The sequence below is a fragment of the Cantharellus anzutake genome (genome assembly GCF_015039405.1).
Source record: "Cantharellus anzutake strain C23 chromosome Unknown EI90scaffold_99, whole genome shotgun sequence".
Lineage (NCBI taxonomy): Eukaryota > Fungi > Basidiomycota > Agaricomycetes > Cantharellales > Hydnaceae > Cantharellus > Cantharellus anzutake.
The window spans coordinates 168,607-240,440 of NW_024067049.1; the positions used below are offsets into that span (position 1 = coordinate 168,607).

General features: G+C 49.0%; 4 protein-coding genes across 4 annotated transcripts; 2 read left to right on the forward strand and 2 right to left on the reverse strand.

The window, feature by feature from the left end:
- Positions 1-4,516: 4,516 nt before the first annotated feature.
- Positions 4,517-5,765, forward strand: EI90DRAFT_3293285 (uncharacterized protein). The gene is made up of 6 exons (XM_039067371.1): positions 4,517-4,799; positions 4,849-5,010; positions 5,072-5,096; positions 5,157-5,327; positions 5,397-5,484; positions 5,536-5,765. Exons 1-6 carry the CDS (start codon positions 4,691-4,693, stop codon positions 5,662-5,664), a joined length of 684 nt encoding a protein of 227 aa, XP_038909709.1. The 5' UTR covers positions 4,517-4,690; the 3' UTR covers positions 5,665-5,765.
- Positions 5,766-7,431: 1,666 nt separating this feature from the next.
- EI90DRAFT_2711738 (uncharacterized protein) lies at positions 7,432-8,297 on the reverse strand. Its single transcript, XM_039053503.1, has 4 exons — positions 8,070-8,297; positions 7,856-7,935; positions 7,690-7,771; positions 7,432-7,614 (listed from the first exon to the last, which is right to left on the reverse strand). Exons 1-4 carry the CDS (start codon positions 8,211-8,213, stop codon positions 7,570-7,572), a joined length of 351 nt encoding a protein of 116 aa, XP_038909710.1. The 5' UTR covers positions 8,214-8,297; the 3' UTR covers positions 7,432-7,569.
- A 4,959-nt stretch (positions 8,298-13,256) lies between these two features.
- EI90DRAFT_3021062 (uncharacterized protein) lies at positions 13,257-14,452 on the reverse strand (the record flags this gene model as incomplete). Its single annotated transcript, XM_039057603.1, has 6 exons — positions 13,257-13,300; positions 13,349-13,368; positions 13,419-13,782; positions 14,029-14,065; positions 14,107-14,273; positions 14,368-14,452. 6 exons carry the CDS (start codon positions 14,450-14,452, stop codon positions 13,257-13,259), a joined length of 717 nt encoding a protein of 238 aa, XP_038909711.1.
- Positions 14,453-18,207: 3,755 nt separating this feature from the next.
- Positions 18,208-18,988, forward strand: EI90DRAFT_3133228 (uncharacterized protein; the record flags this gene model as incomplete). Its single annotated transcript, XM_039064559.1, has 3 exons — positions 18,208-18,318; positions 18,535-18,614; positions 18,646-18,988. The coding sequence occupies 3 exons, from the start codon at positions 18,208-18,210 to the stop codon at positions 18,986-18,988; spliced, it is 534 nt and encodes a 177-aa protein (XP_038909712.1).
- Between the last annotated feature and the right edge of the window lie 52,846 nt (positions 18,989-71,834).

Here is a 71,834-nt window from a genome sequence, read left to right on the forward strand (position 1 = left end):
CAGCAGGTCCTGGTACTGCTCTTCGGTCACCATGCTGGAGGAGGTGGGGGAGATTAGGTTGAAACCTTCTTCTGCTGTCAGGGACGGCTCGAGGAAGGCAGAGGTAGCGGCGTAACGCTCGGCGCTAGCGGCCCGGACGGCGGCGGGGCGGTGAGACCGTATAGTGGATAGCCCTTACTCGGGCTTATGTCCCTGTGTGGCTTCTTAGGCTGAAGCGGGAAATGTATTGTTATTAGGGTGGGAAGCCAGACTAAATTAGGGTACTTGCCTGAAGCGGGAAATGAGAAGAAGGTTACTTCTTCGGTCCTGCTTCGGCTTAGTTTATATACATGTGTGAATGGGTCACGTGGGGTTGCCACGTCACCCTCGGACGAAGCCGGGTTACCATGGGTGGTTCCGCGGTCGATCCTGAGTGTTGGAGGGGGAGTACAAGTAGAAGTGCGCGGCGCATCCGGCGTTGCGGTGCCCCTACAGGGTGCTCAGCGTCGGACGCATCCATGCTACAAGGGTAGGAAAGAAAGAGAGGTTGTCTGTATAAAGATAGAAAAAGAGAAGAAGGAAAGAAGAGAGAATGAGGGGATGAGACAAAAGGAAAAGGAGGTGGCGGTGGTGGCAGCGGCGGCGGCAGCGTGCCCTGACAGAGGGGGGAAGAAGGGAAAGGGGGAGGAGGTAAGGAAGGGTGGACCAGCAGGGTACCGGGTCAGGTTGGGCCGGGTGGAGCCGGGTCAGGCGGGTGTGCCCTGACACTTTGGCAGCCCAGGGTTCTCCATCATGTGTAGTGTTAGCAAGGCGAATTTCCTCATTTAGAAGTCGCCTGATGACATCTTGAATGGTTGTAGAGTCCACGGGTTGGAGGGGGTCATCCAACAGAGTATCAACAACGATGATCAGGGGGGAGTATGATTCTGGGAGATTGCGAATTAGGATGTTGATGATATCAATTGGGATCATGGGGGACATCTTCAAGATGACGCACAGCATCTTCGACTTTGGTAATCCATTCTTGCATTGTGGTCCCATTGTAGCACATACACATAGAATTGAATTGATAATGGAGTGCAGCAATAGAGCTACTGCCCTCTGTGCGGAATATGGTTCTGAGTTTGTTCCAGGTTCCAGGCACATCAGTGTCATCACAATGACCGATATATTTTGGGGAGACATTGAGTAGAATCTCAGCTGCAGCAATATCGTGCTTTTCTTGCCAGGCCTGAACAGTCCTGTGATGTGCACTTCCAAGTGGTCAGGGTATATCTCTGTCATGACCGACAAATCCTGGGGCTCCGTCAGCGGCAAACCAATGCTGATAGGCAAAACCACCGACCCGAAACCCATCCTAACCAGCCCCCAACCCGATGTCTGGCCCCCTGCCTTATTGCATGAGACTTGGCCAACAATCAGAACCTAGACCCTGCCAGCATTCCGGCCTTACCTCCAGTTCCCGAGCCCTTGGTGCTCCTGGCATTCAGTCCCTCCAGTTCCTATGCCAGCCTTGTCTCCATCTGAACCACACTCATTGCTTCCCACTGTGTGGTCACAGCCATGCACCGCTTCCGTGCATTCCGCACCCTCTGCCCACTTCTGGTTGCCCTTGACACCTCTGGTCAGGTCAACACTCCCACTCCCCTCTGTACCTCTGTTGGCCTTCATGCTGTCCTTGTGTGACAGTACTGACAGATCAACCTCTGTTCACAGACTTGTGTTGGCACTGCACCGACCCCGCTTATTTGCGGACTTGTATCGGCACTGCGCACTGACCTCCACTTTTGTCCTCTGGCCATTTTTGTCACTTGGCAACATACCATTCATTCCTTGCCGAGTGCCTATTATGTTCACCCATTTTATTTGCTTAACTTGCCAATATTGGCACTTGATCCGTGTGCTATTGCACTTTCCTACTCATTCATTTAATCTGTCAATATTGGTACTTGATCCACTTTGACTTTATTCATTCCTTGCCTCCCATTTCCTGGGTTCTCGTCCTTGGTTTAGTTTGACAAGTCCCCGCTCATTTCCGCTTATTTCCGCACCAGACCGACTGGTCCCTCTTTTGATTTCTCTTACCTACTTATACCTTGTAAATACTTTTGGGGACCTCAGTCTGAAATCAACTAGAGTACCCCCCCTGTCTGGTCTGAGTCCCTCCTTCTGCAAAGGGGGCTTCCCCCCCTCTGAGTCCGTGCTCCTCCTACAGGTCCACTCTGCCCACAAGTCTTGTTTGAAGTCTGCTGTAAGTGCCAATCTGTAAATACGGGATCTTCCCCAAACATCAAGCTTGGGGCACAGCGCTCCACCTGAGTCGCTGAGGCTGCGATCCCACTCTGCTAGCCTTGAACAGCGCTTCCAGATGTGCGGCATATTTCTGCCTGCATATCCATGTGCACGCTCCAACAGACCTCTGCATCACCTCCGACCTCAACTCAGACAGAACCCAATCCGTCTTCTATCCACCTTCTGACAGTGTTCCGACTCTGACAGTCTGCCCAACTCCAACAATATTCCAGACTCTGACAATCTCCAGAAACATAGCCCCAGAGTTTCTTCTGGACTAAGTCAGCCTTCATGTACTGGGACCAGGCTGTATAATTGTCATCACTTAGTTTGTCGAATGGGGTGGTGGCTGGCATGATGATTGAATGAGGAAGGAGTGTAAAATTTTCACCCTCTGAATAACAGTGGTGCGATGAGGTGTGAGAAAAATTAAAGAGAGGTGATGACATGGCAAGGAGGGGGTGAGAGGAAAATGTGAGGTAAACATTGCATGCCTGTCTAAGGGCTTACATGTCAGGGCACACACCCTGACTGGCCCGGACCCGGACCCGCATCTGGACCCGGACCTGCACCCACTTGTGTGCTCTGCCCCGCATGCTCCATGTGCCACATGCTCCGGGCCCGGTTCCCACTCTTCATGTGACTTCCGGGTATCCCCGGAAGTTTTCGCCATATTGGGCCACTGTGGGAAAGTGAGAAGTTAACCCTCTTCTCACTTTCTTACCCACAGTAGTGTTATGCCCTGAGATGGGCTGCTGTTACAGGTTAGCCTGTGGGCCATAGAGAGGGGTCATGGGGACCCGGGGTCCCCTGACATTACAGCAATAAAGTGCCATGTCCCATGGGCTTTGAGATTACCGGTGCCTAATAAATAGGACTTTCCAAAATCGATGTGGGCCCAGCAGGACTTATCGCAGGTTCCTGCCTCAAGCCTGAGGACTTTCTTGATTAATGTGTGCCCAGCAGGACTTTCTCAATAAGCGCGTGCCCAGCGGGACTTATCGCAAATTCTTGCCTCAAACTTGAGGACTTTCACCAACAGCCACAAAACCAGGGCTTGTACCATGAGAGTTAGGCGGATTTCCTTAATACCTCAGGTGTCCAGGCAAGCCACCTGGGCTCATAACCTGTAGAAGATACCAGGTCAATGGCAGTTGGACAACATGGCAGTAAACTCTAAGATTCTATATAGTAATATAAACATGTGTAAATACATGCGCTGAGGGTGCTTCCTCCAACAGGTTATTCCAACACTCGCCCTCAATTTGGGGTGTTAGCCTCCAAATTGATGTACCGTGGCTTATCCACCATGAAGAAATTCATGTTGCTAGCACTATAGACTTATGTCATGAATTCAACTAATGTAAACCAGGTGACTGGATGAATGACATAAAATGGACAAGCCTGGTATTGAACCCAGGACCTCTAGCATGCATCCATACACTACTCACCCTTTATGCCAGGGAGGTTACTCCATCCCTGATGGTTATTCCAACAGTTTCTGTTTATTTCATTGCATGGTTTCTTGTTATTGCTTGGAATTCCCTGGTACTTGTAGTGGATCACGCATGTCTTGTTATTTCTGTGAACTTTCTCATTTGCTGTCGCTTGTTTTTATTGTTTGGCTTCCCTTGTACTAGTAGCGGATCGGATCACGCGTGTCTTGCCGCGCTTGCTGCCAATACACTCTGGGCCGTCTCCCGCTACGACCTCAGTCAAACCTGATTAGCCACATTCATACCCCATCACTCATATATCACGTGACCACATGCATTCCCTCCAAACAGGACAATGCCGGCTGCTCTGCTGTCGCAGGTAATTCCATGTCGATGTGTATTTACATGTGTTTACACCGACAATTATATCTCCAGAGTCTACTGCCATCCCAACCGAGCCACCGCACTGAGTGGTGCAACTTTAACTCTCGGGTTCTTGCAGTCCCTGGATTTGAGTATCCATAGGTTTCTATCTGCCATTTCATGTCTTCTGTTTTCCCCATCGTTCTGATGGAAACTTCGGCCACGTAACAGAATTAAAAAAGTTGCATGCTATTAGTATTATACCTATCATAATACTATGGTTTCGTTCGGTATGAAGAAACAGGTTTCTTTTGCCTGTTTCTTAATTCAAAGTTACCGGTTTCTCTCTCATCTTTTCCTCAGGGGGAAACAGGTAACTTTTGAATTAAGAAACAGGCAAAAGAAACCTGTTTCTTCATACCGAATGAAGTTTTAAAGTTGGGCGAAGCAACGCGAGCAGTTTAATTTATGTACATCCATATTATAGTAACTCTGATGTGCTTCAGGTGTGTTTAAGTAATCACTCGAACACTGGACACACGGTATACACCCGGGATTAACGGAATGGCCTATATGAACTCTCCAGCCAATGCCAACCGTATTCCCTTTCCCTCACTTGAATGTCTCAAACGTCAATCATTGATGAATCGAACCCCATCTCTCCTCCTCGCTCGATCAGGGAGATTATCGATGACAGGTTTGAAGAGGTGTGGAGGAGACTATACGACGGTTAGTGGTTGCGTTACAAACGATCTTTTGTTGTTTATATCTGTCCCAGATAGTAACACAGTGGCGCTAATAGCGACGCTCCTCACTGCAGTTGAGGCTCAAGTATTAGCGATCACGCTCGCTGATGATAGAAAAAATTCTGCCATCTACAGCCTGTTCAATGGACCAATAATGGCTGCTGTGCTGTTATCTACAGTGGCATGCCTAAACGGTATTATCCCTCTAACTCGGCGTCCGGTCTAGTGATTGATAGTATATCGTCTTGCTTACAGCTTGCCGGCGTGCACACTGGCTGACGTAGGTGCATGTCCTCAAGAATGTAGCTAATACAGCAGGATCTGAACATCATCTTACCAGCTTTGCGCACCGCGACGCACTTCGACTGGTCATACATCGATACTTATACCTTACGGGTGATGTCCGTGTTGATGTCCCTTTCCCGGTCGAAGCTACAGTCGCAGCTAAACCAAATGGGTTCGACTATATCAAAGCCTTCTCATTTAGCCGCTGCTTCACCCTGGTCCTTTGGTAAGTGATATAGCCTGGGTAGTGTGAATTTATTCATCTTCTGACCTCTCCTACTCTCTCTTTGCTCAGTGGGTTTTACTTATTCATCGTAGGGTTCTATATCTATGTCGTGTCCCGCTTCTCAAACGGAGTGATTGCCGTGGGCATCATAGTCGTGGTAAGTGCTTTTTTTATAAGAACCAGTCGTCTACCTTAACTCGACTCCAAGTTCGCCATTTGCGTTGAGATCGCTAATAGCCTTGGGAAAATCTCCCCTGCCATTCATCACATACACTTCGATCGTATTGATAGGGTCGACCGGGGACCAAGAGATTACCTCAAGGATGAAGTAAATTAGTATGGCATGACACTGCCGAGAACAAAGCCCAGATAAGCGACAAAGGGCAAGTCGCTCGACCAGAGAAGCATACAGGAGATTGAGAATAGTATAAGACGAATGTGGAAACTATCGATGTTGTCGCTCCAGTCCGCTATGCGTGAACTGAGGAAAAGTCGTAAGGTCCAAAAATTCGTGTTTTATAGTCAGGCGCTATGAATGCGCACTGACTTGAGCAACAACTGACCCAAAAAGGTAAATATTAGCGCCGCAAGACTCAACACCAACAACGCCAACAACGTGAGTTGGCCTCAGCGTACTGAATCCCAAGAAATCTAATAAATAGCTCGAAGCAAACATACAGCGTAGCGGGCAGGAAAACCCGTGCTTGTACATCACGATTGGCACGCCCAGTGCACAACGTGGAACAAGACCCGAACATATATCTGGGATGTCCTTCTGCCGCATGTTGCATCGACAACATTACCCTCGTTCTCGGATACATCCAGGCGCTTCTGGGACTTGGTCACTCAGGCACATCGCTGATACAAGCCAGGAATCGAAATCCCTTGTGGCTTCATTGAAATCTTTGATGTCGGTTCGTTTGGCCGGGAGAGCTGTGACAGCTAGCGAAAACGCAGTTGGAGACGGCACACCTATGTAATGCGCGGATTGTTTGTAGAATCGTGCCGGTACATAGTATGATCGGGATATGAAAGTTGGTAAAAAGTTAGATGAAGGGATTTGAATGGCAAACACGTTCATTTTGCGCCACAACTTGCAGCGATAGCAGCTACGTTCCCGTGCGATCGAGAGTCCAGTTATGATCCACCCTCAGTGACAATAGAAGAGATGCGTGGTATCAAATATTCAACGTAAGCGTCTTCTTCTTTATTGTGGAGCTATTGTTGATCCTTGGGGGAAGAATTAACAGGTACTATTTTCATATTGATAAGACCATTGCGACTACAGCGTGCGTGTCAATGTGCACCTTAAATAAATAGATATCCTCAACACAAAGGGGCTCCAGCAGGATCTGACTAGCACTTGACCAACTTTGCACACCTTGATCAGCCACACGTCCACAATTACTTATACGGGCCAAATTAATCGCCCTCCACGGCTTCGTAGAAAATACAGCAAGTTGGTTTGAACTGTGATCTCATCAAAGCATTTTATTTGACAATTGCTTCTTCGTAATTCGTTTGTACATGCTATAGTTGTAGCTAAGAAAGATAGAAAAAACATAATACCAATCCCCGGAAGTAGGTAAACATTGGATCGCCCAAGCAAACATATGAATAAGCATTCCCTCCCCTCCAACACACATCTACATCATTTCTTATCCCTCTGTTAATCTACGTGCTCCTCCCTCCCACGCCCCTCTTGCATTCCCTCCTGCGTTCCCTCCTGCGTTCCCTCCTGCGTTCCCTCTTGCCCTCCCGCCCCCCCTCTTGCGTTCCTTCTTGCTCTCCATATAGCCCTCCCTCTTGCGTTCCCTCTTGCCCTTCTTCTCGCGCTTCCTCTCGCACTTCCCCGGCGCTTGCTCCTCATCCCCTTTCACCTTGTCATATTTAGGTCCCTCTCTCGGCTCCCGACATGTAAGCCACGAATTAATAAGAAGAACAATGAGGATTACCACCAGGAGTAGGCCAAGAAGCCCCACGGCAGCAGCAACCACTATAAGTCCTATGGAAATAGGAGGAGGCCGAGGATGGGAGTGGGGGAGAAGGAAGGGAGTGGAGAAATCATAGGAGGTGGTTGAAGAGCCAGTGCTGGAAGGAAGAGAGTTTGTGGATGTAGGCGATGAGCTTGTGCTCGCCGTCGTCGTTGTGTCATCCGATGACGTCGTATGACTGCTCACAGACTATTGAAAGCGAAAAGAAAGTCTAACGATGTAAACTCCATCGGACTCTTCGCCAAAGTTTAGATGCTAACCGAGCTAACCGAGTGCGAAGTTAGTGGATTCGGCTATTGTACATGCATAAAGGTTTGAGACAACGGTTGGGAGTGCGTGGCAAACAGGAAGGAGCGTAGCTTACGAACGTTGACTACAAGTGGGATAGTTGTCACTTCGAGCCCAGTTGCATCTGTCACAGAGAAGGACACTGCACTAGTAGTGACAGTGCTGCGCAGTGGGATGCGAAGCAATGTGAGTAGGGCGTTTGGTTGCGGCCACTGGGCGGAAAGGCAACGGGTCTGATCGGCGTACTATGTGAAACTGGACCCGGAGACTATAGCATTCTTCAAGAGATTGTTATTTTGATCCCAAACCTTGACCGTGACGGGTGTCTGCACCAAAGAGCATAGTCGTGTTGTCCGGCACCAGTTCGAGAGGCAGCAACGTGCCCATACAAAGTACATATGGTTTGGAAAAATTGGGTCAGTCGAACTCGACCCTGCTGGGATCAATACATAGAGCCCACCTCACAGGCCGCCCAGGACACTTGGAATGGGACTCCACTCGTAATCTTCATCGGGACGTTCATAATACACGCCAAACTAATCCGAGCACAGAACAAGAAAAGAAGGGCACTTTGCGCCCAGGGAAACGATAAGAGCCTTGCCATCGCTGTGTCAATCTCCACCTCTATCAGGCACAGTGATGAACTAAGATGAACCCAGCGAGTAGAGAAAAGGTTATGGAGGTCAGGAGGGGGAAATAAAGGACCGGCAGCAACAGCCAGAGCACAGTGCCTCGCCGAATACGGGGAGAAGCGTCCGGATTGAAGAACGTTCTTAAGGCTTCGTTCGGTATGAAGAAACAGGTTTCTTTGGTCTGTTTCTTAATACACAAATTGCATGTTTCTTTAGGTAGAAAAAAGAAACAGGTAAATATTGAATTGAAAAACTGGAAGAAACAGGTTTCTTTTGCCCGTTTTTTAATTCGAAAGTTACCTGTTTCTTCATACCGAACGAAGCCTTATAAGGAGTCCAAAATCAGATTCAATTAGATTCAGCCCATTCTCGGACACTACACGGGTAACAATTGGTTGAGGCAGCCTCATTGTAAGGAGTGTGTCTGATAAACGAGTCCCAACTCTCCCGATCCAATGGCAATAAAACGTGCAAGTAACAAGTTCAGTAGACCGGAACTGCTTTTGAGCGAGGAACAAAGCTGATTCTTTTGGCAAGCAGATGAATCAATGAAGCGAAGTGAGATCCCATGAGACTCTTTATTAGATTTCTTGGGATTCAAGCGTACGCTGAGGCCAACTCACGTTTTTGGTCTTGAGTCTTGCGGCGCTAAGATTTACCTTTTCAGGTCAGTTGTTGCTAAAGTCAGTGCGCATTCATAGTGCCTGACTATAAAACACAAATTTTTGGACCTTACGATATCTCATTCTTGTGCACCAGCGACAACATCACTAGTCTCCACGTTTGTCTTGTACAGTTATACTCTTCAGGCTGATCATAACAGAGCAAATTCGGAATGAGATGCATTTGAATGAGACGCGGTATCTCATTCAAACGGCTTCGTGTGTAACATGCACTAAGTAGTTGCTCTACTCTGTGGCCGCCCAAAATTGACTCTGAGGCTGTGCAATGAATTCGGCCAACTCCACTGCTGGCAACAGAACACAGCTGGCTTTTGTCCATAGGCCCCAGATCTGGCTGGGGCGCTTATTTTTTTGTATCACTTCAAGAACTTGGGCAGTTCAGCGATCGAAAGCATCAGCAAATGGTCCATGTTCAGTTTGGCCACTTCTGTTGGATATGTCCACCAGAAGTGGCCAAACTGGCCAAACTGGCCAAAGTGCCCAAAGTAAAATAAACTAGGTCCCTCCAATTCAATTTCAGGGCTGAACTCAATGGCTCCAAGCACAATTCCCACAGTTGTACCACTCAAAACAATTAAGTTTGGCCCTGAAATTGAATTGGAGGGACCTAGTTTATTTTACTTTGGGCACTTTGGCCAGTTTGGCCAGTTTGGCCACTTCTGGTGGACATATCCAACAGAAGTGGCCAAACTGAACATGGACCATTTGCTGATGAGGAACTGGTGCATGATAGTGGTTAGTGGGAAATCTACACACTCCAGATTTGGCTTGGTTGCTATGGAGTTCTAGATGCATTACAGCAAAGTGCAAAAAAAAAATCTGCTGGTTTCGATTTTGATGGAAGTGATCTGGGGTGGAGTCACCCACTACCAAAATCAGGATTTGAATGGAAACTCCAATGGCACCATAGAACTCCCCCTAAATGTGGTGCTTAAGCACCCAAACTCATTGCCCTTGCATCAACAAACCGTTAACTCTGTCTAGCTAACATGGGAAAACTGTCAGGGCATACACCCTGACCTAGCCCATACCTGCATCCACACCCACACTTGCACCCACACCTGCACCCACATGTGCCATTGCACTTCCCACACATGCCCTGTGTGTCAGAAACTGTATTCAAGGTGATCGCAGGAAGCGGAGCGGAGTGCGGCGGCGTGAGTGTTCACTTAGCTAATGTGCAACTCCGTTGCAAGGCATCTTGGGAGATGGGACTTTGGCTATGACTCAGCTGGAGCATTGCACCACGCGTTCTAGGCTGTCCCATATTTCAGGGTAGCAGAAGGACCTTGCGGCGACGTTACTCAGGCAGGGATGAAACTTAGAGGCAAACTTAAGATGAGAGTACTTTGGGGGGATTTCTAGTTGATATTCGAACTGAGGTACATCGACAGTAAACTACAAGTATAAGTACGAAAGGAGAACAGAGAAGGGGCCGGTCGGTCCAGTGCGGGACAGGAGCAGGATGGTAAGCACAACAAAACTAAAAGAGCGATGAGGACCAGGGAAATGGAACAGAAGAAATGAATGGAACAGAGGACAGCGAAGTTGGGAGGCAGAATGAATAGGCTGACAATCTAGGTGCCAATATGGTGGTGGATCAGAATGTCAATATACAAATAAATCAAATGTCAATAAAGGAATAACCAAGTGTCAATAAAGGAATAAACCAAATGTCAATAAGGAGTGGATCAGCGGCGACAGTATCGACCACTAGTAAGTTAAGCGAATGAATAAGAATAAAACAGCATCGGTCAAATGGCTGAGGAACTCAAGTGGTGGCAGGAGAAAGAAGGAGGTGCCGCTAAGTGGTGGACAACGGCACGATTAATGGGTGTGAGTAACAGGCGCAAGAATGGGGGTGCAGATGATAGAAGTGGTAGAAGGGCGGGGACTTTGCAGGGCCGTGACACTGTGCCAGATGCTCCATGTGGCTGGATGCCCTGGGCCCCAGGTCTCAGGTCTCATGTGACTTCCTTGCCGAGAGCACCTCAGAATGCCGTCCAAGGCTGGTGAGTGATGTTTCAAGATGCAGGAGCGCTCAAGCAAAATCAGGGGTGTATGAGGTCAGATGGATGGCAACTAGCTTGCACCAGAGTGTGATGCTCTCTTTGATCACTGACAGCACCTTGGAATGTTGTCCAAGATTGGAGAGCAATATTCTAAGACTCACAAGCACTCAAGCCAAATCAGGGGTGTGTCATATCCATCCCCGGCCATCGACTTCCGGTCCCTCCGATCCCTCCAGTCTAACTCTGCTCCTTCCTCACTAACCTCGGAGCTCCCACATTCCGCAATCCCCTCGGTACCCCTCGATGGTCACCACCCCTCATTTCAATTTATTACCTACACCTCCCTAAGTACGGAGCCCCAAAGACTTCCGGACAGCTCCGACGTCCACTGGCGCACCCCCGCCTCCGCTGGGCAATACACTCGCCTGCCCTGCAGAGCCCACCTTCGGGCCTATCCCTCCTTTCCGTTTCTGGGTTATCGCCTGCCTTTCCACTAACCCTGCGACCCGACTCGTCGGTAATATTCAGTCGGCTAATGTTTAAACCCCGTTAGCTCCACTCCGTTCGGCTCCACCAATTGCGGACCCGTCTTCGCTGTAACCATATATATATCCCACTTGTACATAGGTTACACCCCAGTAATAAAATCAACTAGAGTTACCCCCCTTCGGTTCTGATTGCCAGTCAGTAAGTTAGGGCACGGACGTGTCACTAGGCACAGCACTCTTGGCAGAAGTTGCTGAGGCCAAAGCCCTCCGCTATGGAGACACTCCCTCATCTCGAATCTGGTCTCTGACAGGGTGCATGAAGTCTGATTGATGGAAACTACCTTGTGGAAGAGTTCGACACTTTCTTCATTCACAGAGAGTGACTCGGAATGCTGTCCAAGGTTGGCAAGTGATGCACTGAGATCTCCAAGTGATTGAGCCAAATCAGTAGTGTAGGAATCAGGGTCTGCAGACACAAGGCAACGACAGAGCCCAACAGAGTCATTTGCCAACTCAAATGCAAGATTACTGCACACATTCCCAAATACTTTGACCAACATTTGAATTACTTCTTTTGAAGTTTGATCTGCACTCAACTGAAGGAACATGACTGGGTAAGAATGAGTTATGAATGCTGTTGATAATTCATACCTTAGCCCATTCAGGGAATGATGATATACTAATATACCCCCCATCCTCACACAGACTTCTGCCCAGTGCACCATTTGTTGATCAAGGAATGTGTGAAATGACCCATTGAACACTTCCAGTGGCTCCTGAACTTGATTGAGGTGATGCATGATATACCAACATGCATAATACAGCTGTTCTGACAGTGTCCCTTCCACAATAGATGGCAGCTTAGCCTTTTCCGACAAGCCCTCCTCCATCAACCCCAAACCTTCCACAGAGGAAAGATCCTTATTCATGATATCGATACAGTGCAGAATCACTTTGGCATTCTCCCTCCTCACATCCACTGCAAACCAATGAAGTGTTGGTGATTGTGGACCAACTTGCTCTGTGAGAAAATCACAGAAGGATTGATGTAACACATGAATTGGTACGTGAGAATCCCCAACTCCTGAGATGAGAGGAGAGGGTTCTTCTAATGTATAGTGGACAGGAGACTTCAGGTGTGGTAACAGGATCGCATCCCAAGCCACAACTGATAGCGGCTGTTGCGCAATTAGGATTGCCCCCATCACAATCGGATAGTTGTGCAAAAAATCGTCATTTGTCAGGGCACACCCGCCACTTCCCCCTCTTCTTATTTCTTCTCTGTCTCATTCTCTATTCTTCCTATTTCTATTTACACAGACGACTTTCCTTGATCGATGTACTACTAACCCGCCCACAACCCATGCATGACGCACCCAGCCCCGGATGCTCCAGATGACCCCCGGGTACACCCAGCACGCGTGCCTGCAGCGGATCCCTTCGGGATCCCCCATGGGAATACCCGGGTGGCTGGGGCTGTGCATGGGGACGATGTAGCAACTCTCATGTGACCTGAGCACCATGTATATAAACATACCTGGGGTGGGAACCAGAGAAGCAGTCTTCTTCTCACCATTCCCACTTCAGGTAAGTAGCGTAGTTTTCCTTCTAATGATATTTAACACCATTCCCACTTCAGGGACATCCACCTGCGCCGGACCTGTTGCTGTACGTGCCCGCTTCACACCCCACCGGGCCCTCAGCACCGGGCGATATACCCGGACACTCTCGACCCCGGACCGGTCCCTGACACATTCCCCCAGTCACACTTCTCAAGAACTCTCACATACAGCCTATCCATCTCACCCTCAGTGGGGGCCTTTGATCGGTTCTCAAGAAGCTCCTCCAGCATCCTCATAGGAGGATGATGGGTGTTCTGCATATAGCATCACACAGTACTGATCCAAATGAACAACCCACCCACTTGTCTTGGACCAATTTATCCTCATCATTAAGTTTGTCTTTTGAATGGGGATGCATGCATATGGACATACATATTGCAGTCTCGAACGTTGGTATCATCTGAGAGATTAATACTGAGATGACCAATGATGGAATGGTTCGAGAGGTAAGGACCAAGAAGGCCAAATTGCCTTGAGGTGACCAAGAATTTGATGCTTGGGGGCAACTTGGGAACCTGTTCCCAAAGTATTTTGGCAAGGTATTTGAAAGCTTGTTCCTCACATTCATCCAAGGCATCAATAATGACCATCCCAGGGCCATCAGAAGGCAATGCCTTCAGGCAGAAAGGCTCCACCACTAATTTCTCGAATTGCATTGGGAAAGAGGCAGTTGCAAGAGTCAGGTCTTCCTGGATGGTGGATATGAGGTAGGAACGATACGCTGGGTTGTGTGTTGCTGTCAGGGTTCATGTGTTAGTTTGTGATAAGAAGAGTCCCAAAAACCTAGTTGTTGATACTGTTGAGGTTCTACCCTTCAGTGAACATAGAGTTTATATACACAAGTGATGACATAAGCAGTCACATGCAAGAGAGAGACAACCGGAAGCTAAGTCGCCTAACGGCAGACAACGAGATGAAGTAGGAACAAAGGGGACGTCTGGACATGGGGGCAGCGGTGACATGTGGGAATGTGATGACATACGATATGATAGGGGATATGTGGCTACATGCGGATGCAGCTACATACGATATCGAATAGGGGTATCAGGTGACCACTCACGTGTTGTCCCCTGACAGTTGCGAGTGATCGGGCCATTCCACTGAACAAATGATCTGGGTGTGATTGCTCCCCAGCTTTGAAGAAGAAACTGAGCAGCAACATCCCTTCTTTGCTGGACTCCTCTGCAATCAAGTGAGCAAGAGATGTCTTGCTGGCACTGGCCACCACTGTCATCAGTAGTGTCATATCCCGGAACCCCAACCCCATAATCTCCCACCTCACTACACCATCCTAACAACCTCATCATCCCCTACACCATACCTCCCCACTTCCCAACAACACCTTCCTCCCCAACTGTCTCAGCTCCAGCCTGGACTTCAGCACACCTGCCCTTGGCCATCTCCATCCCGGAAGCTCGGTCCCGAATCGGAACATTCAGAACCCCTGGATTCGCTCAGACCTCCCAACAGACCTCCGACATTTTGTTCCATACCTCTAAACCATTCCCCCTCCCATTTCATTTAGTGGAGTCACCCAATATTCTTTGGACATGTAATGCCGGCTTCAGGGCTACCCTTATCCTCTGGTGACCCCGCTCTCGTCATCTTAAATTAGTCACCTTCCATTTGTAACCCGACTGTTGTCTTCTTTCCATTCAGTCAGCTAATTCCCCCTTACCCATTTCTTGTTCCTGTCATGGCCATGCATTCCGGCCCATTAGCTGCCCATCCCAATGCCACCTGAGCCCGTTACCGCTATGCGAGCATGAGCGCGAGCCCCGACCTCAGCCCTATCCTCCCTGAGGACTCCCTGCTCACTCCCCTGCTTGCCCCTAGGCTCCCCTACACTTGGCCGACTCCCCCGCTGCTGCACCAACCTCCCCACCTTGAGTCCGCCTCCGGCACCGTGCCCAGCGCGACTCCCCTACCCCACCCACTTGGCCCCTACAGGGCCGCTATCATCCCCGCGCCCAACTCCGGCCCAACTCCGAGTCCAGCGCCGCTACGATACCATTGCCGCTATTGCGGCCCTATGCTCCTTCCTTTATTTATCTGTTATTGTTTGTTTTGGCCCTCGGTCATTGCCGGCCGCTATGTGGCCAACCCCGCTCCTTATTCTTGTTTGCTTCCGGACCCTTCGGCCTCCGGCCCGGGTCCACTTCCATTCATTCTTCCTCCTATATATATCCTGTATGATACTTTATTGTACCTTAGCTCTAATATCGATGTGACCACGACCCCTAAGTCCTGACCCCAACAAGGCAACCCCAGTGAGTCCGAAATGAGGGCCAAGAGACAGCTAGGGGGCACAGCACTCCCTTTAGAGTTGCTGAGGCCAAATGCCCTACCCTCGGGCCTTGTCTATGGCATCACGGCCATCATGGCCAATAGCAGCCCGCATCGGCGACCTTCGGTGCCGACTCCGGACCAGTGTCTAACAGTTTCCTGTTATAGGAATGGAATCTCTCGCGACTGTGTCGACTGAACGTCAACCACAGCGGGTCCTCCTTCTCCACATCCTCCCATCTCTTCCTTACATTCTCCCCGCTTCCCCCCTTCTTACACACTCACTCCGTGCTAAGCTTTCCCTTATTGGGTTTTGGTGCTGGCTGGATTATTTATTCAATTTCGCGAGATTTCTCGCGATCATTTCTTATTCAATAGTTAGCGTCACGTTCATGTACGGCTACAGCCGAAAAAGACGGAACTTAATGAATAACACACCCTCACCTTCTGTGCAACAATTGTAAACCTCCTTGTGCTAACACTGTAATATCTGTGTAAGATTGTATATGTCTCGGTCACCATCTATATGGGTCATCCCTACCGAGGATGACAACTCTGGCCATGGATCGTCAAGTTTGCGTGTGACTCAACTCAGGTATGCGTGAACGCCTTCTGTTATGACTCACATCGCTTGCCCAGGTACTGGGCTCACATCTGTCTCACCTTACGGTGAGCATCTGGTTAACTCTATGGATGGAGTGGTATTCGATACAAGCCTGTTCCCCTCATCATCGGTATGCTCTCGTGAGCGCCAAGTAGCCGTCGATCCCACCACGTGTTGTTCGACCTATGATCGACTAACCCCTCCGTCACTGGTATGCTCATACGAGCGCCAAGTACCCGTTGACATGAATACAGACCGTTCACCAAACGAATGGTCTCATATCCCATTGCCGGTACGCCCATCTGGGCGCCAAGTATCTGTCAACCCAGCCTCAAGTAGCTCCCTCAAGGAGCTGGAATCTCACTCGTTGCCGGTACGCCCATCTGGGTGCCAAGTACCTGTCAACCAGATCTCAGGAAGCCCCCTCAAGGAGCTGTTATACCACTCGCTACCGGTATGCTCCCTCGAGCGCCAAGTACCCGCTAGCCCTTTGTCCTCGACTGGTCCAGTTCTGGATATCCCCTTTGCCTGTGACCCTATACACCCGCGCATGGTATGCTCACATAACGAGTGCCAAGTATCTGTCATAGCAGACTCCCATTCACCGTGAGGTCCCAGCTTTCTGTCAAAAGCTCCAAGGCTATCGGACAATACTCATTACACGACTAGGTCACCCTACATACACGAGGTTGATGATTCCAAGTCGTCTATAAGGACGGAAAGAAATGGATTACCCATAACCCATTTCTTTTTTATTCCCAGGCTTCCTACTCTGCCTTCCTCGACCTGACATCTCAGTTTCCCATCAACGAATATCGTTCAGTACCTTTCGGTATCTGTCGGTACCACTCAGACTTTGACTAAAGTCCTTCTCCTCCCTCTATATATACGTGTAGATTAGAACCCGTTGTATGCCAGTTCTAATCTCGACTAAGAATACCCCAAGTTCCCCTATGAGTGATTCCTGACGCCCTTCTACAAGATACCTCAGACATCTGAAATGAAAGGACTAACTGAGAAGTAACGGAGGCACAGTGCTCCCTCCAAGTTGCTGAGGCCGTGTCCTTCTTAGAGCCTCTTGTACAACCCAGCAGACTCGGCTTCCTGGAGAAGCTACTGGAGCTCTCGGAACCCCTCTAGTTGAGCCCCACCTGCATTCAGATTCACATTCCCCCTCTTTCAGGGTTTCTGACAAGTAGGATGCACTTCTCACTATTCTCCGTGTTACAATACCAGGTCATAATGTGCTCAATCAAGCCAGTCCTGGTGCCTTCCAAACATGCCTGAGTTGAACCATGATGGGCAACGGCAGGATATTGGAGCTTATCCAGAACAGAAGAATTCTCGATTGTATGATTTCACCGATCTTGATAGTTTCCTATTGTCGAGTTCATCCCCAGCTGTGCAGTTGTGATAATGAGTTCTGAGTTGCAACATTACCACAAGGATCAAGTGTAATTACCTGGAATAATGTCAAGGCCTCATCAAGATCCCTCTTCAAATCGTTGATCCTGCCAGAATTCTTCACATGAGAGAGGAAGTGGAAATTGTGGATGCCGGACCGCCTTTCCATCTTTCCACATAGCCTACCGATTTCAGTTTGAATGCACTCCAATGCCCTTTCAAACACACATGTTACACAATGGTGAGGATGTCAGGGACTGCATGTCAGTTCACGATGATAAAGGTGTTCCCGAGAATCCTAGTCGTTGTTAACGCTGAAGTGCCACCTTCAGCGGAGATAGGGCTTATATACATGGATACCGCTATCCACTAGAGCACAGCTACAAACGAGATAAGGAACAGCTGATAGAATGATGACATGAAAAGATAGCTATTCATTCGGATAATCGAGATTACCTGCATTCTTCGGATCACTCCGGATTGTCTTACGGCAACTCCCTTCCGGCATAGGGAGTCAGAGTAGCCGGTTAGGCCGTGCCCTGACAGAGGACACAGAACAAATGCTATTTACTGGTCAAGCTTTGTAATGTTCCCCATCCACGCTCCTTTGCTAGACAGATCATATGAGTCGAGGGCCACCACCACATGGGCTGTTGCATCTACAACATATCTCCCGAAACATTCCCATTCCTCCTTGCTCTCTTTGAACTTCTACACATTCCAGACTGTCAACTTCCATCCCAAACTCGGTGTAAATCGCTATGAACTTTGACCTCATTGAGGACAAAGAGTGCTGCCCCAGTGGCAGCCTGTAAGGGAGGGAGCACACCTGATGCAGAATTGACTGCAGTGAGAACTGGAACCGTGATGTCACCTCCTGCTGCAATGATGTCATGGAGCCTTTGCTTCAGAGACATGGCAGATGATGGACAAATCGATGCACATGAGATCACAGCCCAATATGCCCATTATGGGAATGTAAGGTGTTACCGCTTACATAACCTGTTTCCCTCTGTATATATAGCAAGAAAGGAACGAGTTAGATAGTTTAGAGAGCCCCTCTTGTACATATCTGACAACTGTCATATCCCAGATCTTCCACCTCCCTCTGCCCTGGTCCTAGACGACTCCTATAACCTCCACCAGCCCTCCCAATCTCTCTCTGCTGCCTCCAGTCGATGCCAACGATCCTAGGACTACCTCCTCCTTCGACTCTCTTCTGCCCTTCCTCCCATCTGCATCCGCACCACCTCTGGAACTCCTACATTGTTCTGGTAAGTTACTAGAGTACTGACAAGCTGTCAGGAACCTCAGGACATACCTCAACTCTCACTCCTCTTTCTGGACCTCCTACCTCCGGGCCTCCCCTACCACACCTCCACCTCCTCAGACCTCTTGTTCAAAGGATATGGACCTCGGTCACCTACTTGTTGTTGGTAACCCTCAAGTTGTCTATCCACCCTCCTTCTTACTTCTGGTCTCCACACCTCTGGCACCTCCAGTTGTGTACCTCCGGTACCTCCCCACTCCTACCTTACCTCTGGTCACGTTATTCCTTATTGTTTTATCATTTGATATTTCCTACAACACCAATATTCCGGACTATGACTTCCGGGCTCTGGACTCTTCTGGATGTCTCCCCTTGTAGTTCCCCTGCTCATTCATAGATGGGCCCAGGCCTTACCATTCAGTTGGTTTCTAATTCTCCCACTCCACAAACTTCAGACGTAACTCAGGCTTTTTGCCTAATCTATATTTGTCCTGTGGATTCTTTCTATTTACTTCTCCTTCCCCTTGGTAACCCTTGTGTCAGGGACATGTCCGGGGTTGAGGGGGCCCAGGTGTAACGTCCGGCACTGAGGCCCTTGTGGGGTGTGGATGTCAGGGCATACACCCTGACCTAGCCCATACCCCCACTCAGACTGAAGTGGGAATAGTGAGTTGTTATTAAAAGGGGAAACTATGCTACTTACCTGAAGTGAGAATAGTGAGAAGAAGGTTACTTCTTCGGTTCCCACCCCAGGTACTTTTATGTACATGTGGCTTGGGTCACATGAGGGTGTGTGCTGCATGTGTGTGTGCTGGGTTGCACCATGAGGCCATCCAGGTCGTCCTGGGCTAGGTGTGTTGTGCATGCATCGTGGGTGGGTCAATAATACATAGATATGGGGAAAGGTCGTCCATGTGGATAAAGATAGAACAAAGAACAAAAGAACAAAAGGAAGGACAAGAAATGAGGAACAGTGATGAAGGGTGAGGAATAAGGGTAAGCAGGATACAGGGTGAGGGCAGGTGGAGCCGGGTCAGGTGGGTGTGCCCTGACATCACCCCCTCCTTCAGCCGCTTCACCTCAAAGCAGCCAGGGGGTTCGTTCTCTCCCTTCCTGGGGCATGGGGGTGTGTTTGGTGGAACTCCTCGATCCGGTCAGGGGTGTGGATTAGTTGGTCTCGAGGGAGCCATTCATTCTCTGAGTTTGGCCAGCCAGCGAACTTTACTAAATACCAGAGCTTCTGGCCTAACCACTTAGAGTCCAGTATTTTCTCCACTTCATATTCCTCCTCTCCATCTACGAGTTCTGGGCCCAGGTGGGGGTCGGGGGGTCGCTCTGCAATCTCATCCAGGCGGTAGGGTCTTATGTTCATCATGGATACGACTGGGTGTACTCCCTTCTGCCATGCGGTGAGCTGGAGCTTGACAGCAGCCAGGGAGACGACTTTGACGACCTTGAAGGGGCCCAGCCACTTATGGTCCGGCTTCTTGGTTGGGTGGTCAGTTGAATAGTTTTGGGCACTGAGCCAGACTCGCGGTTCATTAAGAAACCGCAATCTCCCATCATGGGAGATTCAAATAAACAGCTGTTGTCAGACAACGACGAGGATCAACACGATCCGGTAAAAGCAACCACCTCAGGGCTGGCCCCTGAAGGTTTTAGAAACTTACGTGGAGTAAGTGCAGGGCCCAATACCCCTAGAACTCCACGACATACTGATCTAACTCAAGCTGGGGAAGATCCCTCACCTCCTCAGGAGGTGATCGACTTGCGCAATAAACATGTAAGCACCGAACAATCAGCCCAAAAAGCTGATTGGATAGAGTTGCAGGAAACTCCAGGGCCCCACTATCCCCTGGAGTCCTCCCCCATGTCCCCAAGTCAAGCCCCAAAGGCAGACAAAGGGAAGAGCCTCCGTGTCGGCTATCCGAAAAACTACTGGACTTGTTCCAGGTTCCATCCAAATGGAGGATGGAAAGCGAAGACCAACTTCTTCTCAGGCTGGAAGCCTGAGAAGGTGCAAAAAAACACCCTGAGAGCAGGATCTCCCAGAGCGCAGAAGCTCCAAAAGAACTTCCGCTGTTTACACTACCCCACGCCATGCCAGACAAGGCAAGGTCGCCAACCTCGGAGGAGGTCTCCGAGATAATGAAGAGGAGGCAAACCGAAATGAGGGAGTTCACTGAGGAAACCTTATGGAAAAGTAAGGAAAAACCAGCAAACAGACCCCTCTATGAAAGGGAAGCACCCTCCGCAACGGCCTCGCCTAAACAAAGCGAGCGTGGAGTGTTCACTCCAAGAACCCCTTCTGGAACCCCCAGAAGCGGCAATGTCAACTGGGGAGAGTCACTGCTCACCCAACCAAACTTCCTCCTGGAAAACCAGGAATCATGCATAATAAATGCAATAAACTCGATCCAAAAAAAGATCGAGGAAACGAACCACAATAGTATGGCTTGTCTAGAGATAACTCTAGAAAGAATGGCCAACGCAATCGATGCGTTGACTGAAAAAATCAGCAAGCAGACGGACTTGCTGAAGGAGATAAACTTCTCACAAAATAGTGAGGAAACAAAAAAAATACCCCTGGGCCATGGGCCAGGACAAAAACAGAACTCATGAAAAATTCACGAAAAGAACCACCAGTGAAAGCACACTGGAATACCATCAGCGACTCGACAGAGATGCTAAGGAGATCCTTCTCCCAAGGATAGGAGAAGACAATGCCGAAAGAAGGCATCATTCAGAAATTAGGAGGAGAATCGGCACGTACCAAAGGTTCGGCCAAACGCCCACCTTCGACGGACCTCTCAAACAGAGAGGTAACTCAACCACACTCTCTCAAAACAATGAGAGAATCCAAATACAACTTCAGGCGAATTCGCCTGAAACCAAAGAAACACTGCGAGGAAGATTCCCCCCAGCGAAAACCCCCCCAAAGGAGAGATCTCCATTGGATAGCGACCCCGTGAAGGCAGGGGAGCAAGAGGAGTACCTAGAGAAATGGTACGAAAAGGCCATAAGAATGGCCAAAGTGAGAATACTCACTCCCTACCCAGAGGGAGTGAAGCCTGAAGCCCTAAAAAATGGGCTGGCTTTTCCTGACAAGAAATGGTCAGGGGAGAACGACATGGAATCGTTCTGGCAGTGGTTCACAGAACTACTGGGATTCCTCGCCTCATGAGGATGCAAAGGCCCCCAATTCGACGAAGTCCATCTGGACTGCTTGATTCGGGGATTAGGGGGACCCACGTCTGACCTCAGAATAAGACTCCGAGACGAAACCCTCCTGAGAGGAGACAAGGGCATGTTCCTCGAAGTTCTCAACATATTGATGAGAACCTTCATTAAAGCCTCTGCCACGTTGAATGCGACAAAGAAGTACTGCAACGTTAAATACGAAGCGGAAAAAGGCCTAAAACAGTTCTACCTAGAACTGTCTAAAGCAGTGTCCCAGATGGTGACGCCACCAGACCAGGCATCCTTCAACGCTGAAAGAGGGCTCGTGGCTCTCTATGCCGACACAGCTCGTGGGGGACAAACTCTCCAAAATCCTACTTTCTTGACTATACTCCTTATCTCGATCCTTAACTCCGTGGTGAGTTCTCTGGGATTCCGCAAGGTCTGGGCTCAACTAATCTACTACCCACTCGTTGTGGGCTAGACAGTTGCCCCTATTCCTACTGTTGGATTCCACTCACTCACACCCACTCTAGCGCATCCTAGCACCTTAGAGAATTTTGGGGGAGGGGAGAACTTCTTTTCCAAAATCCGGTATGTACAGGATATAAGGAACAATTATTTTTAGAATAATTGATGGGAAATATTGGTACCATATGGCACCTGCATACCTTATTAGGCGAAATAATAAAAAAAAGGGTAACAGTATCAATAAAAGGATATTGGTCAATAACTGAAATGATGCAAAAATATGAAAATATAAGAAAATAGGCGATATCTCAATGGATTTACGGAATTAAGAGCCGAAATTGGAAATGTAGCCGGAGAATACTCTCACGCAGCCAATGAGCATTTTTACCGATTTATCAGACGCTGTGGGAACAAGTGAGGCTGGAATTCTGGGTTGCCGCTTGAGATTCCCATGCCTGCACATACTCGTGACCTGCCATGCCTAACTTCTCCAACATGGAACTCCGTCAAATCTCCACCAATTGCGATGTTTTTGGTATCGTTGGGATTGTAGGAATTAGCCCTATTTTTAGATACCAAATTCGTATCGAGTTGTTGTCAGGGTTCAGCACCCTGCCTTAGGGTGCCCCGGACTCCTGTCAGGGACTCGTCCGGGGTCGAGGGGGTCCGGGTATAGCGTCCGGGACCGAGAGCCTGGCGGGGGGCGGATCGGGCGTGCGTACTGACAGGCCCGATGTGGGACAGTAGTCCCTGGCCACTTAGACTGAAGTGGAAAGTTGTTATTATTATTAAAGGAGAAATATTGTACTACTTACCTGAAGTGGAAAGTTGAGAAGAAGGCTACTTCTTCGGTTCCCACTTCAGGTTCGTTTATATACATGCGGCTTGGATCACATGACGGATGCCACGTCACCCTCGCACACAGCCGTAACCACCCGGGTGTCTCCGTGGGAGATCCCAAGGGTATCCGGTGCAGGCGCGCGTGCTGGGCACAGCGGGAAGTCGCCCGAGGTGCCCAGGCCGGGTACATGGTGGGCGCGCTGCAGATGGGTCAGTTGTACATTGATACAGAGAAAGTCGTCCATGTAGAATAAAGAGAGAATAAAGGGGAAGTAAGATAAGGAGAAACTGAGGAGGGGAGGATGAGGGGGAAGAAGGGAAAGGGGGAGGGGGTAAGGAAGGGTGGACTGGCGGGGTACCGGGTCAGGTTGGGCCGGGTGGAGCCGGGTCAGGCGGGTGTGCCCTGACAACTCCCCACCTACTTTACCCCCTTTTATTCTTTGACTGTTGCCTTGTTGTTGCCTTTGTGTGTTGTGTACATGCGCGCACGGGATAGCGTGGGAACTTTCTGAGCGAGCAGCTTGCCCACAATGTTCCCACGGGTCACAGCGGCGAGCAACTCGCCCAGAACGTTCCCATGCTTACTGGGCACTGCCACCTGGATGTTCCCTCCGGGTCACACTACACAACTCTAGGAGCTGTATAGTTGTGGGCATGTGACCCATTCCTTTATCTAGCAACCATGCGGGGGGATGAGACCTTTACCCTTCTTCTCATCTCATGCCCCGCATAGGCAAGTGTATATATTATCTTTCCTTTTACTATACATCTCATGCCCCACATAGTGTGAGGACAGGCTAGATGGGGGTTGAGGTCAGGGAGCCTCCGAGTCCGAGGCCGGGCCCTGACAGTTGTCGCATGAATGAAAGGGGTTTTATAGTTGTGGAAGCAGGTATCTGAGCCGAATCTGTGCATGGGCGATTATCCTGCCTACAACGCCAGGTTCCTAAACTACATTCCCCTCGAATGGAAGAGGGAAATGATCACTCATGACAGAATCAGAGCGGACTTCTCCTCAAATGAGGAGATGTTAAAAGCAACATCTCATGTAGACGAGATAATTGATGGGCTGAAGATGTCTTCAGCCTACAAATCGGGATATTATACCCGAACAACTACCATGGCAACCATGAGCCGCGGTAGAGCCCTCCCATTAGGAAAGAAGGCTGAAGAGCCAAAATCCAGATGGAAAGAGGATACATCCTCGAAAAACTCGAGGAAAACTGACCAAAAGTCAGTTCCAATTTGCAGCAAATGTGGCAAAATAGGGAAAACAAAAGATTGCCCAAGACACAATGCAACGAGCGACGAAAAACCAAGGTGCATAGCTGCCATGGAGATCGCGAACACATCAGAAGAGGAGTCGGAAGACTCATCAGATGAAAAACCAGAGAACAACTCTGGTAACTCCAGAGCATCAAGCTTTGAAGTGAGGACCCATACAAAGGACCTCAATACTCACCTGACTCAGAGGTGAGGAAGTCAACGTTGGGACCATAAGCATAAGAATGGGTCCGATGTCAGTTGTCGATTATGACGATGTCACGGGGATTTGCCGGTGTACCATAAATGAGCCAAATCCCGCGATTCTACTACCCTCAGCAAGCACCTCACATGTAGCCTATATCCCCTCACACTCCTTACACACTTTCCTATTTTTCCTTATTTTTCTGATTCCATTTCCGGTGTCTAGAGCCCGATGTTTCCACTTCCTTATCATCATGTGATGCTCTTTCCTTATTTGTTTTATCGGACTCTTCCGTGACCCGCTGTACAGTAGCTGGAGGTTATCAGCACCAGACTCGACTGGACCAATATACCCCATTCAGACCTGACCCTCAGTGAGATCCTTATCCCCCCCTCTTTCCTGTCGCGAGTCTAGTTGGATAGACCCGTTACAACGACATAAATTATAAAATCAAACTGGCTGTAGCACGCCAGTCAGAAAACATGGCAGACAAAAAAGTCGCCAAAGCCTTGGTGGAAGCACCAAGAAAAGATGCCTTGGGGAAATACACCAAAGTACCCAAGGAAAACAAGGAAAAAGGGAAGAAGGACCAAAAGTCCATCAAAACCCAGACCCCCTTGTTTGATGCAAAATTCCGCATCTCGAAAGACGTGGGAAAATACCCCACAAACAGACCGCTCTCAACAAAGAGAATGCTGATGGCTCATATAAAAATAGCAGGTGTAAAAGCCTACGCGCTATTTGACAGTGGAGCCGAAATGGACGCTATATTGCTGGACTTCGTCCGCGCGGTCCATATCCCAATTCTCCAATTGGAGAACCCAGTCATCCTTCAAATGGGGATGAAAGGAACAAGATCACAGATCCTGTTTGGAACAAACGTGGATGTTGAGATCAATGGCCACATAGAAAAACACTACTTCGATGTAATTAACATTGATAGATACAATGCCATATTCGGCGCCCCCTGGTTAAACAAAAACCAGGTAAGCTTAAACTTCCGGTCCCACAAAGTGAGAATGGTGAACAAGGGCAACATAGATACCCTTGGAGTCAGCAAAGACCGTGTGACGAGATCACACAGATGGAAAACTCGAGCAAGAGCTCGAGAACAACCAAAAAAGAAGCCCCCCTGACAAAGAGGTGGGATTGAAACACACCTCAGGGTAATCGAAAGAAAGTACCCTGAAGGTTGGCCCAACCGTAGTCTGGAAGGACTAGAACTTCCAGACGTACCACATCTGGAAGGTCTCTCCATGAACAACTGTTGCAGCTATGGGTTCTGGGGAACCCAACCTGAGCCGTTCTGCTCACAGACGGAGGTGGCTGCGTAGCCATTGAGGGGAGAGCAGGAGATCTGAGGCCAGGTGGGCTAATGGTAACTTGGCACTCTGAGGAGCATACCGGCAGCGGGTGTGGTGGCCTGTGTCAGGGCACAGCCCTTGACCCCACTCACCCTCAGACACCCTCACCCCTTCCCTAACCACCCTCTCCCCACATCTCCCCATTCCCCCTATCCTTCCCCCCACTGTTTCACATAATGACGCGTGTGCGCAAACCCATTATGGAAAGTCGGCAGCAAGCGGGAACTGTATAGTTCCTAGGGTCCTTCTGTGTCGGCCTCACAGGGGGCTGAGAAGCTTACCCTTCTTCTCAGCTCATTCCCTGTGAAGGCAAGTGTACTTACCCGCTTTCCAATGAATAACAGCTCATTCCCTGTGAAGGCTGAGGCTAGTCCCCTCAGCGACTTTGAGGAGTTAGCAGCTGGGGAGAGTACCCCAGCTTCCACACCTGGCCTCGCCCTCCAGCTGGGGTCCGGATCCTGACAGCAGAAGAAGGGTTAAACCTGACCACTCCCACTCCGATGTCGTTAGAGGAACAGATCGCTGAGCTGACACACCAGCTCCGAGACCTACAAGGCCAGCTGGCCACTCAGGGTCAACCTGCAGCCCCCGCTCCAGCTCCTTCTCCATCACACCATGCCCCCACTCCTAAACCACCTAAGGTAGCTGCCCCCACACCCTTCTCTGGATCCCAGGAGGACCTGGACCGCTTCAAAGCCGAGTGCGGGCTTTATATGAGCATGCGCCACACAGAATTTCGAGATGAGCACAGCCAGGTCCTCTTCGTCCTATCCTACATGAAGGGAGGCACAGCAGGGCCGTGGGCAACCCAACACATCAACACCCTCCTCGCCCCAGGAGCCCCAACCATCGCCTTTGACGATTTTGCAGAGGAGCTTGACGCCATGTTTGCAGACCCAAATCGGGAGGCCACAGCCCGCCAGAAGCTAGCCTCACTCCGGCAGGGAAGTGAGTCGGTGGACAAGCTGATCCAGCAGTTTGAGCTGCATGGCCCAGTGTCAAGGCTGGGAGACGTCGCCCTGGTAGACTGATTTGAGCATGCCCTCCACCCTCGACTTCACGAAAGTATCTACAGACTCCGGCCTATGCCCACAACCTGGGCTGAGTGGAAGCATGAAGCCTCCCTCCTAGACAACCAGTGGCGACGATTCCAGGCCACCCAACCCCGTCCTCCAATCACCAAACCCTCTCCATTCCACCTTCGTCCCCCCTCTGTACCTACTCTGACCCCGGGTACACCTGCACCCCCAGCCCCAACCCCAGTCCCGAAGCCGGGCCCCCAACCCATGGACCTGGATCACATCCGCCCCCCCAGAGCCGACCAGAGACGTCCCGGCCCCTGCTACAACTGCAACCGGCTAGGGCACATAGCCCGGGACTGCCTGAGGCCGAGGCCCTACCAGGCCCGGACTGCCTTCCAAGGAGAGGGTCTGGAGGAGAAGACCCGGCTGGCCCCAGAAGACCTCCGCGCGATTGCGGACCTATTAAGAGATCGCCCCCCACAAGAGCCTGACTGTGCAGAAGAGGAGGCAGAGGAGGGAAGGCCTGTGGAGGATTTTCGGGAAGACAACCAGTGAGAGATGTGCCCTGGTCGTCTCCCAGCGTCACTGTACCCGCATGTAGATACCATGGTAACTCCAGAACTACTGCGCAGCCTAAGCTGTACCAAGTGATCGCTAAGAAAAGAAGAGCCACATCCATGAACCGCAACAAAACAGACCCAAGGCAGGTCCCGGCTGAGGTCGCTGTCCCCCCACCTGCAATCTATGTGCTGTCTAAACACCCCCCTCGATCCCTCAACCTCCTAGTGAGGCTGACCACAACTACCTCGCTCACCTCAGTCACCACCTCAGCCCTCCTGGACTCCGGAGCTACAGGAATGTTTGTCAGCTGCGAGTTCATCCGGAAACACAACCTGGAGACCACCCCCCTGCCCCAACCAATCCCAGTCCATAACGTAGATGGGACCCCAAATGAGAACGGGTCCATCACTGAGGAGGTGGAAGCACTCACCTTCGGGCGACACTCCGAGCGAGCCCATTTTGCAGTAACTAACCTGGGCCGGCAGTCAGTCATCATCAGCCACTCGTGGCTCCTGCACCACAACCTGGAGGTAGACTGGGCCCGACAAAAGGTCACCATGTCCTGCTGCCCACCCACCTGCCAGAGTCCTAAGGTGGCACTGGTGACCCCAGAGGACCCTGACCTCCAGGTGGAACCTGGGGATGGGGTGTACGCAGCAGTAATCCCCCCAGGATGGGGACACGATCTGAGGGCAACCACTACCCTGTCGCAGCGAATGGCCCAAGGGGCACAGGACACCACCCTAGGGGACAAACCCTTTTGAGGAGGTGGTGCCGGAATGTTACCAGGACTTTAGGGACGTCTTCTCAAAAGAGGCCTTTGATCAGTTACCCCTCCGGAAGCCTTGGGACCATGCCATTGACCTTGTCCCTGATGCTAAACTGCCACGAGGAAAAACCTTCCCACTATCTCCTACGGAACAGGGGGAGCTTGACAACTTCCTCAGAGAAAACCTAGCTAATGGACGGATCCGCCCATCCAAGTCCCCCATGGGGGCCCCAGTGTTCTTTGTGAAGAAGAAGGACGGCTCCCTAAGGCTTGTACAGGACTACCGGAAGCTGAATGAGATCACGGTTAAGAACTCCTACCCCCTCCCCCTTGTCTCCGACATCCTCACCCACCTCCGAGGGGCTAAATGGTTCTCGGCTCTCGACCTGTGGTGGGGCTTCAACAACGTCCGCATCAAAGAAGGAGACAAGTGGAAGGCAGCCTTTGCAACCAACCGAGGGTTGTTCAAACCGATGGTAATGTTCTTCGGGCTCTGCAATTCCCCAGCCACTTTCCAAACAATGATGAATGACATCCTCCGGGACTTTATAGACCGAGGGGTCGTCATTTGCTACATGGACGACATCTTGGTGTTCACAGCCACCCTGGAGGAACATCGAAAGGTAGTCCAGGAGGTCCTCACTACACTGCGGAGCCGGAAGCTGTTCCTCAAACCAGAGAAGTGTAAGTTTGAGCAGCGGAGGATCAACTACCTAGGCCTCGTCATCTCAGAGAACCATGTTGCCATGGACCCGGTGAATGTGCAAGGGGTGACAGACTGGCCAGCACCCACGAAAGTCAAGGAGGTCCAGTCCTTCCTTGGGTTTGTCAACTTCTACCACCGCTTTATCCAGGACTTCTCCGAGAAGGCCCGACCCCTCCACGCTCTCACCTGGAAATCGAAACAGTGGACCTGGGGGCAGGAGGAACAGGAGGCATTCGACGGGCTGAAGGAGGCTGTCACCTCGGCACCTGTCCTCACCTTCCCATCAGACACAGGCCGGTTCCAGCTAGAGTGTGACGCCTCAAACTTTGCAACGGGGGTGGTGCTCTCCCAGCTCCAACCCGATGGGGAGTTCCACCCAGTAGCGTTCATGTCAAAAGGCTTCTTGGATGCAGAGAGGAACTACGAGATCTATGACAAGGAGATGCTTGCCATAGTCCGAGACCTGGAGGAGTGGCATCATTTCCTCAAGGGCACCCCTGAGAGATTTGACATATACACTGATCACAGGAACCTCTCTTACTTCCGGGCGGCTCAAAGGCTGAACCGACGCCAGGCACGGTGGTCCCTCTACCTCTCCTGCTTCCATTTTCACCTGATTCACAAGCCAGGCAGACTCATGGGGAAACCGGACTCCCTCTCCCGTCGCCCAGACCACCCAAAGGGGAGGGATGACAACACAGACATGACCCTCCTATGCCCGGACTGGTTTGAAGTCAGGGCCACAGAAGGAGCCATGGTGGAAGGGGAAGAGGTGAACATTCTAGATAGGATACGCAGGGGAGGGACAGAGATGAGGGAGTAGTGAAGGCGCTGAGGGAGTTAGAGAAAGGGACTCTGAGATCGGATGAATGGGAGAAGGAGGGGGAGCTGGTCCTCCACCGAGGGCGGGTGTATGTCCCCAAAGACCTGCAACTCCGCCATGACCTGGTGCGACTCCACCACAACTCAGCGGCAACCGGCCACCCTGGGCGGTGGAAGACCCTGGAGCTCGTCTCCCGGAACTATTGGTGGCCCAGAATGGCTCAGTACATCGCACAGTATGTTTCCAGGTGCAACACCTGCAACCGAGTAAAGTCCTTCCCATCCCGGAAGGTGGGGAAGCTAATCCCAAACAAGATCCCCTCCCGCAGATGGCAAGTGATCTCGGTGGATACCATTGGCAAGCTCCCAGACTCCAAAGGGTACAATGCAATCCTGGTGGTGGTGGACCGACTTTCCAAGCGTATCCATGCAATCCCCACAGTCACCACTATGGACTCGGCAGGCGTGGCCCAGCTCTTCTTAGAACATGTCTGGAAGCACCATGGCCTCCCAGAGGAAGTGCTCAGTGACTGGGGAAGCGCTTTTGTCTCCCGGTTCTCCAAGGAATTGGCAAGCCTTCTAGGGATTAAGCTATCCCCCTCGATGGCCTACCACCCACAAACTGATGGCCAGACAGAGCGTGTCAACCAGGAGATAGAAGCCTACCTCCGTGTGTTTGTCAACCACAGACAAGATGACTGGGCTGACTGGCTACCTCTTGCCGAATTTGCATACAACAACTGTGTTCATTCCTCCACCCACCACACCCCCTTCGAGCTTGACTCTGGGCAACACCCACACATGGGAACCGAACCAACTCGCACATCAGAGGTCGAAGCAGCTGATGACTTCGCCTCCCGCATGATGAAAATGCAGGAAGAGGTGAAAGCAGCCCTGGAGCACGCAGCAGATGAGATGGCCCGGTACTATGACCAAAACCGGAGAGCAGCACCAAGGTACAAAGTTGGGGACAGGGTCTGGCTCAGCACCCAGAACTACACAATGGACCGGCCCACCAAAAAACTCGACCACAAATGGATCGGCCCCTTCCCAATTACCAAGGTAGTATCCCCAGCAGCAGTAAAGCTGCAACTCACCCCACAGCAGAAAGGGATCCACCCAGTAGTCTTGGTCACCAATGTCCACCCCTACCTCCCAGACGAAATCACAGGATGTCCAGCCAACCCGCGCCCAGGCCCAGATGTGGTAAATGGGGAAGAGGAGTATGAGGTAGAAAAGGTCCTAAACTCCAGATATAGGTATGGACGACTCTGGTACCTCGTCAAATTCACTGGCTGGCCACACTCAGAGAATGAATGGCTTCCCTGGGAGAACTTGGAGCATTCCCCAAACCTCGTGGAGGAATTTCACCAAGCCCACCCCACAGCCCCCAAACCGACAAGGACCAGAAGACCCCACCAACCAAGAACATCAGCCACTTCGAGGCGAAGTGGCATAGAGGGGGGTGATGTCAGGGCACAGCCCTTGACCCCACTCACCCTCAGACACCCTCACCCCTTCCCTAACCACCACCCTCTCCCCACATCTCCCCATTCCCCCTATCCTTCCCCCCACTGTTTCACATAATGACGCGCGCGCACGTGAACCCGTGGGAACGTTCTGGGCGAGCAACTCACCCAGAAATGTACAGCCACAACCGTGGGAACATTCCGGGCAAGCAGCTTGCCCAGAACTTTCCCATGGGTCACACCCATTATGGAAAGTCGGCAGCAAGCGGGAACTGTATAGTTCCTAGGGTCCTTTTGTGTCGGCCTCACAGGGGGCTGAGAAGCTTACCCTTCTTCTCAGCTCATTCCCTGTGAAGGCTGAGGCTAGTCCCCTCAGCGACTTTGAGGAGTTAGCAGCTGGGGAGAGTACCCCAGCTTCCACACCCGGCCTCGCCCTCCAGCCACTCCCAGCTGGGGTCCGGATCCTGACAGTCTGCTAACGGTGACTTGGTGCTCCAAGGAGCGTACCGGCAGCAGGTATAATGGGGGCTCCTTGAGGGAGCCACCTAACAGTCGGCTAGCGGTGACTTGGCACTCATGTGAGCGTACCGGTAGCGTGGGTAGTTGGCACTCCTTGAGGGAGTAGCCCAGTGGTCGACTATCAGTTACTTGGCGCTCAGGGGAGCGTACCGGTAGCGGGATTTGTTGGGACAGGCAGGTTGGTTGACCAGCGCACCCGTGGGAATTTGGGCCTGCAGGTACGTGGCCAGGCATCCTGGGGCTGCCTGAGTCACTTCTCCCTCCCAAGAAGGGAGGAAGGGTTGTAGGACCCAGTAGGGTACTACAGGAAGGGTAGGAATGGGGGCTCAACCACCCAGTGGGGGGGTGGGAGCAGGAAGGGTGAGGTCCGGTGTCTGAGCACTCACCGGGCCGTTGAGGTTTTCTCACAGATTGTAAGAATATCGATGTAGACATCGATATGGACCAAGTCCGATATTACAGAGAAGGCTTACAGTGGTGGCACAATGGTGTGGCAGTTACAATCGCGGTACAAGGTTTTGTGGGTTATGTATTAGATGAAGATAGACATTTTTTGGCATCTGCCTTACACATCATATGACTTCTAACTATCTAATATAAAAGTCACAATGGTCAAGGGAAGTCCCTTGAAACTCAACAAATTCCCCAGCCAGCACCAAAACCCAGTGGGAAAGCTTGGCATGGGGTTTGACAGTGAAAAAAGGTGAAGGGACCAAAGGCTTGATTGTTCATAGTCACAGACCATAAGATTCTAGGTCCATTCCTATAACAACAACCCCGAGTTCGAAATACTCAGGGAGTGGTGGAGAGAGAAATTCGAAACCGTAATGGCACCAGTGCCATTAGAAATGCCTCCCTTGAGGGAGGTGAACCATCGAATCCCGTTGAAGGATCCGAACAAAAAATTTCGGGAAAACACCCCGAGATGTCCTGCAGCACTGCAGGAAGCACTAGTGACCAAAACAGATCACTATGTAAAAGCAGGATGGTGGTATCCCATGAACAGCGAGCGAGCATGCCCGCTACTGTGTATCCGCAAAGCAGATGGATCTTTGCGCACAGTAATAGATGCGAGGAATCGTAACTCAAACACCATCCTCGAAGTCACACCAATGCCAGACATGTGACTGATCCAAGAATCAGTTGCCAGAGCAACATACCGATCCAAGATCGATATGTCGGATGCATACGAACAAATACATGTGGATCCAGACAACATTCTCTACACCCTATGGGACGTACAACTCGAACACGATGCAGCAAGGAGACTGCAACGCTCCCTGTACTTTCCAGCATGCGCTGACCTGGGAACTACGAGGAGAAGTAGGCAGATGCCTACATGTCTGGTTCGACGATATATTCACCAGCACAAGCTCAGTGGAGAACCACAATAAAGCATTATTGTGGTTGTTCACTCGCCTCAAGGGGGCAAAGTTCTACATAAGCCGGAAAAAATTCCAGCCATTTGCTCCAATCCTAGACATTCTAGGAAGCCGCATGGACGAACAAGGCATCCATGCTCAAGCGGATAAAATGGAAAAAATCTGCAACTGGCAAGAGCCAGTAGACCACACAGGAGTCCTAAGATTCCTGGGAATGGTAGAATATCTATCGATATTCATGCCAAACATCAGTGGCTACACAGGACCACTGCAAACAATCTGCTCAAACAAGCAGACATTCAGGTGGACACCACTCCACCAGAAATGCTTTGATGAGATCAAACGTCTAGCATGCAGGGCTCCGATCCTGAAGCCCATCCAGTGGAATCCGCCAGAAAGCCTCTCAGAAGAAGAGAGGAGCAAACTCCATGTCTGGGTCATAACAGATGCATGCCCAGTGGACATGGGCGCACTAATTGGACAAGGCGAAAAGTGGCAGACTTGCCGCCCAGCCGCATTCATGTCCAAAAAGTTCACCAACACACAATGTAGGTACTTCGCCTACGAGCTCGAGGCACTGGGCATCCTCAAAGCACTCATGAGATGGCAAGACGATCTCATGGGAGGCTGCGAATTCACAGTAATCACGGACCACAAAGCTTTGGAATATTTCAAAGTGAAAAACCACAACTCAGGTAGACACCTGAGATGGCAAGCCTTCTTCGCAAGCTTTAATTGCGAAATAAAATATGTGGAAGGCCACAAGAACAAAGTGGCAGATTCACTTTCATGGTACTATGACTCATCAACTGACAAGGATCTGCATTTCGACAACTACATGTCGGCAGACATCCATCTGGACAAAAATGCAGAAGATACTATCCCTGACAGAATTGAGGAATATGAAGAACTGCTGCTAAGCAGTACCCTGAGTAAAAACTCAGAGAAAAAGAGACTTGCAGCAATACACACGAGAAATACACTAGAGGAAGCTCTAGGGGGGAGCGATAACCTAGAGGAAACTCTAGGAGCGCCCAAAACCTGGAAGAAATCATAACTCCAGAAGAGAACCTTCGAAAACAATTCAAAGGAAAAGACCTCATTGAGGCAATAAAATCTGGATACTCGCAAAGCCAGATCCACCAGGAAATCCTAGAGAACCCGGGGAATTTCAAAAACTTCTCCATAAAAGATGGGCTGATAACCCGACTTGGAGAAGGAGGAATGACACAAATAGTTGTCCCAAAAGGGAATTATGAAAGGAAGTCCATTCGAGGAATAATCCTCGAAAACATCCACGAAACACTTGGACACCCAGGATCCAAGAAAACAGTGGAAACCCTCTGTCAATACTTCTGGTGGAAGTCGATGAGGAGGGACACCCACAAGTTCTGCAGATCTTGCAGAACTTGTCAAACAACAAAGAAAAGCACCAGGAGACATCCCGGACTGCTTCACCCACTCCCGACCCCGGAAACACCGTGGTCGTCAATAGCCATGGACTTCACAGGTCCATTCCCAACAAGCTTGGGATATGATTACCTCTGGGTAATCATCTGCAGGTTGACGTCCAACATCCACCTAATTCCAATAAAAACGACAACGCATTAGAACTAGTGTTTGTATTTCTTCATGAAGTTGTAAGACTCCATGGTCTACCACACTCGATCATATCAGATTGAGACTCGAAATTCACGTCAAAATTTTGGTGCAAACTACACCAAATACTCGGTGTGCAGTTGAAATTCACAACTGCATTCCACCTGCAAGGTGAGGGCCAAGCAGAAAGAATGATACAAAAAGTAGTACAAATACTACATGCGATGGTCAGACCAGATCAATGCGACTGGGCAGCGAAGCTGTCGATGGTGGAATTCGCGATCAATGTGAGCTCGAACACATCGACAGGATTTGCCCTGTTTGAATTAATCTACGGCCACATGCCAAAGATGTGCCTAACAGCACCACCCTCGGACTACCCAGGAGTAAACGACTTCACCCAAAAGGCGAAGGAAAACCTCATGGCAGCACATGATGCGATAATACACAATCGCACTGCCCAAACAATCCAGGCAAATAAGAAAAGATGCCCGGACCCACCTTTGAGAAAAGGCGAGCTTGCATACTTATCCACAGATAAGCTGAACCTACCCAAAGGGAGGGCAGTGTTAGAACCAGGCGGATTCGGATGACTCCAGAGTGGAATCGGAGACTTAGCATGGAAGGACCTTGGCCTCAGCGACTCAGGCAGAGCGCTGTGCCATTGCTGGTTGTCCTAGGGGTCCCTAATTTCGGATCTAGCAGAGGGAAAGTCTCTTGGGGGGAATTCAGGTCGATTTCGGACTGAGGTTACAAGTTACTATGTACATTGTATATAAGGAGGGGTCCGGAATCAAAAGGAGCAAGGGTACTCCAAAAGGAGACAAAGGGAGCTGGAAAGAGGAGCAACACCGAGGGTCAAGGGTTTGACTCAATGGTGTTTCCCAAAGGAGGAGTGAAGGGCCAAGGCCCAAGGAGGAAGGAAGGAGGTTGGGAGTGGGGAATGGCCAGCTGACTGAATAGAAAGGAAGCAGCAGCCCAAATAGGAGTGAGGGAGAATAGTGGAATTGAATAGGACAATGCAATAGTTGCAAGGTCCGACGTAAGTTTGGAAAGTCCGAACTCAGAAGTTAAACTCCGGAATATTGGCAAAGGTAATTAAATGGAATGAGCTAACCAATACAATGGGTATAAGTGGAGGTGGGGTCAAAGTCCGAGGTCGGAGCTAAGACTGGAGGTTCCGGAGACAGAGACGTGAATGGGATTCCGGAGCGGAGGTCCGGAGTCGGGAGCATAGGTTTTGCGTACTCATCTGGAAGGTGTCGAGGTTGGGGTCGGACCCGGAATGTTCCGGAGTCGGACCGAAGGTGGTGTCCGAGCCGGAGGTGGGATAACCTCTTGGGAGTCGGCAAGGAGAAAGTGACAGAAGGGAAGTAGGGCTCTGGAAGTCGGAGTTCGGAGTTCCGGGAGCCCGGAGCGGAGGTTGGGATTGTATGGATATGACAGGCAGGTAAACTAAAGCCCTTATACATAGGGCCTTACGAAATTCTGGAAACATTTCCAGAGACGTCAAACTATGTCCTCAAGTTGCCACCACAACTTGAACAACGCGGAATCCACCCAAGATTCCATGTATCCTGGCTTGTACCTCATGAGCCGAATGACCAAGAAATCTTCCCAAATAGGGAAGTAAACATATTCTATGACTTTGGGGAAGACCCTGATCGTGAAGCAGTAGTTCACGAAACCTTAAACCATGCATGGGCCCACAACGAACTCTGGTTTAAGGTTAAATGGGAGCTAGGGGACTGTCAGGGCACGCCCGCCTGACCCCGCGCCGCACCCCGCGCCGTACTGCACTACTCCGCTATCACTCCCCGTCTCTCCTCCCCCACTTTCCCCCTTCTCTCTATTTCTATTTCTATTTCTATTCTACGGTCGATTTCCCTTTCTCTATGTACCACTACATACCTAACCCCGCCCCCCCCTGATCGCCACACGCGCTGCGCACACCCCCGCCTACTGAGCGGCCACCTCCGGGATCTTCCGCGGAGACACCCAGGGAGGTGTGGCTGTGTGCGGAGATGACGTGGCTTCCTCCACGTGACCCTAGCCGCATGTATATAATAGTGCCTGGGGTGGGAACAGAAGAAGCAGCCTTCTTCTCAACTTCCCACTTCAGACTAAGTGGTCGGGGACGCTCACCCCGCGACGGGATCGCCGCTACACACAGCTGCTATTCATCCCACCAAGTCCCGCGCACAGGGACCTCGCCGCTTTCGGAGCTGTCCCTGACAGGGACACCACATGGGAACCCCTAGGAAATTGCAACGACCTTGTCCACCTGGACAAGTACCTCACACTACAAAATGTGAGGGAACCAGAAAACCTCCCTATCAAAGAAGACAGGGAACTCTCGGCATCACTACACCCCCAAAAACAGAGACGGAGAAAGTAAAGCCAAGGGACAATGGCCCACAGCCAAGAGCATGGGAAAGTTCTGGGCGAGCAACTTGCCCGGACAGCCACACCATGTGCTAGAGATTACATGGGCCAGGCGAGTAACTTGCCTAGACCACGTGAACCACAGGCTCACATGTAAAAGCACACACAATTGCGGCGAATCCCATGCACGCAAGAACTAAAACCCCTCCCACCACCACAAGAAACATAATGACGAAATGTCGTTCTCTGGGGGAGGTAACCCTTGGTTCGATCCAAACAAGCCACTGGACATCGAGATATGACAACCTGGGGAGCAAGGCTCCCCAGAACAACAACAACACCAGGCACAGATAAGCGCCATGGACTACACGACACACGTGGCACAAATAGTGCTGCAAACCAACAACCATCTGTGTTGCCAACAGGCACCATATACCCCCAGCCTCCTCAGAGGGGCTTCCAACCATACGTGGTGCAAACTGCACCGATGGTGCAACAAGCGCCATTCCAGGGGCAGCATTTGCTGCTGCAGCCCTAGGTATACTCCCCAGGGAACTTCCCTGGCCAGATCAACCCCTGGATCGGCCAATTCAGCCCAGGTCCAACAACACCCCAGCCAAATGCAGGCTGGGAATCAGCTATCGCATCAGCAGTAGCTGCTCAGACAGGCCAGCTCCGCAAGGAGCTGAAAGAGATGAAGTCCCTTGTAGGAGGGAGATGAGGGAGCAATAGCGGCTCCTCGTCCAGACCATCCAAATGGGCATGGTCTGATAACTTGAGGGCGTCAGAAGATGCCTGCAACAATTGCGCCCATTGGAGGCGCGAATACAACAGAGCACGAAGAGATGCCAAGGGCATCTTTGACTCTCTGAAAGACACAGAGAGAGAGGTCGATCTCCAAAAGAGGGAGATTGAATTACTAAAACGCGAGCTCAGAGAGGCACACGCACTGGCAGACCTCGCTGCCAAACCCATCATGACGGGGGCCTCCCAGGTCAGGGGGAGGGGATATGGTGCCAGGGCACCGACTATCCTGCCGCCCCATGGGCAGGCGACCCTGTCCGGGTTGCATAAGGGCCCACCCTCAGAAGGGCAAACCCATGTCGAGGGGAAGGGGGAGAGCAGTAGGCAACCAATGGCAGACCCTAAAACGGGGACCACTGCCAGAGGCGGCGGGCCACTGAGTACCTCAGCACCCTATGGGCAAGCTACCCTGCAGGGAAGTGTCCACATGTTATACGAGACTGCCGAACCAACAAGTTTGGCAAAGTTGAAGCTCCAGTCAACATAACAATCGACCCCAACTTCCCCATGAGGAGAATAGCAGGGTCAGAAGCGGTGCATGATGCTGCATACGCTTGGTGGACAAGCGCAAGTGGGAAAGAATTTGTACACTGGTACGAACAGGCTGAAGCTGTCTTCAAAAGCGGCAAGGTACATAGAGTCCTTTGCAAAAAAGCGAAGGAAACCGAGAAATACTTCTTGGGACTCCCGAGTATTGCAAGACTCCTGGAGGAGTACAATTTCCCAGAGAACAAGGGAAAAATCTCCTGGGAAAGTCTAGGCAAAGCTGCCTATATAAAGTCCCAGTTCAAACCACTCAGAACTCCTGAGGAACATGCCACAAAAACTGCGGAACGGGAAGCAAAAGCTTCCAAATACCAGGAAAGAGATGCAAGTCTCCGCACTGGACAACCAGGCCAACAACCACCCTTCCCCATGGGAAGAACGGTAGACCTACTGTACTCCACACCTGAGCCAAGTAGCTCAGGAACACAACAACCCACTCCCACCCAGGGAGCGCTGAAGGAGAGAACAAAGGAAGGTCAGTTGGGAGGTTCAAGCAAGACCACCACCAAGCTGTTCCCTGGTTCTTTAGTTAGGATGGGGAAGTGTACTAGTAATATTTGTTGTAATTATAGTACCAATCTGAGTGTTTTGGCTAATTCTATTTTATGGGTTAGTCTAAAAGTTTCTGAGAATTGACTTACAGATAAACCAAGCCCTGCGGAGCTGTTCCTCTTTTGTAATTTCTTAATTTGTCTGGGTGTAATTCTGTGTAGAGTTGTTTAATTTGGATTTTAACGTGAATTAAATCTTCTACTTGGTGAAGTTTCAAAGATTGTACTCAGTTAATGGATTTAGATTGTGTCTGGAGTATCCCTTGAGTTTGTTTTATTTTTGTCTTATTTTATTGCTTGTTTTAACAGTAGCAAAATAACTGTTTTGTGTTTACACTTTGAAATCTGGAGTGTTAACCAGCTCTCCTGTTGAAATATCTACTTAATATTTCTCTCCTTAATTGCTGCCTTTTACTACAGTGGCAATCTTAACTGTATATCACTTTTTTGTGCTGGAGTGACAACCAGAATTGAGAAAAATAATACTCTATTTTCTTACTTTTCTGAGGGGGGCGAAAAGTCGCAGAAAGGGTCTCCCTTTTATACTCCTTGGGTCGCCTTCCTTTTTCACGCTCTTCTTTGTATTTACAGGATTTATTTACAGTGTATTTTTTTCAAACTGAATAAAAAATGAAAATTTCACATTATAGTTTTACTGCACTCTGCTGTGCTGAACTGCAGCTCTACTGTGGTCAGACTGCGCCTAGAACCCTTATTGTCCTTCCTCGCCTAAACTATTTTAATGGTTAATTAGAACTTGACTGCGCTGCATTTGTCACAGTTTCCTATTTCAAATTCCTCATATTTACCATTAAATTCGCTATGACTCAGTGATTCTGAATTCAAACTTCGCATTACTATGCGTGCGGCTGCACTGAGACCTTCAGCTGATTTATTCCATTTTTATCCAGCAACATTTAGTTAAAATGAGACTTGAAATGGTAAATGAGTGAATTATTCAGGTTTAGAACCGAAAGAAAAAGTTGCTAGTAGTCAAGAATTACTCAAACAAATGTATTATAGCTCTCCACTTTATTAGAATATCGTTCCCTAAAATTCCTGCCATGGTCCGTCATAGTTTAGTGGATTTCGTGGGTTTCGTTCATCTCCCCTGATTCCCCTTTGTATTATCACATCCTAATCCTCCATATGTATTGTTCGTTGTTATAGCAGGTCGTCCTTGAAGATTTCATATTTTTATGTATTTTATTTAGGGCTCTGGACCTCTTGAAGCTGTCTTCCCGCATGTTTTCAGGTTTCTAACTTCATGTCCTTGTATCTCATTCACTTCTGGATCGCTTTTCACGTTCTTGATATCATAAATTTTCATTTATTCCCACCTTTCCAATGGTACTAAAGTTGTGTTCTATTTCCTGGTATTCGTCGAGTTAGCAAAAGTTCGTGCACACATTCAGTAATCATGTGCATCATTCCCGTAGTCATTCATATGTGGGTGCTGTTTCTGTTTAATCGTTCAGGATTTATGGTATGTGCGGTGTAGGAGAAATAATATTCAAAGAATAAAACAATGATCTATCAGAATAGTCAACGAACAGGTGACAAGTTCAGACGTTTAACAGATCTCATGATCTTTATGAGACTGGACAGACATTAGAAGATCATTATAAATTATCTACACCCATGTAGCATGAAATTTAATCTACTACAATCATGCCTAGAACTTGGCATAAGTGTAATATTCAAAGAATATAACCCTACAACAAGAAAATAGCACATAGATGGCAGAATAAGAAGGAACATTGGGAAAGAAATGTGAATATCTCGGAAACCAGTAAACTTTTGACTGTAATCTTTTTACCATCTGAAAGGACTGTTTCTTAACTTTATCCACGGTTTTGTTTTATTCTAAAAGCTTCAAAACTGACGGAGATATTGCTCAAACGGCGAAACACCTTATAATTCATATATATTTATTTGCTAATTCTTACAAAAGGTAATGTGACTCAAGGGAAATATATTGGCGCCCGGAAGTCTGGCGGACCGAATACCATATGATAGAGTATTCCCCGGCGCGGGCGGACAGTTTTTGATCGCATCAGAAGAGGAGAAAATGCTAAAAAACCGGATCTTGTATATTTTCCCATGATTCATCAAAACTTTTTGATTTTAAGCTCAAATAAATCGGAACAAAGGAATGATTGATGATCTGGATCTCGGATCATAAGCATGAAGTGATTCAGAAGTCCGCAGATCAGTTAATTAATTGGGAAGGCTCTAGAACATTAGTAATGATGCGGCTTCACAAAAAGGGGTCAATTAGAGAACAGTCTAGAAAGTTCCTTTATAGCCGAGTCATTTCTAAAGAAATGAATTACTTATTGCTGAGTCATGTCCTAAGTCCATTATTAAGCTTACACAGCCCAAGCCCCTATATCATTCTAGAACTATCTATAATACAAATGTAGCACATGTAACTAGTGTGAGGCATGGGAGTAGAGAGGCCTCTGAAAAGCATAAAAGGCCACCGCTTCTGCCCCCTCTCAAACCTCAGGTAGAAATAAAAGTTTAATTCTCCTCACCAGTGGTTGGTTCGTTTGCTCCAAAAGATAAAAGCAAATATTAGTTGTTAGCTAATATAAAACTAACACGTCACTCTAAGCGTGAGTTAGGGTCAGTTAGACACAGCTGAACAAAAGTGTCATAGTGAGAATTAGTGAGAATTTGGTGGAGGGACTTCTTAATTGAATAATCTCTCAGCAATACTTGGTTATCACACCACAGGAGAAAAGTGAGCGATCCTGAACCTGCTAGATAACTAGCACGCACTCTAAGCGATAGAAAGAGCAGTTTGGTCACTCCTGTATTGAGTAACATTTATTGCGGAATTATTTTATTAGCAGTTTTCCTTCAGTAAATTATCAGGAAAATCACATCCTACTGAAAGGTGGTAAATATAGGTGTAATATTGACTAGAAATCATAGTAAAGTCAATATAGAATTTTATCCATAGACGATCTATACGTCAGGTGAGATCGTTGGGGGGTGTTTATTGTTGTTTAGACAGTGAACAATCATATATTTGGCAACCAAAACACGGTCAGTACGCAAATCAGCACAAAACTCTAATATCGTTATTGGACGTAGGAAACTGGTTACATAAGGTGATCCAGCTCTGCTCCTTCAGCAGGTGTTTGTATCCTTCATATGGGCTTCCGTGATTTATTTCAGATTTTTCCCTCATGATCTAAGGTTGTTTTGTGCTTTCTGTGCTTTGTTTTGACCGGGCTCTTCCTTATTTGGATGGAAATTGGTCTTCACAATCTGCCAAAGTGCGGATCTCGGTTCCAATGGCCAGTTCCCTTCGCATTGCCACCCTCACGTGTCATTAAACATGATGCGGATTTCTATATTCCCATCGTTGGTATAACTTCACAATGGCTGGACCGTTTGGGCTGAAAAATTGCATAACTATAGTTCTCTATTTTCCATAATTTCCGTGTAAGTTTCGTTGGATGTTTTAACTATGGATCCTACGTAAACTTCGTCTTTTCCCTGAGCCCGGACTTTTGATGTCGCTATTCCCGTTATTGGATATCTCATTAATGCGTGATCCTTTTATTATGGAAATTTGGGTGGATTAAGACTAGATCCCTTCCTTTCTAATGGGCTATCAAGCTCGTCCCGGTCGTTACTGGTTGTTCTTCGCGCTTGCTTTTTAAACATTGTCCTTGTTTTCTGGGGGTTTCAGTCATATCTCCGTCGTTTATGGGTAGTTTTCCCTGTAATTACTTTCATTGGGTCCGTTTGGGGGACATCTACATTTCCTATCATAAACACGACTTTTAATTTTGCATTAGTTCCTGAGGAATCCTTGTTCCGTGGTACTTCCATCCTCGGCTACATGTGCGGACGTGGGAAAGTAGTTTCCATGGAGGTTCTGTCATATCCATACTCGGCCATCGACTTCCACTACCTCCAAACTCTCCGGACTACCTCCACTCCTTCCTCACTAACCTCAGAGCTCCTGTATTCCGCAACCACCTCCGCTTCTCTTTGATGGTCACCACCCCCTCTTTTCAATATATTACCTACACCTCCCTAAGTACAGAGCCCCGAAGGTTTCTGGACAGCTCCAACGTCCACTAGCGCACTCCTGCCTCTGCTGGGCAATTCACTCACTTGCCCTGCAAGCCCACCTTCGGGCCTATCCCTCCTTTCTGTTTCTGAGTTATCGCCTGCCATTCCGCTAACCCCATAACCCGACTTGTCGGTAATATTCAATCGGCTAATGTTTAACTCCGTTAGCTCCGCTCTGCTCAGCCCTGCCATTTATGGGCCAGCCCTCGTTGTAACTATATATACTCAACTTGTACATAGGTTACACCTCAGTAATAAAACCGACTAGAGTTTACCCCCTTTTAGTTCTGGTTGCCAGTTAGTAAGTTAGGGCACGGACATGTTACTTGGCACAGTGCTCCTGGCATAAGTTGCTGAGGCCGAAGCCCTCTGCCATGGAGACCTTCCTTCATCTCGATCTGGTCTCTGACAGGTTCTCTGGCTGTTTTTATAGTCAAATCTTGGTCGATTGTCCTAATTCTAGGTTTAATATTTGCTATAAATTCCCCCGAGAATTCCGTCTTGTTGATGCTAAGCTTGAAGTATTTTTGCTAATTTTCTTTCTTCCATTTTATCATATGTAGTCGTAATAATTCGTAAAATTTCGTAAAAATTCAGGTTCTTCTATTACCTCATATCTACTTGTCATATGGGGTTTTGTGATTTATCTGGCATATTTCCATAATGGGTTTCCATAGTGTGACTGTTATTTCTCCTACAGCGCTGTCAGGGCACACACCCTGACTAGCCCGGACCCACTACACTTCCCATGCGCATTCCCGCGCCGCATGCTCCGTGCGCCGCATGGTCCGGCCCCGGATCCTGCCTTCATGTGACTTCCAGGTATCCCCGGAAGTTTTCCTGATATGGTGGCCACTGTGGGAAGATGAGAAGTTAGCTTCCTTCTCATCTCCTTACCCACAGTAGGTTGTGCCCTGGATAGGGCTGGTTACACCACAGGGCTGTGGACCATAGGGGAGGGTCATGGGGACCTGGGAGTCGTCCCCTGACAAGCGCCCACTTTGTCGAGCCCACAGCTCGACAATGTAGCCCAGGCTATGTCATTGCATCCAACGCAGCAATCAGATGATCAGATGTCCAGATGAACAACCCGGAGGAAAACCCTCCTCCAGGGCAATAACTCCACCCTTGAGGAAAGGGAAAGTGACACAGTAATATGCCATCGAGGCGCCCGTGAAAACACCTTCCCCCAACTCGAGGCCCCACACACAATATTGTATGTGAGGAACTGCAAGTAACAATTGCAGAAATCTCTACTTCGTCATAAAACCCACATCCACCACCGCTCATGTGTAAACACCATTTACACATGAACCCTCACGGAACAAGTGAGGAACACCAAAGACATACAACCTTTGGGTCGAAATTCATTTTCGACAAACTCCATTACTTTCCTCTCTGCGATACCCATGTATCGCTGTTCACTTCAAAGTGATGGTCCACACTCACTTATTCCCAAAACCTTTTTCTCTCTCATTCACTGACATGTACAAATCGCCCACTTCAAAGTGGCAACAATAAAACGCTCATTGATAATTTCAAACTCAATGTAAATCAATTCTTAAACTCTATTTTCTTCACCATTAACCTTGTGTGCATCGCAAATGCAATGCAAGGGGGGAGAATGTCAGGGCAATAGCCCCAAACCCTGAGCCACATGTAATTAAGATACATATAGTCATGTGGGTAAGCGGGAACCTCCGGGTAACTGCTTACACACTACCGTAAAATACACACCCTTGTATCACTTACGGCTCTGCATGCTGAGCTACCCTGAGACCTCACACTTTCCCAATTCCACATGACTGTCTGATTCCATCCCAGAAGACTCGGAGTAAAACCAGATGTGTTGACTAGATGCTGGGACGTCTATCCCAAAGAAGGGGATATGGACTACACTCACATCAATCTGCAGAATTCCCAACTGGTCTTCACTTCGGAGTAGCTCACTGCGTCCTTATGAGCCACATTTCTAGCTGCCTCAGTAATCCAGGCAGCCATACTCGTTGACACAGAGGCTCTCCATTGAGACATCCTGTCATCCCTCTCCTCTGACACCACAATCTCTTCTCATCTCGCTTCCCCCAACCTCCCCAATTCCTGCTGGTCCATTGGTGCCGGAGGCCTGTTAAGGCTGGACAACCGCATTTACGTTCCAGACTCTAGCGACCTTTGTCTCCGCATATTGCAAGACAAACATGACCACCAGCTCTCCAGACACTTCAGTCAAAACCAGACTCTGGAGCTAGTCTGTCATGATTATACCTGGCTGGGCATCCATACCTTTGTCAAGAACTATGTGTCCTCCTGTACTTCTTGTGCCCATGCCAAAGTCCCTCGTACAAGCCTTACGGCTTGCTCAAACAACTCCCTATCCCCGAATGCCCTTGGAACTCCATCTCCATGGATTTCATCAAACAACTTCCCTCCTCTTCTGGATTCACTTCCATCTTGGTCGTTGTGGACCACCTGTCCAAACAGTGCATTTTCATCCCTACCCATGATACCATCACCTCTCCGGAACTGGCCAAGTTATTCCTTCTCCATGTGTTTTCCAAACACGGAGTTCCTTCCCACATCACCTCCAACAGGGGTCCAGAGTTTGTTTCTCATTTTTTCCGTTCACTTGGTAATGCCCTCAACATCCACCTCCACTTCACCTCTGGATGAACCAGACGCTCAAGCAGTACCTGTGCATCTATAGTAATTATCAGCAGGATAATTGGTCCAAACTCCTGCCTCTCATGGAGTTCGCATACAATAACGCTGTCATATCCATACAATCCCGACCTCCACTCTGGGCTCCCAGAACTCCGAAACTGACTCCAGAGCCCCACTTCCCTTCCATCACCTTCTCCTTGCTGACTCCCAAGAGGTTATCCCACCTCCGGCTCTGACACCACCTTCGGTCCGACTCCGGAACATTCCGGGTCCAACCTCAACCTCGACGCCTTCCAGACAAGCACGCAACACCTATGCTCCTGACTCTGGGCCTCCGCTCTGGAATCCCATTCACATCTCCATCTCCAGAACCTCCGGTCTTAGCTCCGACCTCTGACTTTGACCCCACCTCCGCTTATACCCATTGTATTGGTTAGCTCATTCCATTTAATTACCTTTGCCAATATTCCAGAGTTTAACCTCCGAGTTTGGATTTTCCGGACTTACTTCGGACCTTGCAACTATTGCATTGCTCCATTCAATTCCGCTATTCTCCCTCATTCCTATTTGGGCTGCTGCTTCCTTTCTATTCAGTCAGCTAGCCATTCCCCACTCCCATCCTCTTCCTTCCTCCTTGGGCCTTGGCCCTTCACTCCTCCTTTGGGAAACACCATTGAGTCAAACCCTTGACCCTCGGTGTTGTTCCTCATTCCAGCTCCCTTTGTCTCCTTTCGGAGTACCCTTGCTCCTTTTGATTCCGGACCCCTCCTTATATACAATGTACATAGTACATAGTAACTTGTAACCTCAGTCCAAAATTGACTTGATTTCCCCCCAAGAGACTTCTCCTCTGCTAGATCCGAAATTAGGGATCCCCAGGACAACCAGCAATGGCACAGCGCTCTGCATGAGTCACTGAGGCCAAGGTCCTTCCACACTAAGTCTCCGATTCCATTCCAGAGCCCCTCTGTTCTTTGCCAATAAGGGCTACCACCCGAACATCACTGTTCACCCAGAGTGAGACTTAACATCAGTACATGCCCAAGAGTACTCAGTGGATCTCGACTCCCTTCATCACTTCCTTTGCAAGGAAATGCACCATGCTCAGATCCATTATCAGGGCCCAGCAGACTCCCATTGGAGTCCTGCCCCAGCTTTCAAGGTGGGAACTTCGGTCTATGTAAAGGCCAAGTATTCCCGCTCCACCTGACCTTCCAAGAAGCTTTCTGAGAAAAACCTTGGCGATCATCACCTGCATTGGAACCCACTCCCTCACTCTCTGCCTCCCGGAAAACATGCAAGCCATCCACCTGGTATTCCATGTCTCACAGATTGAACCCTCCATCCTGAACGTCATCCTGAACCGCCACCAACCACCTCCGCCTCCAATAGAAATCGAAGGCAAAATGGAGTTCGAGATTGAGGAGATCCTCGACTCCAAGATCGACCAACATAGATGCAACAAGTTGCTCTACCTGGTCAAGTGGTTAGGCTATGAAGGGACTGTCAGGGCACGCCTTCAGGTCGCTAGCATAAGTAGCGCATTGCCACATGACCCGTATCTCCATCAGCTTCTACTTCTTTTCTTCTTCTTCATCTCCGATCTGATCTGATCTGCGGCTGTAGGTTATGACACTGCATGATCTTCTATCCTGTCAGGGCACACCCGCCTGACCCGGCTCCACCTGGCCCAACCTGACCCGGTACCCCGCCGGTCCACCCCTCCTTACCTCCTCCCCCTTTCCCTTCTTCCCCCTCATCCTCCCCTCCTCAGTTTCTCCTTATCTTACTTCTCCTTTATTCTCTCTTTATTCTACACGGACGACTTTCTCTGTATCAATGTACAACTGACCCATCTGCAGCGCGCCCACCATGTACCCGGCCCGGGCACCTCGGGCGACTTCCCGCTGTGCCCAGCACGTGCGCCCGCACCGGATACCCTCGGGATCTCCCACGGAGACACCCGGGTGGTTACGGCTGTGTGCGAAGGTGACGTGGCACCCGTCACGTGATCCAAGCCGCATGTATATAAACGAACCTGAAGTGGGAACCGAAGAAGTAGCCTTCTTCTCAACTTTCCACTTCAGGTAAGTAGTACAATATTTCTCCTTTAATAATAATAACAACTTTCCACTTCAGTCTAAGTGGCCAGGGACCGCTGTCCCACATCGGGCCTGTCAGTACGCATGCCCGATCCGCCCCCCGCCAGGCTCTCGGTCCTGGACGCTATACCTGGACCCCCTCGACCCCGGACGAGTCCCTGACATATCCTTCTTGATCCGATACTACTGGTTATTAGTGTCAGGGACAGCTCCGAAAGCAGCGAAGTCCTGGCATGAGGGACTCAGTGGGACAGATGTCAGCTGTGCGTAGCGGTGATCCTGTTGCAGGGTGAGTGTCCCTGACCACTTAGTCTGAAGTGGGAAGTTGAATTATCATTAAAGGGGAGAAGCTACAGTACTTACCTGAAGTGGGAAGTTGAGAAGAAGGCTGCTTCTTCTGTTCCCACCCCAGGTGCTATTATATACAAGCGGTTAGGGTCACATGGAGGAAGCCACATCATCTCTGGGCACAGCCACACCTCCCTGGGTGTCTCCGTGGGAGATCCTGGAGGTGGCCACTCACTAGGCAGGAGTGCGTGCGGCACGTGCACCGATCAGGGGAGTGGGGTTAGGTATGTGGTGGTACATGGAGAAAAGGGAAACCAACCATAGAATAGAAAAAGGGGAAAAGGGGAAAGAAGGGAAAGAAGGGATGGGGAGTGATAGCAGGGGGAGCGGAGTAGGGCAGTATGGTGTGGGGTGCAGCGTGGGGTCAGGCGGGTGTGCCCTGACAGTAGGGCCCCTAGCTCCCTGGAGAACTGAGAGATGAAGGTGCTCCCTCTGTCACTGAGAATCTCCTTGGGGAGGCTGTGGTGCTTCCAGACATGTTCGAGGGAAAGTTGGGTGATTCCCACTGAGTCTACTGTTGTTGTTGTGGGAACAAGTCCATGCACCGCAAAAGTCGGATTCTGTGGATTCTGCCCAACAATGCACACTACATACCTGCCGATGCTTCCATTGCTCATTCCCTCACTATCCAACACTCCATACATTCATTCCTTATTTTTCCATATTTTCCCCATCATTCCCGACAGCCCCAAGTCAATTTCCCATGCCCAACCACACCACCAACCACACCACCAATTTCACCCCCTCTCCAGACCTCCACAACTACACATCAAACCTAGCCATGTTTCTGCCTGATGGTGATGCTCTACCTTCCCCCTTTACCCATGGAGCATTTCCCAGAATGGAAACCCCATACTTGGATGGTTCAGCATGGTGTAGAGCCTCACATGGTCTTGACAGCACCTGTCAATGGTCATATCTCAGGAACTACTGCACCAATTGGGATTTGTTGGAAAGCTGGAGATGAGGAGGTTGCTGACAAGAGGATAGGCGGGCGCTGTAGCGAGGTGTTGTGGAGTTAACCTTCACAATTCCCATTTCGGATCCATTGTCACAATTTCCCCATTCATTCATATTTCTTTTATTGTTTCTCTGTTCCTAATTGGACATTCCTTATTTACAGTTGCCTATCGGCCCGTTTGCATTTCCCCATTCCATTTATTTCATTTCCAGTCCATATAAAATAGAAAATACCTTGTACATAACAGGTTAGCACTGAATGGACCCGGGCAGAAGTGAAAAGCAGTTACATCCAAGTGGCAAAGACGCCATCCACGACCCTAACGCCCCCTCTGAGCTTGTTGCTAACGTCTAAGATCCCTCTACTCACAACCCTCAGCCTTGACATCCAAGAGAGACATAGGTAAGTGTTTAGTTGAGGCTCTAGCAGACCCAGTAGCACCCCAGGACCAAAACCCAGACCTCCCATCCACATATGCAATCACTACCACCCTCCCCCTTTTCCCTGTCTTGAGTCTAGGTGATAGACCTGTTACATCATGACTGTAGGGATTGCATGGATGCACTTGGAGAGGTGGTCTACCATGACCAAGTGTCATATCCTGGAATCCTGACCCTGTAATCTCCCACCTCACTACACCTTCCTAACAACCTCATCATCCCCTACATCATGCCTCCCTGCTTCCCAATGACACCTTCCTCCCCAACTGTCTCAGCTCCAGCCTGGACCTCGGCACACTTGCCCTTGGCCATCTCCGTCCCGGAAGGTCGGTCCTGAATCGGAACATTCAGAACCCCCAGATTTGCTCAGACCTCCCAATGGATCTCCAACATGTTGTTACATACTTCTAAACCATTCCCCCTCCCATTTCATTTAGTGGAGTCACCCAACATTCTTCAGATATGTAACTCCAGCTTCGGAGCTACCCTTATCCTCCGGTGACCCTGCTCTTGTCATCTTAAATTAGTCACCTTCCATTTGTAGTCTGACTGTTGTCTTCTTTCCATTCAGTTGGCTAATTCCCCCTTACCCATTTCTTGTTCCCATTTATTCCCCGGCCTTCTACTCTGCCCTCCTTGACCTGACACCTCGGTTTCCCATCAACGAATATCATTCGGAACCTTTCGGTATCTGTCAGTATCACACGGACTTTGACTAAAGTCCTTCTCCTCCTCCCTCTATATATACATGTAGATCAGAACCCATTGTACTCCAGTTCTAATCTCGACTAAGAATACCCCAAGTTCCCCTATGAGTGATTCCTGACCCCTTCTACAAGATACCTCAGACATCTGAAATAAAAGGACTAACTGAGACATAACGGAGGCACAGCGCTCCCTCCGAGTCACTGAGGCCGCATCCTTCTTAGAGCCTCTTGTACAACCCAGCAGACTCGGGCTTCCTGGAGAAGCTTCAGTTCACTACCGGAGCTCTCGGAACCCCTCTAGTTGAGCCCCACCTGCATTCGGTCTCACATTCTCCCTCTCTTTTGTGGGGTTCCTGACACCAAGTGTCAGGGCACACCCACCTCACCCAGCTCCACCCAGTGCCCTGCCTCCCCCTTCTCCTCCTTTCCTCTTTCCTTCTTTTCTTCCATTCCCTCCCCCTTTCTTTACTTTACCTCACTCTTGTTCCTTTTCTTTATCACATGTCTGACTTTCTCTGTATTGATGTACTACTAACCCATGTACATGACATGCCTGGTCCCAGGCACACCAGTCAACCTGGGTGCACTCTTGTTGTGCACCCACAGTGGATGCCTTCAGGACCTCCCATGGAGGCACCCAGATGGCTGCTGTCAGAGACACAACGAGGAGGGGCAGTGTCCCTGGACCTTTCCCCGGAAGGGAGGCCAGAGGTAGAGAACAAGCAGAAGGACCATGGCCTCAGCGACTCGGAGTAGAGCACTGTGCCTACATTCAGTAACGCTTTAGGAGTCTGGTCCTTAACTTCAGAACAAGGGGTGCAAACTCTGGGGGATAGTCTTTTCGTCGATTTTGCACTGAGGTGCCATCAACTACAGTACATGACTTATATACATAATACAAGACAAATTGGAAACAAAGGGAAAACCCAAGAGGGACTTACCCACTTGCCAGGTCAGCGAGCTTGTGAGAGAATCGCCTTAACGAGCATTGTGGAGTGGGTAGGTGAAGGGTAGAATTAGTGACAGCTAAGGGAGAGTGGGAAAATGTCATGACCTGACATATCCGTCACTTCCATCAACGCATCCTAGTGCCACTTGTCCTGTCCCACCCGCTATCATCATCATCCGTCCACCTGTCACCCTCATCCACACTTCCTCCCCCGCGTGCGTACCTTCCAACCTAGGTTGCCTGCTTCGTTGTTGTCCGCCCACCAGCTGGACGGCTTGCTAGATGGCCAGATGGCCTTTTCTCTTTTGTCCGCTTGCAGACTATTGTTCCTCCTTTTGTTCCTTGCTTGCCTTTTGTTGACCAAGTTTGCCGATATTAACTATTTGTTTCTTTCTTCATTCATTAATATTGTGCTTGATCCGCTACTCCTTCCGGGCTGGTCTTATTTAGTTACTTGTGTTTATAATGCATGTAGGTTACACCGGATGTACCTCAGTTCGTATATCGACTTGGATTCCCCCTCTAGACTCTTCCCCTCATCATAAGGCTTCTGTCTGAAATTGGGACACCAACATAAGAACGAAGTGCAGCACTCCACCTGAGTCGCTGAAGCTAAAGTCCCACCCCTCCGACCTTACGAGCCTGGACAACTTCGCGCGCCTCGCGGGTCACCCAGATACGTGTCTGACACGTTCCTGACAGAAAACCTTTGTGGGGGTGGTGGAGGTCCTAGGAGGTCTGTAGTGATATTGGGTGGATAGAAATATTAATAAACGTTTAAGATGAGGGTAAGAGGTACTGGAGAAGGTACCGGAGATTGGAGGCAGAGGTGGACCGGAGGTGTACTGGAGGGTAAGGCAGAGGTGTGGGGGGAGGACGGACCGGAGGTGGACCGGAACGATGGTGGAGTAGGGCGGAGGTTAGGCAGAGTTGGTATGGATATGACAGCTGCGGCTGTGTGCGAGAGTGACATGGCACTCCACACGTGACCCTGGGTACATGTATATAAAAGTGGGAACTGGAGAAGCAACCTTCTTCTCACCTTTTCCCACTTCAGTCTAAGTGGCCAGGGACAGCTGTCCCATATCGGGCCCACCAGTACACATGCCTGATCCACCCCCCACAAGGTCCTCAGTGCCAGGTGCTATACCTGGGCCACCTCAACCCTGGATGCGTCCCTGACAGCAGAAGAAGGGTTCAACCTCATCCCCTCCACCTCTCCCCCCTCCCCTGCCATGGTGACAGAAGAACAAGATGACAACCTGCTAGCCTGGTTCCAAGAGCTGCAGGCCATTGTCAAGAGCCATGCCCTGAACCAGCCTGCACCTGCACCCATGCCTGCACCCGCTCCCATGCCCATGCCTGCACCTGCACCCAGACCCAAGGGGCCCAAGGTCACCCCCCCCACCCCCTTCTCAGGAGCCAGTGAGAATCTCGACCACTTCAAGGCATTTACTTCCACATCCGAGCGGCCGAGTTTCCCAGTGCCCTCTCGCAGATTCTCTTCATGTTATCCTACATGAAAGGAGGGACCGCAGGAGCATGGGCTACACAACAAACCATCGCATTGCTGATGGCTGGCTCCCCTGCACTCACCATGGACGAGTTCAATACAGAACTTGATGCCATGTTTCAGGACCCAAACCGGGAAGCCACAGCCCGGCAGAAGTTAGCAAACATCTGACTGGGGAGTGACTCCGTGGATAAGGTCATCCAGGAGTTCGAGTGTCAGGGGACGCGCATGCTCGCGCAAGATGCTCCGATAACCTAGTTGTGATTAAAGCCAGGGGAAAGGGATGTCCCCATCTTAGGGTCAGCTATATACATGTAGAGTCCAGCAATAAGGAAACCAGACGGATTGCCGATAGAATCACGTGATCATAGAATGTTCCAGAACAATGCCAGAGATGATCTGGGTCACCAGGGCTTAGGTAAGCGGAGTAGATGGGAATTACCAGCATACTTCCCACATGCATATGCGCAGCTGGCATAGGGTCCAGGGTCATTGCTGATCCCTGACATTGAGATACTAGGACCCACCTCATGGCTTGGGGATGTCAGGCTGGTCAACCGCTTTGAGCAGGCAATTAACACCTGGCTCCACAAGAGTATCTACTGGCTCCACCCCATGCCCACCACTTGGGCCGAGTGGAAGCACAAAGCCACCCTCCTTGATAACCAATGGAGACACTTCCAAGCGACCCAGCCTCGTGCCCCACCTAGACCCCTGCTCCTGCTAGGAAGACCCCCATCTGTTACAACTCCCTCTCACACATGTCCCGCACCCGCACCTGCACAACCTGCACCCACACCTCTACCCCCAACTCCAGCAGCCCACCCCATGAGTGGGACAGGCCCACAACCCAACCGCTCAAGGGTCGACCAGAGGAGGAACTGTCAGGGCACACTGCCCCACCCGGCTCCACCTGGCTCCACCCAGTCCCACTCCACCCACTACCCCCTTCTCCCCTCTTCCTATTTCCTCCTCCTTCTACTTCCCCCCTCTTTCCATTCTCCCTCTGTATCATTCTTTATTCTTTCTATTTCTATTTACATGGATGACTTTCCTTTGATCAATGTACTACTGACCTGTCCACAATCCACACACAACACACCCAGCCCCGGGTGCTCCAGACGACCCCCCAGTGCACCCAGTGTGCACACCCACAGCAGATCTCTTCAGGATCCCCCACAGGGATACCTGGATGGCTGGGGCTGTGTGTGAGGACGATGTGGCAACCCCCATGTGACCCAAGTGCCATGTATATAAACATACCTGGAGTGGAAACCAGAGAAGCAGTCTTCTTCTCACCGTTCCCACTTCAGGTAAGTAGTTTAGTTTTCCTTCTAATGATAATTCACACCATTCCCACTTCAGGGACACCTGCCTGCACCGGGCCTGTTGCCACACGCACCCGCTTCATACCCCACCAGGCCCTCAGCACCAGGCAATACACCTGGACGCTCTCAACACTGGACCAGTCCCTGACAGGAATGGGCTGTGTTACAACTGTAATGCCCCAGAACATGTCGCACGAGACTGCCCACTGTAGGAGAAATAACGGTCACCCTATGGAAACTCATTATGGAAATATGTCAGATAAACCACGAAAAACCCCATATGTCAAGTAGATATCAGAAAATAGAAGAACCTGAATTTTAACGAATTATTACGAATTATTATGACTACATATGATAAATTGGAAGAAAGAAAATTAATAAAAATGCTTCAAGCTTAGCACCAACAAGATGGAATGCTCGGGGGAATTTATAGCAAATATTGAACAAGGAACTAGGACAATCGAGCAAGATTTGACTATAAAACCAACCAGAGAACCTCCATGGAAACTACTTTCCCATGCCTGCACATGTAGCCAAGGTTGGAAATACCACGGAACAAGGATTCCTTAGGAACCAATGCAAAATTCAAAGTCGTGTTTATAATGGGGAACGTAGATGTTTTTCAAACGGACCCAATGAAAGTAATTTCAAAGAAAACTACCAATAGATGACAGAGATATGACCAAAATTCACGGAAAACGAGGACAGCATACAAAAGGAAAGCACGAAGAACAACCAGTAACGACCAAGACAAGCTTGAGGGCCCATTAAAAAGAAAGGGATATACTCTTAATTCACCCAAATTTTCATAATAAAAGGATCATGCATCAATGAGATATTCATTAACAGGATGAGCAACATTGTCATATCCATCCATGGCCATCGACTTCCACTACCTCTGAACTCTCCGGACTACCTCTGCTCCTTCTTCACTAACCTCGGAGCTTCCATATTCCGCAATCACCTCCGCTTCCCTCGATGGTCACCACCCCCTCTTTTCAATATATTACCTATGCCTCCCTAAGTACAGAGCCCCAAAGGCTTCCAGACAGCTCCGATGTCCACTAGCGCACTCCCACCTCCGCTGGGCAATTCACTCGCTTTCCCTGCAAGCCCATCTTCGGGCCTATCCCTCCTTTCTGTTTCTGGGTTATCGCCTACCATTCCACTAACCCCATAACCCAACTTGTCGGTAATATTCAATCGGCTAATGTTTAACTCTGTTAGCTCCGCTCCACTCGGCCCCACCAATTACAGGCCCACCCTCGTTGTAACTATATATACTCAACTTGTACATAGGTTACACCTCAGTAATAAAATCGACTAGAGTTGACCCCCTTTAGTTCTTGTTGCCAGTAAGTAAAATTAGGGCACGGACGTTGAAGGAGAGAACAAAGGAAGGTCAGTTGGGAGGTTCAAACGAGACCACCACCAAGCTGTTCCCTGGTTCTTTAGTTAGGATGGGGAAGTGTACTAGTATTATTTGTTGTAAATATAGTACCAATCCGAGTGTTTTGGCTAATTCTATTTTTATGGGTTAGTCTAAAGTTTCTGGGAATTGACTTACAGATAAACTGAGCCCTGTGGAGCTGTTCCTTTATTGAAATTTCTTAGTTTGTCTAGGTGTAACTCTGTGTAGTGTTGTTTAATTTGGAATTTAACTTGAATTAAATCTTCTACTTGGTGAAGTTTCAAAGATTCTACTCAGTTAATGGATTTGGATTGTGTCTGGAGTGTCCCTTGAGTCTGTTTTTATTTTTGTCTTATTTTATTGCTTGTTTTAACAGTAGCAAAATAACTGTTTTGTGTTTACACTTTGAAATCTGGAGTGTTAACCAGCTCTCCTGTTGAAATATCTACTTAATATTTCTCTCCTTAATTGCTGCCTTTTACTACAGTGGCAATCTTAACTGTATATCACTTTTTCGCACTGTGTCACGACTGACAAATCCCGGGGCTCCGTCAGCGGCAAACCAATGCCAATAGGCGAATCCGCCGACCCAAAACCCATCCTAACCAGCCCCCAACCCACTGTCTGGCCCCCTGCCTTATTGCATGAGACTTGGCCAATAATCAGAACCTAGACCCTGCCAGCATTCCGACCTTACCTCCAGTTCCCGAGCCCTTGGTGCTCCCAGCATTCAGAGTTCCTATGCCAGCCTTGTCTCCATCTGAACCACACTCATTGCTTCCTGCTATGTGGTCACAGCCATGCCCCGCTTCCGTGCATTCCACACCCTCTCCCCACTCCATGCCCTCTGCCCATCTCTGCACCCTCTGGCCACTTCTGGTTGCCCTTGACACCTCTGGTCAGGTCAACACTCCCACTCCCCTCTGTACCTCTGTTGGCCTTCATGCTGTCCTTGTGTGACAGTGCTGACAGATCAACCTCTGTTTGCGGACTTGTGTCGGCACCGCACCGACCCCGCTTATTTGCGGACTTGTATCGGCGCCGCACGCTGACCTCCACTTTTGTCCTCTGGCCATTTTTGTCACTCGGCAACATAACATTCATTCCTTGCCAAGTGCCTATTATGTTCACCCCAATATTGGCATTTGATCTGTGTGCTATTGCACTTTCCTATTCATTCATTTAATCTGTCAATATTGGTACTTGATCCACTTTGACCTTATTCATTCCTTGCCTCCCATTTCCCGGGTTCTCGTCCTTGATTTAGTTTGACATGTCCCCGCTCATTTCTGCTTATTTCCACACCGGACCAACCAGTCCCTCTTTGATTTCTCTTACCTGCTTATACCCTGTAAATACTTTCGGGGACCTCAGTCTGAAATCAACTAGAGTACCCCCCCTTCTGGTCTGAGTCTCTCCTTCTGCAAAGGGGGCTTCCCCCCTCTGAGTCCATGCTTGCGGAGTCTGCACTCCTCCTACAGGTCCGCTCCACCCGCAAGTCTTGTTTGAAGTCTGCTGTGAGTGTCAATCCATAAATATGGGATCTCCCCCAAACATCAAGCTCAGGGCACAGCGCTCCACCTGAGTCACTGAGGCCGCGATCCCACTCTGCTAACCTTGAACAGCGCTTCCGGACACACCGCATATTTCCACCTGCATATCCGTGCGCGCGCTCCAACAGACCTCTGCATCACCTCTGACCTCAACTCAGACAGAACCCAATCCGCCTTCTATCCACCTCCTGACAGTGTTCCGACTCTGACAGTACTTCCGACTCTGACAATTAATCCAGTCTCTGACACACTGGAGTGACAACCAGAAATGCTTGAGAAAAATAATACTCTATTTTCTTACTTCTCTGAGGGGGGCGAAAAGTTGCAGAAAGGGTCTCCCTTTTATACTCCTTGGGTCGCCTTCCTTTTTCATGCTCTACCTTGTATTTACAGGATTTATTTACAGTGTATTTTTCTCAAACTGAATAAAAAATGAAATTTTCACGCTATAGTTCTACTGCACTTTGCTGCGCTGAACTGTGGCTCTACTGCGGTCAGACTGCGCCTAGAATCCTTATTGTCCTTCCTCGCCTAAGCTATTTTAATGGTTAATTAGAACTTGACTGCGCTGAGACCTTCAGCTGATTTATTCCATTTTTATTCAGCGACATTTAGTTAAAATGAGACTTGAAATGGTAAATGAGCGAATTATTCAGGTTTAAAACCGAAAGAAAAAGTTGCTAGTAGTCAAGAATTACTCAAACGAATGTATTATAGCTCTCCGCTTCATTAGAATATCGTTCCTTAAAATTCCCGCCATGGTCTGTCATAGTTTAGTGGTATTTGTGGATTTCGTTCATCTTCCCTGGTTCCCCTTTGTATTATCACATCCTAATCATCCATATGTATTGTTCGTTGTTATAGTAGGTCATCCTCAAAGATATCATATTTTTATGTATTTTATTTAGGGCTCTGGACCTCTTGAAGCTGTCTTCCCGCACATTATCAGGTTTCTAACTTCATGTCTGGATGGTTTCTCACGTTCTTGGTATCATAAATTTTTATTTATTCCCACCTTTCCAATGGTACTAAAGTTGTGTTCTATTTCCTGGTATTCGTCGAGTTAGCAAAAGTTCGTGTGCACATTCGGTAATCACGTGCGTTGTTCCCATAGTCGTTCATATGCGGGCGCTGTTTCTGTTTAATTGTTCAGGATTTATGGTATGCGTGGGTGTTTATATCCTTCATATGGGCTTCTGTGATTTATTTCAGATTTTTCCCTCATGATCTAAGGTTGTTTTGCACTTTCCGTGCTTTGTTTTGACCGGGCTCTTCCTTATTTGGACAGAAATTGGTCTTCACGATCTGCCGAAGTGCGGATCTCGGTTCCGACGGCCGGTTCCCTTCGCATTGCCACCCTCACGTGTCATTAAACATGATGCGGATTTCTATATTCCCGTCATGGGTATAACTTCACAACGGCTGGACCGTTTGGGCTGAAAATTTCCATAACTATAGTTCCCTATTTTCCATAATTTCCGTGTAAATTTCGTTGTATGTTTTAATTATGGATCCTACGTAAACATCGTCTTTTTCCTGAGCTCGGACTTTTGATGTCGCTATTCCCGTTATTGTATATCTCATTAATGCATGATCCTTTTATTATGAAAATTTGGGTAGATTAAGATTAGATCCCTTCCTTTCTAATGGGTTATCAAGCTCGTCTCGGTCGTTACTGGTTAGTCTTCGCGCTTGCTTTTTAAACGTTGTCCTCGTTTTGCAGGAGTTTTAGTCATATCTCCGTCGTTTATGGGTAGTTTTCCCTGTAATTACTTTCATTGGGTCCGTTTGGGAGACATCTACATTTCCTATTATAAACACGACTTTGAATTTTGCATTAGTTCCTGAGGAATCCTTGTTCCATGGTACTTCCATCCTTGGCTACATGTGCAGATGTGGGAAAGTAGTTTCCGTGGAGGTTCTCTGATTGTTTTTATAGTCAAATCTTGGTCGATTGTCCTAATTCTTTGTTTAATATTTGCTATAAATACCCCCGAGAATTCCGTCTCGTCGATGCTAAGCTTGAAGTATTTTTGCTAATTTTCTTTCTTTCAATTTATCACATATAGTCATAATAATTCGTAAAAATTCGTAAAAATTCATTAAAATTCAGGTCCTTCTATTTTCTCATATCTACTTGTTGTATGGGGTTTTGTGATTTATCTGGCATATTTCCATAATGGGTTTCCATAGTGTGACTGTTGTTTCTCCTACAACATGTAACTTGGCACAGCGCTCCTGGCATAAGTCGCTGAGGCCGAAGCCCTCTGCCATGGAGACATTCCTTCATCTCGATCTGGTCTCTGACGGACATCAAAGTCACAGCTCAGGGAAGAGACGATGTTCACGCAAGATCCATATTTAAAACACATAACGAGATTTACATGGGAAATATCATAAATTGGAAACTATCGTTATGCAAAGTTTCAGCCCAAATGGTCCAGCCATTGTGAAGTTAGACCAATGACAGGAATATAGAAATCTGCATCATGCTTAAAGACACATGAGGGTGGCAATGTGAAGGGAACCGGCTGTCGGAACCGAGATCCGCACTTCAGCAGATCATGAAGACCAATTTCTGTCCAAATAAGGAAGAGCCCGGTCAAAACAAAGCATGGAAAGTACAAAAACACCTTAGAACATGGGGGAAAAATCTGAAATAAATCATGAAAGCCCATATTGAGGATACAAACACCCGGGCATACAGTAAATTCTGAACAATTAAACAGAAACAGTGCCCGCATACGAACAAGTATGGGAACAACACACATGATTACCGAATGTGCGTGTGAACTTTTGCTAACTTCACAAATACCGAGAGTTAGAGTACAACTTTAGTACCATTGGAAAGGTGGGAATTTATGAAGCTGAGAACATGAAAAACCATTCAGAAATGAATGAGATACAAGGACATGAAGTTAGTAACAAATACATAAAAATATGATATCTTCGAGGACGACCTATTATAACAACAAACAATACATACGAAGGACTGGGATGCAATAATACAAACGGGAATAAGGGGAAATGGATGAAATCCACAAAATCCACTAAACTACGATGGACCATGGTGGGAATTTTAGGGAATGATATACTAATGAAGCGAAGAGCTATAACACATTCGTTTGATCAATTCTTAACTACTAGCAACTTTTTCTTTCGATTCTAAACCTGAACAATTCACTCATTTTATCATTTCAAGTCTCATTTCAACTAAATGTCACTGAATAAAAATAGAATAAATCAGCTGAAGGTCTCAGCGCAGCCATATGCATAGTAAAGCGAAGTTTGAATTCAGAATGACCGAGTCATAGCAAACTAAATGGTAAATAAGAGGAATTTGAAATAGAAAACTGTGACAAATGCAGCACAGTCAAGTTCTAATTAAACCACTAAAATAGCTTAGGCGAGGAAGGACAATAAGGATTCTAGGCGCAGTCTGAGTGCAGTAGAACTATAGCATGAAAAATTCATTTTTATTCAGTTTGAGGAAAATACACTGTAAATAAATCCTGTAAATACGAGGTAGAGCATGAAAAAGGAAGGTAACCCAAGGAGTATAAAAGGGAGACCCTTTCTGCAACTTTTCGCCCCCCTCAGAGAAGTAAGAAAATAGAGTATTATTTTTCTCAAGCATTTCTGGTTGTCACTCCAGTGCAAAAAAGTGATATACAGTTAAGATTGCCACTGTAGTAAAAGGCAGCAATTAAGGAGAGGAATATTAAGTAAATATTTCAACAGGAGAGCTGGTTGACACTCCAGATTTCAAAGTGTAAACACAGAACAGTTATTTTGCTACTGTTAAAACAAGCAATAAAAATAAGATAAAAATAAGACAAGGTCAAGGAACACTTCAGACATGATCAAAACCCATTAACTGAGTAGAATCTTTGAAAATTCACCAAGTAAAAGATTTAATTCAAGTTAAAATCCAAATTAAATGATCCTACACAGAATTACACCCAGACAAATTGAGAAATTACGATAGAGGAACAGCTCCGCAGGGCTTTGTTTATCTGTAAGTCAATTCTCAGAAACTTTTAGACTAACCCATAAAATATAATTAGCCAAAACACTCGGATTGGTACTATAATTACAACAAATATTACTAGTACACTTCCCCATCCTAACTAAAGAACCAGGGAACAGCTTGGTGGTGGTCTCATTTGAACCTCCCAACTGACCTTCCTTTGTTCTCTCCTTCACCGCACCCCAAAGTCCACTGGATATGATGCCTCCACCCTGAGGACCTTCAAGTATTGATGGAGGGATTGAAGAGCCAGCTGACTGAGGGACCAGAGATGGAAGAGAAAGAGCCAGAGGCAGAACCTCAAGGGGATTTTCAGCAAGGCGACCAGTGAGGGATGCATCCTGGCTGCCCGTAGTGGATAACACATGTAAATACTGCAGTGCATGCAAGCCAGTGCCAATGCCCAAATTCCATCAAGTTATTGCGAAGAAAAAGCATCCTCAGCTCATGGAAGCAGGAAAGACCCAAAAATGGCACCCGAGGTGGCAGTATCTATTAGGATGTTAGCGACTGCTATACTATCTGTAAAACCTTCTTGTTGTCTACCTCCTCCACTGCACCCAAATGCTATAGAAATGGACCAATTAGGCCCCATTTTTATAACATCCAAGCTTGATCCTATCAAATAGACCCAACACTGGCTTGTCCATATAACTTGGGTCATTTTTGACAGAATCACAAAGGAGTTGGTCTTGGCAATATTCTGACTGTCATCAAGAACACCTGCACCACACAGATCAAAGCCTGGCTGCCCATTGGCACAGTGAATGAATGCACCACAAGTTGTTAGCTGGAGTAATCATTCCACACTGCATAAGTTCCACTCATGGACTTTTAATGAAGTGGTTAAAGTGTGTCACAGCATCCTTAAATGTATCCTGGAACGTTGGAGTGGAATTATGGCTGTGATGGGAGCATTTGGCACAGCTTGCAGGGCATCAGGGCACATGAGGGTACATGAGTGACAAGATAAATGTATGGTAAAAGCGCAGTCTCACCTCAGTCAATCGTTGTTGAACTGAGGGAGACAAAAGTGAAAAATTGTTCACTGCTTTTATAAGCAGTCGCCTCAATGGCACACTGACTTTGGTAGCAGGAATACCAAGAAAGGAAATATAGCGCCGCTAGCTCAACATCACATTGTGAGTTGGCCACAGTGCACTATAACTCCCAAGAAAACCAAGATTTCAACAGTATCTCCGCCCACTATCTATGTCCTCTCCAAGCAATCCCCCAGATCACTCAACTGTCAGGCACACCCACCTGACCTGGCTCCACCTGGCCCCACCTGACCTGGTGCCCCACCATCTGCTCCTCCCGACCTCCCCCCTTTTCCCTTTTGCTTTCCCTCCTTTTCTTATTGCATGGACAACTTCCCTTGTATCAAAGTACCATTGACCCGGCTGCATGTCAGGGCACACCCACCTCACCCAGGTCCACCTGGGTTGTGAGGCCCTGGCCCATGTCTATATCCCGCCCACAACATCAGTTGATGTTGTGTTGTCTAATAATTATGTCGTGATGCTAATTTAGCATCATGGAAGCTTCTCTATTTATTTGTGCCGAGAATGCATTAGATTGTATATAAACCCTCGGGGTAGCTGTAACAGGCGGATCAGCCTTTACTTCTACCCCATTAATATACAGCAAATCAAAGCATATACTTAGATGGACAACTGAGGCCTGAGGCGAATGGGGGAACAGAATGTTACTGTCCCCAAAATAGTAAGATACCTTTCACTTTTTTATGCTCTATGCTCTTTTCCATTCTCGGCACCGCATTACCGGTGCCAAAACCCCATTTGGCAACGCGTGCATCATCGGCCCCTGACAATGCGCGACTTCAATCAAGTTCTTATGCGAACTTGTTGAATGACTCAACACATCTTCTTGATGTCGTGGAGATACAACACCAGGAGTACATCCAACGCTCCCGCCAACACGGCCAGCCCCTCCACTGGCCGTAGGGCAGAAGACGACACCACCTCAAGTGTGATCTGGGCCTGCAAGGGCCCAGGGACGCGTCTCACCTACATGAGAGACGTTGACCAAGTCACAACATCTGAAGCCCTTGCAGCTGAGACTCTCACGGCATACGTCCCAATGCGTGCATCACATCCTCCATCCCCAACCCACTCCCTCACATCTGAAATGGTGCAAGTACTAAGAAATCGCATCAACCAAGTCGACAACGACATCGCCAACTTGAGGGGCGATGTCTGTAACATGAATACCCAAATCTCTGGGAATAGCGATAACATCGCTCGTCTAGATTGTAACATCATTAAGGTGGAGGAAAGACTTAATGAGAAATTAAACGAAATTCTCCTCACGCTCTCTCAACGCGACGAGCCAAAGCCACCTGCAGCAATGGTGGATAACCCACCTGCAAACCCTCCTGTGAACCCAGCAACGGGTGGGGACCCTATCGTCGTCTCTGAGCAGACAAAAAAAACCGCTGTTGAGGTGCAGGCGCCCCAAGAGGTCCCTGTAGTCCCTGTTAATCAAACGGGTCAACCAATCATTGGGGTCCCCATACCTGAAGGGATCCCCACTGTCACTGCCGTCGTCACAGAGGTGACAAGTTCACACCCGTCCATTGAGGTACAAGAATCTGATGGACGATGTGTTCCCATCTTTAGTGGAACTAAGCCACCTACCCCATCGATGGTGCCAGTAACCACTGACGCCAAGGGGAAAGGTAGGGAGATCGACCCAGGACAACTGGCTGGATCGTCGACTGTGGGGGAGAGTGGAACTTCTCCATCCCATTTCAGGCCAGGCTTCATGCCCATGCCGTTCATTCTGTCATCGCAACCCATGAACGGTGGGATGAAAATACCATGCGTTGACGCTACTCAAACGCATAATTTCCCTCCCGACCATGGGAGAAAGAAAGCAGTGCCAATGAAGGCCACTGTGGAGACGATACAGGAGGAAGACGGTGACACAGAAGTCACCAGTGTTCCGTACGATTATTACACACGGAAAAAACGCCCGATCTATGTTCAGGATCGTGTAGATGACATTGGTGGGCAGCCCACCAAGGTCAGACCAATCTTTGCTGAGCATAGTCTCAGCGAATCCACTTTCAACTTTAATGCCCATCTGGATACAGACGCGGCATTCGTATACAACGTGGGTCGTGGGGCAAATGGTGAAAACCCCGATAGACTGTCCCATGGCACAGCACTCAGATGGGTGCTGGATAATTACCACCGTTTCTCACAACCGCCTGCGGCTCCAGAAGGGAGCAAGAGGCATGTAGACCAAGTCAGGCCTAACTCAGGAAGAAGGCCCTGCCGTCCGAGTGGGGATGGTGATGACGAGGATGGTGGCAAGGGTGGCTCGTCCTGGCCCAACCCATCATTTCTTGACCCATTTGGCACCGAAGTAAAATGGGAGCCTTCATCCAACTTTCCAAACTGCTCGTCTGTACGACCCGGTTTGTTTGACTCAACCATGCGTTCATATGCAGCACCTGCAGCATGAGTAGTGCCTGATCCATCTGAGTTCATGACTCAGCTTCTTGAATCTGCACACCGAAGTGTAGAGGTTCGAATCCTGCAGCCACTGCCTGCAGATGTACACCCAGAACTGCTCAAAAAGATGCAGGGACTAACTCCGACCATCAAATGGTCTGGAGAAAATAACTCAAAGATATTCCACAACTGGCTGCACTCCTGGCTAGCCTATATGTCATCGTGTGGGTGGAAGGGTGAAGCTTATAACGAGTTTCACATCCACACTTTGACAACCGCCATTGAAGGCGAGGCGCAAGACCTCCTAATGCACTATATACGCATTGGAGTGCAGAACGGGGTAACTCCCCCATTCTGGGATCTACTGGAGATCCTTATCTGCACCTTCATCAAGAAGTCTGCAGCAGTAGCATCCACGAAAGCATTCAAAATGCTTTCATACGATTCCATGAAGGGAATCAAACACTTCTATAATCAGCTGTATCGTGCAGCTGAGGAGATGATCACGCCTCCTGACCAGGCAACGTTCAATGAACGTTTCCTGAACGCCATCCCTGGCGAAATGCGTTGGGAGATGGTTATGCGCCATGAAATTTCCGTGGACTACACAATGAAAGACGAGTTGTGGACCACCATGCTCCGCCTGGACCATGCGTACGATTCTATTAAGGTGATCTCTGCGTATCGTAACGACTCACAGGCGCCAACCACACCGAAAACGATGCAAAAACATAATACCAATGCTGCAGCAGCACCCAAAAAGGCTGCTGATTCCTCGTCCACCAAGAAAGTGTACAAAAACACATTCAGGGGAAACACGTCAACTCTGAAGAGCAGACAACACTCGACCTTCCATGTGAGCTATTCGCCAGCTCCAAAAACAGAAAAGTCGAGATCATCTACAGTGACGAAATCGATGCCATCCTTGGATAAGGATGGGAAACTGTGTTGTTATAAATGCGGGAAAGTAGGGTATCAACATGATTGTGTCAGGGACGCGTCCGGGGTCGAGAGGGCCCGGGGGTAATGCCCGGCACTGAGGCCGTCGCGGGGTGTGGAGCGGGCGTGCGTACTGGCGGGCCCGGTCCGGGACAGTGGTCCCTGGCCACTCAGACTGAAGTGGAGAATGTGAGAAGAAGGTTACTTCTTCGGTTCCCACTTCAGGTACATTTATGTACATGCGGCTTGAGTCACATGACAGGTGCCACATCATCCTCGGAGGCAGCCGCAGGCATCTGGGTGTCCCCGTGGGGGATCCCGAGAGCGTCCGCTACATGCGCGCGTGCTGGGCACAGCGGGAAGCCGTCCGGGGTGTGTGGGCTGGACGGGTCAATAGTACATCGATACAAGGGAAGGTGGTCCGTGTAGATAGAAAGAAATAAACAGGAAGAAGAAGATGAGAAGAATGAAATAAAGAAAGGGGAAAGAAAAGGGAAAAGAAGGGGGAGGAGAGGGAGGAAGGAGGGGGGAGGGGGATAGACAGCGGGGAGCGGGTGTGGTGTGGCCGGGTGGGCCCGGGTGGGCCCGGGTCAGGCGGGTGTGCCCTGACAGATTGCCCAAACCACGACAAGCCCAAACCATGCATGTACAACATAGCGGTCGAGTCTGACAAACGAGACCTACAGGACTCAGAGCCTGTAGAAGAACTGGAAGGTGTTGAAGATCCTGCAGAGGTGCAGGACTATATGGCCGACGATGAGGCGTTCGACGATAAACTCGTGGACAACCCGTATGACCCCAACCTCCTCGCTGAGGTGGAGGAGTACGTAGAGGTGGATGCTGACATGTTCATCGGTGCTATGACGTTTGTGGATCCCACAGACGAAAACTTCTCCATTAAATTAGCGTCTGCTCGGCAAGCGGACAAACTGCCATCTGATGAGCAGATAGTAGCTGAGCTTGTCGACGACGCAGTAAAATCCTACAAAAGGGACAGCGTAGTACCGGTCCCAAAATCTTCATCCAACAAACCATCAACACAAAGTGTGGCAAGTTCTTCAGTGCCTAACAAGCTTCTGAAGAAAATCCCACCAATATTCGATGCGAAGTTTAGAATCTCGTGAGAGGTGGGTAAATACCCTGAAAACTGCAGCGCCGACTTAAGGTGGACACTCACCGGTGAGGTTAACATCACTGGGGTAAACGCTTTTGTCCTATTTGATAGTGGTGCTGAAACAGATGCCCTATCTCCAGATTTTGTCTGAGCAGTACACATTCCACTGCTCAAGTTGCCAAACCCCTTGGTTCTCCAGATGGGGACCAAAAACAGTCGTTCGTGCATAATGTATGGCACGAATACTCCTGTAACCATTCACGGGGTTACAACTACTCACTATTTTGACGTTGTCAACATTGACCACTACGACGCCATTCTCGGAGCTCCTTGGCTGAATGCCAACGGAGTGTCCCTCAATTTCGAAACTCACACCATCCACATAAAGATGGGTGACATCAAAACATTTGATGTCCTAATGGAATGGGGTAAAACCTCCGTGGGGGCTGCTGCATGCGGTCGCCCCAAACTTCCCCATGCACTGAGATCCAAACTCCCATCTAAATAGACGGCATGACGCAATACAGCGAAGGCTGAAAACCCTTTGCCACGCGTCCTTGCCATGTCCGCTCAAAAAGACGCGGATACCTCCCAGTGGCCCAATCACTGGCCAAGCCCGAGGTCGAAAGACCTCAGGCTTCCCGACTGTTCCCATTTAGAAGGGCTGCCAATGACAGACCCTGAATTCGTGCCACTCAGGAATTGGTGGCGTGAACGTTTCAAGGACGTCATGGCACCAGCCCCTGAGGTCCTACCTCTGTTCAGGGAGGTTAACCACCGGATCAACTTGATTGATCCGAATAAAAATATATAGAAAGAAGGGCTACGTGCCCTCAAGCCCTCGAACTGCAGCTTCGAGAAAAGATCACTTGTTATGAGCAAGCCAAGTGGTGGGAACGCAAGGCAGTCGCGATGGCTGCCCCACTTCTTTGTCTTGCAAAGAAGGATGGTTCTTTATGGACTGTAATCGATGCGAGAAATCGCAATGCGAACTCTATTGTTATGGGAATGGACCTAGAATCTTATGGTCCGTGACTATAGACAATCAAACCTTAGCCCCTCCAACTTTATTTCTTTGTCAAACCCCATGCCAAGCTTTCCCACTGGGTTTTGGTGCTGGCTGGGGGATTTGTTGAGTTTCAAGGGACTTCCTTTGACCATTGTGATTTTTATATTAGATAGTTAGAAGTCATATGATGTATAAGGTAGATGCCGGAATTGTTCTCTTCATCAAATATACAATCTCAGACTATCACCCAGTGATTGTAACTGTCACCCCAGTGTGCCACCACCTGTAAACCTTCCCTGTAACATCTGACTTGGTCATTATTGATGTCTACATCAATATTCTTACAATCCATGAGGAAACCTCAACGACCCAGTGAGTGCTCAGACACCGGACCTCACCCTTCCTGCTCCCATCCCCCCACTGGGTGGTTGAGCTCCCATTCCTACCCTTCCTGTAGTACCCTACCAGGCCCTACAGCCTTTCCTCCCTTCTTGGGAGGGAGAAGTGACTCAAGCAGCCCCAGGATGCTCAGCCACGTACACGTGGGCCCAAATTCCCACGGTCACTCACTACCGTGCGCTAGTCAACCAACCTGCTTGTCCCAACAATTCACACTACCGGTACACTCCCCTGAGTGCCAAGTAACCGATAGTCGACCACTGGGCTGCTCCCTCAAGGAGTGCCAACTACCCACACTACCGGTACACTCATATGAGCACCAAGTCACCGCTAGCCAACTGTTAGGTGGCTCCCTCAAGGAGCCCCCATTATACCCGCTGCCGGTACGCTCCTCGGAGTGCCAAGTTACCGCTAGCATGTCACCACACCCGCTGCCAGTATGCTCCTCGGAGTGCCAAGTTACCGTTAGTACACCCGGCCTCAGATCTCCTCCTGCTCTCCCTTCAACGGCTACGCAGCCACCTCTGTCCGTGAGCAGAACGGCTCAGGTTGGGTTCCCCGGAACCCATTCCTGTAACATCTATTCTCGATGTCACGCCCATGCCTGACATGTGTTTCATCATGGATAGTATGGCTCAGGTAACTTATCAATCAAAAATCGATATGATGGACACGTACGAACAGATTCGTATCGAACTAGACTGCATACAATACACGGGGATGAGTACCCCATACAGTACTTTCATATCGAACGTGCTGCAACAAGGGGACTGTAACGGCCCTTCCACGTTCCAGCGCATTTTGACTTGGATCCTAAGGGACCAAATTGGTTGAGCCATCCACATATGGTTCGACAACATCTTCACTGGAACTACGACAGTGAAGCAACACAACAAGAAATTCTTGTGGATATATACTCGTCTAAAGGACGAGAAGCTCTATGTGATCCCAAGAAAATTTGAGCCATTCACCCCCATACTTGACATACTGGGGTGTAAAGTGGACTCAAATGGAATCCACGCAGATTCCAACAAACTAGACAAAATAAGAAACTGGCGGACGCCAGAGAACCACACCGAGGTTCTTCGATTCCTAGGTCTCATTGAGTACCTAGCAAAATTCCTGCCCAACATCAGTGCATACACTGGACCGTTGCAATCCATATGTACCAACCATATGCCGTTCCGCTGGAGTGCCCTACATGAAAAATGTTTCGCGCAAATCAAAGTAATCGCGTGCAAGATGCCAATTCTAAAGCCCATAATCTGGGATATACCAGATTCAATTGGTTCAGAAGACCGAGAGAAGTACCGTGTCTGGGTAATCACCGACGCTGTTGTGGGGACAACTCCGTGTACCGCAAAAAGTCGGATTCTGCGGAATTTGGTCACTAACACGCAGTACATATTCGCTGACGCTCCCGATACTCATTCTATCACTATCCAACACTCCATACACTCATTCCATATTTTTCCATATTTTCCCCATCATTCCCGACAGCCCCAAGCCAAATTCCCACGCCCAACCACGCCACCAATTTCACCCCCTCTCCACATCTCAAGAACCACTGCACCAATTGGGACGAATAAGGGCTCATTGGAAAGCTGGAGACGAAGAGGTTGCTGACGGGAGGATAGGCGGGTGTTGTGGCGAACTGTTGCGGAGTTAATCTTCACAATTCCCATTTCGGACCCGTTGTCACATTTTCCCCATTCACTCATATTTCTTTTATTGTTTCTTTGTTCCCAATTGGATATTCATCATTTACGGTTGCCTAACGGCCCGTTTACATTCCCCCAGTCCATTCATTTCATTCCCAACATATATAAACTAGATAACAACTTGTACATAACAAGTTAGTATTGAATAGACCCGTGAAGGGACAAGCAGAAGTTGCATCCAAGTGGCAAAGACGCCATCCACGACCCTAACGCCCCCATTGAGCTAGTTGATAACGTCTAAGACCCCTCACATCATAATACTCAGCCTTGACGTCCAAGAGAGACGTAGGTGAGTGTTTGTTTGAGGTTTTTGCAGACTCAGTAGCGCCCACGGACCAAGACCCGGCCTCACGAACCACACTCGCGCACACTACCACCCTCCCCCTTCTCTCTGTCTCGAGTCTAGGCGATAGACCTGTTACAACGCCTGCCCAGCTGGCGTCAGGGCCGTGCTCAAACAGGGTGAGGAATGGCAAACCTCTAACCCTGCTGCGTTTATGTCGAAGAAATTCACCCCGACTCAATGGGCGTATTTTGCCTATGAGCTGGAAGCTCTAGGCGTTCTGGAAGCGCTCACCAAATGGCTCGACGAGCTGACTGGTGGGCGAAAATTCACTGTGGTCACTGACCACAAGGTGCTTACTTACTTCAAAGAGAAGAATCACACTGCGCCGTGTCACATTCGTTGGCAAAATTTCTTTCACGGTTTCAATTGTGACATCATGTATGTACAGGGCCACACAAACAAAGTGGCTGACGCCCTGTTGCGATACTATGAATCCTTGTCAGATGAGGATGTCCACTATGACAATTACGTATCCGCAGATATACGGATTGATAAAGAGGGTGACGACCTGCCCTTGGTGCGTGCTGAAGAAGCACGAGAATTATTACACCTGCACAGGTTAAAACTGCAGTGCATATGCCTGGGTGCGTCTCACTCTATCGGAGATGCTCAGGAGCCACGAGATCTCGAGGCATCCGAGCTCGATCCCCCTGACGATCGTCAAGGGAGGAGGGAGCTTTCCCTCGAAGATGTACTGCCGCCATTGGCAGAACTACGTCCTCATGTAGAGGACAAGGCTTTCATCACGAGCGCGAAAGACAGCTACTCCAAGCACACTGCTTGGAAAGGGATCCTCGCAAAACCTGAGGATTTCCCTAAGTTCTCAATCGTCGATGGCCTAATTTTTCGTCTGAATGATTCAGGCGAACCACGACTTGTCCTCCCTGAATCTATTCATAAAGGGGAGAGGATTACGGGCATCGCGATCGAGCATGCACACCGAATCCTTGGTCACCTCGGCGTCAAGAAGACGCTCGAGTACATATGCAAACACTACTGGTGGTCTTCGATGTCAAAAGACATCGAGAAATTCTGCACGTCCTGCGGGATGTGCCAGACGACCAAGAAAAGCAAACTCAGATATCCGGGACTGCTTCACCAGCTCCCAGTCCCTGAGAAACCTTGGGAGTCAATTGCCAAGGATTTTGTTGGACCATTCCCAACGAGCCTGAGTTATAACTACCTTTGGGTAGTTCTGTGCCGTCTAACATGCCAGGTTCACCTAGTGCCTGTGACGACCCAGGTCAAGACAATTGAGCTGGTGCATCTGTTCCTGCAACATGTCGTGCGCTTGCATGGCATGCCAACATCCATCATGTCAGACTGCGACACGAAGTTTATGTCTCAATTTTGGACTGAGTTACACTGACTAATGGGTGTTAAACTCAAGTTAACTACCATGTTCCATCCTCAAGGGGGTGGCCAAGCAGAACGAGCGATCCAGATGGTGGTCCAGATCCTTCGGTCATTCGTCCGACCCGATCAGCAAGATTGGGCCGTGCATATACCCATGGTAGAATTCACATTGAACTCAAGTGCAAATAAATCAACAGGATTCACCCCGTTTGAGTTGGTATACGGATACCTCCCACAGATGACCGTGTCTCTGCCATCATCCGAATTGCTGGGGGTAAAATCCTTTGCCCAGCAGGCCC

Excerpts from the sequence above, each read along its gene's own strand:
- EI90DRAFT_3293285 (XM_039067371.1), top strand. The coding sequence starts at position 4,691 with ATGTCTCAAACGTCAATCATTGATGAATCGAACCCCATCTCTCCTCCT. Across the intron at positions 5,097-5,156 it reads CGGCGTGCACACTGGCTGAC|CTTTGCGCACCGCGACGCAC; the intron begins GTAGGTGCATGT and ends TCATCTTACCAG. Across the intron at positions 5,485-5,535 it reads CCGTGGGCATCATAGTCGTG|TTCGCCATTTGCGTTGAGAT; the intron begins GTAAGTGCTTTT and ends CTCGACTCCAAG.
- EI90DRAFT_2711738 (XM_039053503.1), bottom strand. The coding sequence starts at position 8,213 with ATGGCAAGGCTCTTATCGTTTCCCTGGGCGCAAAGTGCCCTTCTTTTC. Across the intron at positions 7,772-7,855 it reads TCCGGGTCCAGTTTCACATA|CACTGTCACTACTAGTGCAG; the intron begins GTACGCCGATCA and ends CCCACTGCGCAG. Across the intron at positions 7,615-7,689 it reads CTATCCCACTTGTAGTCAAC|CCGAATCCACTAACTTCGCA; the intron begins GTTCGTAAGCTA and ends CATGTACAATAG.